We start from the raw sequence: 71,446 nt of genomic DNA on the forward strand, positions 1-71,446 counted from the left end.
GGTCACCAGGAGAAGCATCTCAAGACCTCTCAGTGGGACAACTTTTTTCTTTCCATTGACTAGAAAGCGAAGTCCAGACACCTGGATTAGCCAGAGACATCTGCACAGAAGGGGTCTGGTGGAGGGTGAGCTAATTCCCATCCCTGTTGTTGGATAAAATGGAGTCACACTTCATGACCATGCAGGGAACGAAAAGGGTTTGTGGCTAGATATGTAGGGACTCCTTTAAGATGTCACTGTAACACAGGTACGTTGAGATTGGTGCAAATTAGGGCATTGATAAATAGAGCGTTTTCACTGAAGCTGATCAGGCTGCTTTCCTCTATCAGTTGTGAGAGCTTGACATCTCATGTTGCGACTTGCTGTGTGCAAAGACTGAGGGGCAGCAAGGAAGATCCTGGGCAGGGAGTGGTTTGAGGGCAGTGGACTTGTGCGAGACACAGAACTATCATTTTTAATAGTGTAGGCCTTATTATAGAAGAAATCTTTAGAAACTGCCAAAAAAAAGGAACAAGAAAGAAATTAGATAATTATCTAAAGTAAAAAAAAAAAGATGTGTTAGACTTTTCAGCATTGCAAACTTCTTTGTGTTCTTATTTTTCTTATTATCATTGTGTTCTTATGTTCTTCTTTTTCTACTTATCTTTTTTGTTTGGTTCTTTTTTGATACACTGGCCTTTTGGGGAGATTCTTTTCTTTCTTTTTTTGAAAGGGAAAGTGATTTTCAGAGCTGGGGTGGGATGCAGTCACAGGGTCATGGATGGCTGTTGCCATTGTAGGTGCCCTGGTCCCCTCTGCACAGCCTCCCTCTGCAGCTCCAAGGGGCTCTGGTCTCCCGCAGGTCCCCTGCGAGAGCTGCCAGGCCCAGGCAGGTCCCTCGGAGACATAGGGGCCTCTCCAAGTGCCCCTGGGTGCTCATGGGTGGACCCCTGAGCTTTGACTGAAAAGGGGAAGAACAACATTTCAAATATAGGAACACACTTTCATCAGCTCAAATGATTGGCTGATTTTAATGTCAATGTTTTCCTATGTTGAAATAGTGGAAATCTTCAGGAAGAGTATTAATCTGGGGAGAAGAAATCTTGATCTGCCCTTGACCTTGTGTTTCCACTGCTCTGTCTATTAGGCTGTGGATGTAATCTCAGTGATCTCTCACATATTTCCACATGTCCTGATTAAATTAATCATTTCTAAAGGCATCTTTGCATCAGACTCTCTGGACATATGCACTTCCCATAGTTTCCCAGTTTTCCTTTTCCCCTTGCTCTTTATCCTTTCAGATACCTCTCTGGGAGGTCTTCTGAGAGTCTGAAGCTTGCCTCGTCTTTCAGCAGTCTCCTTGTCTCTTTAGCCAGCTCCTTTGTTGTGTTTCTTGTCTATCCTTTCCTATCTATCTGTGGAAAGCATTTCAAGGAAGGTTATGCCTTGTGGGCAGTGGACCTCACTGGAGGCAGCGTGGACTTACCATAAAGTTGAGGAGTGCTTCTTTGTATCTTTTATTAAACTATTCCAAATTATAATTTGTTTGTTTGCAATTAAGACAAACCCTTCTGTGTCTGCTTGCAGCTAGTTCTCGAAGTAAAGCAGGTGGGAATTAGTGCACATGAGCTGTAACATTCAGCTACAGACTTGAGAGGAGAAAGGTTTGTTTTTCACAAGAGTGATGTGAAGTCCCCAGTGGCTGATGAGGGAAATGGCAGGGCTGGGGAGCAGGGAGGAAAGTTCTCCACACATGTCTCCTATTAAAATTACTGCTTTGCCTACATGCCCTGACTTCATTAGGAGACACTGTGGGTCAGTATGAATTGGGGAATGTGGGTATGACTTATTCTGAAAAGTGAAGAATGAAGAAAGCTTAAGAAGCAGACATCTTTCTTGTTCAGGTGCTCATTGACCTCTTCATCTTCTAAATACACCGCTGCAAACTTTCCAATTAGCGAAACAAGAATTGAAGAGCTGAAGAAAATTATGGAAAGAGGCATGGCTCCCTAGGGTTTTTTTTGCATTTTAATGACCCCTCAGGTATATTTGGTTCTAAGCCCATGAAGCTCGGATATTGAGAAGAGGCTGAAGCAAGCTCTCAAGAAGCAAATCACAAGTTTCTTGGAAAGATAATGAGTCCCACTGAGGGCCATTACCAAGAAAGTCTCCCCAGGGGCTGATTAGAGCAGAAAGTTGGAGGCCCTGATTGCAGGTAGGCAAAGGCAATGTGAGGGTGGCTGTGATGCCAAGTCAACCTTGATGTGTGTTATCAAGCAGAGCAACCACGCACTGACAGCCAGCCCCTGGGAAGGGCGATGCTTTGCAGTGTAGGGATCAGGCATTGCTCAGGGCTCTTCCTGGGGCCAGTGTGAGGGTGGGGGTGCACAACGCTAAGTGCAAGACCATGATACAGCACCTGCTGGGCTCCCAAGGGACAAGCAGGCAGCAAGACCACAGTGCTTTAAGGAATGGCATCTTCTTGTGGACCTTGGTGTCAGAGACACCAGCCATAGCCAAGAGGACAAAGACCTAGCTGTGTTGGGAGCTTTCAGCCCTGGCAGTGCCCTCGGCCTTCTCCACCACAGGCTGTCCTATGCTTTCCCACGCCTGTGCCTCTTTCCCTGCACACTGTACACACCCAAGCTGCTTCCCCACCTTGCTCTCACCCCACGATCTCCCCACCTCTCCTGATATCTTCCTGTCCTCCCTTGCTTTTCCTTGAAACACAAAGGCAGGGGCTGATCACTGACTCCCTCTGGGTGACCTGTTGCACCTCAGCTCTACCCTACAAGTGACATTCTTTTGACCTGAAGTCCAGTGTGAACCTCTCAAGATGCATTTGTGGCTCTTTCCCCTTCTCATGCTGTTTCCTTACATTAAGAAAAACTCCATCATCTCTGAAACCACCCTTTGAGCAGTCACAGGTTCCTACTCTACTGCCCTTTGCCTCCACTTCAGCAGGCTAAAGAAAACAAGGCCCCTTAACCTCTCCTCATGGATGGGTTTATTCCCACCTAGGCACAGAACTTGACTCTTCACTTGTAAACCTTCATATCTGTTGTCCAAATCACCCGAATTTCTCAAGTTCCCTAAGGAGTGACACTCCTCTGTGTCAAAACAAAACAAAACACAACAAAACACAACAACAACAACAACAACAACAACAACAACAACAACAAACAGTGCCACTGAGATAAGGGTGAGCAGGGGTGGGGTGTACTGTATGGGACGGGATCAGAATGGTAAAAGAGACAGATTTACGAGGGGTGGAAGGAAAAAAAAAGGAAATTAAATGTGAAGTCAAGGATTGGTCAGGGCTGTCTTGGGGATTCCTGCCAAGAAGCCCTGCATCTGAATAATTCTGACTGGAGGAGGACAAGAAAGCTGGCCTGCTTCCCCTGTCACAGGGCACCTGCACTCTTTCCCTGACATCCACAAGCAAAGATTGAGAGTGGGTAGAATCATGGACTCCTTCAGGGTGGAAGGGACCTCAGGAGGTCTCCAGCCCAATCTGCTTGCTCCCAGCAGGGTCAGCTCTGGGGTCAGACCAAGTAGCTCTGGGCTTCATCCAATCTGGTCTTGGAAACCTTCAAAGGAGGAGACTGTACAGCGCTGTCTAGGCAACAAGTTCCAATGCTTCCTCACAAAGCAAGTGCTCCAGCTCCCTGACTGTTGTGAGGGCCCTCGGCCAAACTCGCTCCCAGGTATCAACCTCTTTCTTGTTCTGGGAACCCAAACCTGGATGCAGCGTTCTACATGGTGTCTAATGAATACTGACTAGAAGGCGATCACCATTTCCCTCCACCTCCTGGCTGTGCTCCTGTTCATACAGCCCACGATGCTTCTGGTCTTCTTTGCTGCCAGGGAATGCTGATGCCTCATGTTTTGCCTCCTGTCCCCCAGCACCCTCACGTCCTTTTCCACAGAGCTGTTCCCCAGGCACTCAGGCCCCAGCCTGTAACACTGAAGGATTTTGGTTTATCGCAGGTGCAAGATGTGGCATTTGTCCTTATCGAATTCCATGAGGTTTCTGACAGCCCATTCCTCCTGCCTCTCTAGGTCCCTCTGAATGGCAGCCCTCATCTACAACCCATCCAGTTGTCTGCTCTTCTAGACTGTAACGTTCTAACGTGCATGCAAGAATATTGTGGGAGCCTCTCAAAAACCTTGCTGAAGTCTATTTAAAGGACATTTACTCTTCTCCATCCACAAATAAAGTTACTTATTCATAGCAGGCAATCAGGTTGGAGAGCCACAATATACTCTGGGTAAATGCATGCTAACTCTTCCCAGGCACCTTCTTCTCCTTCATGTGCCCAGAAATGTGATCTGAGAGGGTTCGCTGTATGACTCACTCCTCACCAAAGCACGGCTGAACTGCCTGCAACTCCCCAGGTTGCCCTTGTGGCCTTTTTGGAAGATGGATGTAACAATTGCCTTTCTGCAGTCATTGGGACTTCACCCCATCTCCACAACCTTTCAAAGATGATAGCGAGTGGCCTTGCAGGGACAGTACTCAACTCTCACAGTATCCCTGGTTGCAGCCCATCCAACCTCACTGACTTGTATTGTGTGAGTTCTCACAAGTAATCCCTCACTAGCCTTGTCCACTGTTGGCTGTTTTTCTCCTCTGGAGTCCTGACTCAAGGCACAACGGCCCAGGAGACCTTGCTTGTGGAAATGGAAGCTAACAAGGGGTTGAGTTGCTCAGACCTATCTGCATCTGCTGCTAAAAGATTCCCTGTCCCATTTAGCAGTGAGGCCACATTTTCCTTTCTATTCTTTGATTCTTATGGAAGCAGTAGCAGCTCATCTTCATGCCCTTGACATCCCCTGCAAGTGTCAATCCTCTGGGAGCTTTTTCTGCCCTAACACCAAGCCTATGACCCTGGACAATATTTCTAAATGCCTCCTTTGCCTCTCCCTTCTTCCCCCTTCTGTATGCTGCCCTATCACCCTGGAGCTAAGGTACGAGGTCCCTGTTTAGCCAGGTTGGTCCCCTGAGATATCTACTAGTTTTACTGAGTATGGGGATGGCCCATCCTTGTGCTTGGCAGGTGCTGTCCTTAAAGACCTGCTGGCTTTCCTGAGCTCCTGGGCCCTTGACAGCTGCCTCCTGTGGGATCCCCCATCACTCCTTTGAACAGGTCAAAGTCTGCTCCTCTCAAGCCCAGGGTCTGTATTCTGCTACTGTCCTTCCTCACTCTCCTCAAGATCTGGGACTCCACATTTTCATGGTCACTGTAGGCAAGTCTGACACTATCCCATCCCTGATCACTTCCTCCTTATTTGCAATTTCCAGTTCCAGGAAAGCATCACCCTTATCTGGCTTCTGCATCTCCCTCTGCTCGTGCCTATGCCCCAGGCTGCATTCACTTGTTTATATTTGGGCTGCAGACCCTCAGCTGTGGCACAGAGAGCAGACCGGTCATGGTGAAACATGTTACCAAAGGCCAAGGACACTGTGTGCAATGGCCCCACTTCAGAGCAGAGCCATGCTGTCATAGATAGTAGGTGGCAATGTAATGGTGAAAGGAGGTTCCCACTGAGAGAGCAAAGCCTGCAGTGCCCAAGGCCAGCAAGAAACAGAACTGGGCTGTGCAGGGATGCCAGGAGAGAGGCTGGCTGCCTGAGCTGACTTGCAGCACCTTGGGGTCTGTGACAGAGGTGAACCAATCTCCAGGCAGAACATGTGCCACTGGAACATTCCCTGGGCCTGGATGTCCTGTGATCCAACCAACCTGTGGACATCACTAGCACAGTCCCTGTTCACACGATCCTGGGGGTGAGAAGTTGTTCATGGAGAGAAAAGCTGGAAGTGTTTGAGAGTGCAGAGACTAGAGCAGAGACCTTGGTGTGATGTGTCTCCCATCTATGCAACACTGTTGGATGCAGACGGGATGGACTTTGCCTAAAGGCAAAGGAGGGATTCAGTTGTTTGGGCCCTGGAGGCCCTGGAGGGAAACCGGAGTTGTCCTGGGGTGCTTTCCCAGCAACCACTCCAAAAGGATATGGCTTTCCTGTAGGTCCCATGCTGTATTTGCTAGAGACCTGGGGTTGTGCTACCCTGCCTATGGTCTATCTTTATGTCAGTGAACAGTGTCTGCACTGAATTGCATTTGCTATTTGCATTGTGCAGTTCTGCTTGTGTCTCAGCCTCATAATGAGTGGAGCTCTAGCTGCAGTAGGTATCTAGGGTCATTTCAGATGGCCAAGGGAATTCTCCACCTGGCCCCCACCTCAGGCTCTAGAAGGTTGGGGGTGTCATAGTTGCTCCATCAGAACAAGCAGACACTGGCACATGCCTTGGACCACCTCTCTCTCTTCAACTGTCAACAGGTGTTTGTGTGCAACCAGATGACTCTCACGCTCTGTCTCCAGTGATCACAATGGGAGCTTAGACAAGGAGCTCCTATGCAGACACCTCTGTAGTGCTCACTTCAGGTTTGGCAAAGGGAATCTCACCTCCTGTGTGTTTGTGGAGTTCACAGGAGGGATCCGAATCCCACTCCAGCCCAGGGGTTTCTAACCTGCCATAAGGTGCGCAGACTGACTCATCTGAACCAACACCTGAACCATGGGTAAATGGACTCCCTTCTTGTACACTTCAAGGTGTCCTGCCTAGTGAGGGCATAGGAATAGGGGCTTCCAGAATGGGACGTTTCCACCTTTCATAGATAACCATCCTCTGATGAGACAAATTGCAATGCTGGAATCAGTCTTTCTGCAGTGATTAGAGAGGGAGCAAAGGTGATTATTTTAGTTTATTGCAGGGAACATTTCCCAGGAGGAGGGAGCACAAGGGACAGAGAAATTCATGATTTCAGCTGGGCCTCTGCTCCTGAGCAGGCCAGGCTCTGGGGATGGAGGGAGCTCATGGCAAGTGGGCAGCACTGCCCAGAGACACCTGTGTGCAGGAGCAGCTCCTCTGCAAAGAGCAGCAGGGCTCTGGGCACTGCCTGCTGCTGCTGACATGAGAGGAGAGAAGGCAGAGAGAAGTGCAAGGCAGTGTGGAGTGGGAGGACAGAGGAGCGCTCGTTGTGGGAGAAATCTTCACAGCCCCTGACATGGTAAGTCTCTGGCTGCAGGGCAATGCTGCTGAAGGGACTTCCCGGAGGTGTCTTCTGAACCCATCCCATTGCATCACTGATAGGATTTTTAGTTTCTCTCTGCTGGCTTCTCCAGTGCAGAGGAGGGGGAGGTGCTTCAGAGCAGGGATTCTCTACCATACCATCTCAGGGACAGGGCATCCTGCTACCATCTCGCAGGGGTGTGAAGCTGAGGTGTGCACACAGGTCTGCCCAGTACTATAACTCGGAGCAGTGTCCCTGTGCCAAAGGTTGCTGCGTTCCTGTCTAAGTGACTCTGACGTCTGCTAGGGTCAGCACTCAGCCTGCTCGGGGAGCTCCCCATGGGGCTGCTCTGTCAGGGCAGGTTCATTCTCCTGCTGAGAGGGTGCTGTGTGGGTCAGGGCTGCTCATAGCTCTAGCTCATGCACAGGACATTTCCGAGGGGGCTTTTCAAAAGGAAAGTGAAGGCAGGGATTTCCTGAAAGAGAAGCCAATTTCCTGACATGGTGCTTTACATTTCCTACCACCTGGCAAGGGAAAAATGGAAAGGGAGCTGTCAGGCTTGGACAACAGACTGAGACTCATGAACAGTTTCCAGGAGCAGCCAATGTGTCTCCTAGGAACTTCTGAAAGTCCCTTCCCCCACCCCTTAGTCTAGAGACAGCACCAGCTTCCCCTTTGCTGGCCTCATCTGGGTTTATGTCACCTGCTCCTTAGCACCTGCAACCATGGGGATGGCCCTGGGCAGTGCCCTGCTGCTGGGAGGTTTCTGCAGGGGAGACCTGAGCTCCCTGAGGGAGGTGTCAGCACTGCAGGGCCTGACCATGACTTGCTCAACTCCATCCACCCATAATGTTTCTGTTGGCACTTCCCTCTCTTTTCCTGCCCATCTCCGCTGCCTGGAGCTGTCCCTGCTGGCAGCTGTTTCTCAGTCCCAATGCCTTTTCCTGGCTGGTGCTCACAGACCCCCTCCCACCCTCTGTGTGCTCATTCCTGCCCTCCACAAACCTCCCACAGGCAGGACTCTGTCCAGGGGCATCTCTGTGCTTGCAGGTTCTAAGCAGCAGGTCAGGCAAACCCTCATGAGGCCAAGAAGGTGATGGTGGTGCTGTCTGTAGGCTGGGGTGTGGATGAAGGGACTTGCTGAGGTTTCTCTCAGACCTTTTGGGGGTGTTCAGCTGCAGTTAAGACACCGGCCCTGTGTGTCCTGCATGGTGTTCCCTTCCTGGCAGTGAGAAGCCCCAATCCCCTTCCAGCCTGTGAGGCTCCTGGCAATGCATTTCATCAAGTTGGGAAATGAGCTGACTCTCCTTTTGGGAGAGTCCGTCTTTAGGACCCTTGACTGCTTCTCGGGGCTGTGCTGTCAAGCTGCAAGCTGCCCTCTGGAAAAGCACAGCTTCCCTGGAGCATTTCTGTAAGATCTGAGAATCCTTGGTCTGGTCATGTGAGTCAGAAACCTTGTCACACTCTTCATCATTCTCTCCACCTTGGGGCTGAGAGCAAAGAATTTGGAAGTCTTCACTGTGAATCTGAACTCCCCTGCTCCCAGCTTAGTCCCATTTCTTTCTTAGAGGAACTTGGGAGTGTGGTTGTCCTTCATCTGAGTGAGATGCAAGTGCAGGGCAGTGAGGGGCAAGACTCATGGACAGACCAGGTCCTGTGACCCTATTCAAAGTCACAGCAAGTCCTTTTTACTCTCGGGATGCACAAGGGCTCATGCTGAGAGCAATTGAAATGCCAAAGATTTCTACCCCCTCAAAGAATGCTCCCACGGTGAGAGGAGGCATCTAAAATACAGATATATGTATGGGGGGGGGGGGGACTACAGCATCATATACATCCTCAGATTCCTCCACTGATTATTTTGCAGAGAAAAATGGGTTTCCAGATGTTGAACAGCTCTTCCACATATGCAATGGACATAATCTGCTGCAGGATGTGTGCATCAGAGCTAGTCATTTTCCATTCTCTCTGCATTGCCTACAGGAAGGGTGCAGAGGGTAAACTGGCGTGAGGACAGGGTCTATCTCATTGGGACAGAGACATCTAGAAAGGGTCAGGTCACCCCCTGCCTTCACTCGACTGTTTCTCTGCCTTGCTGGAGTGGCAGCTGGTGTGACTGATTTAGATACAGACACCTCTGTTCTGTGTAAACAGAGCTGCAGAAAGGGAGCTGAGCGAAGGTAAAGGACAGAGGAAAGGTGGGGGTTTCTATGAGACACAGAGTGGGTTTGGCTCAGAGAAGCCTGCTCTAACTTGCCACTATCTTTTCCTCCTTAGACAGTCCACAAAGCTCCGAGGAAGCAAATGTCCAACAGCAGCTCCATCAACGAGTTCCTCCTCCTGGCATTTGCGGACACACGGGAGCTGCAGCTCTTGCACTTCTCGCTCTTCCTGGGCATCTACCTGGCTGCCCTCCTGGGCAACGGCCTCATCATCACAGCCATAGCCTGCGACCACTGCCTCCACACCCCCATGTACTTCTTCCTCCTCAACCTCTCTGTTCTGGACCTTGACTCCATCTCCACCACTGTCCCCAAATCCATGGCCAATTCCCTGTGGGACACAAGGGTCATATCCTACTTGGGATGTGCTTTCCAGATATTTTCCTTCTTTTTCTTAATTTCAGCAGAGCTTTATCTCCTCACAGTCATGGCCTATGACCGCTACGTTGCCATCTGCAGACCCCTGCACTATGGGACCCTCATGGGCAGCAGAGCTTGTGTCAGAATGGCAGCAGCTGCCTGGGCCAGTGGTTTTCTCCATTCTGTGCTGCACACTGGGAACACATTTTCCATACCACTCTGCCAAGGCAACACAGTGGACCAGTTCTTCTGTGAAATCCCCCAGATCCTCAAGCTCTCCTGCTCAGACTCCTACCTCAGCGAAGTTGGGCTTATTGCAGTTAGTGCCTGTTTAACATTTGGGTGTTTTGTTTTCATTGTGCTGTCCTATGTGCAGATCTTCACTGCTGTGCTGAGGATCCCCTCTGAGCAAGGATGACACAAAGCCTTTTCCATGTGCCTCCCTCACCTGGCCGTGTTCTCCCTCTTTGTCAGCACTGGCATGTTTGCCTACCTGAAGCCCCCCTCCCTCTCCTCCCCAGCTTTGGATCTGGTGGTGACTGTTCTGTACTCCGTGGTACCTCCAACAGTGAACCCCTTCATCTACAGCATGAGGAACAAGGAGCTCCAGGATGCAGTGAGGAAACTGACTCAGTTGTTTCTATTTCAGCATCAAGAAGCTGCCCATCCCTCTTCACAAGTGATTTCCCATTTACCTCAGATAACCTTTATGCTTTGGGCATTCTTTTTGCGGTAATCATGTTTGTGCAGAAGTGTTTGAATTCATCCCACTTCTCCAGAGGCATGAACCCAGCCTGTCTGACCCAGAGGCCCTCTGTGAATGTGTCTATCACTGTGTCAAAGCTGGCTTCTCTCTAATAAAAGCACATTTCCTCAGTACAGTTCTTGAAGGTTGGGCTCTCCTTCCAAACCTGGAGCCAGGAATGCACTCAAGAACTTTCACCTTGGAGGGGACTGTTGCTTTTCCGGGGCTCTCCCTGGGCTCAAGGCAATGAGCTCACAGGTGATGTGTTCGGGAAGGAGGACTGGATTCAGCTCTCACTTGTGGGTGCCCAGTGCTCCTAGAGGTGGTGAATCTCCTATATGACAGGGCTGGAGACTGATGCCTGTCCTTCTCCAAGGGAGTATGGAGCCCCCAGGAGAGCACAGGGCATCTCCAAGGGCACCATGTGCCTAGGGGGGAATGGAGATTTGGAAAATAAAGTGGAGTCAGCCAAAGGTAAAGGGCAAAAGCAATGAATGTCCAGCCTAGTGAGAGCTCTGCAATTCTGCAAAAGGCAGTGGGGACCTTGCAGGCAGAGGGAAGGGAGCCTGGAGAGTGGTTCATGTCACAGTCAATGAAAGTCATGGACTGGATCTTGGGACACGCCTGAACACAGTCTGAGCCATTTGAAATGCCCTGTGATTGCTCAGAGTATGGTCCATGGCCACAGACCCCTTGGTGGGGGCTGTCAGGTACAATGATGCCTGTCTGGCTGGGTCTGCTTCCCACCGTGACCTCCATGGCCAGTGTGGAGTCACCTTGGTGCCCTGGGGCCCCACAGCCCACTCGCTCTGCAGAACAGCACCACCAGCCTGGGACCCTGTAGGGAGCACAGGAGAGGGTCTGGGAACGGCTGACCAGGCCAACATAGACACACTGACCTGGGGAAAGGCTCTCTGGAGAGCGGGAAAATCCCTGGAGAAGAGGAAAGGAGCAGTTGTGTGCTGACCAGGAGGAATAAATGAGAAAGAGAAATCTGTTTCTAGGTAGGTCAACTAAGGGCAGGCTGCAGTGCCCCTGGGGCAGCAGGAGGTGACGGAGGAGCCCCAGGGCAGGGACTCTTGTGCTGTCCTGGAGAGAGGGGCTGGCACGGGTGCTGCAGGCAGCCTGGGGCTAGGGAGCCTCCTGAACACCAGAAGAAGGGGCACAGAGTGTCACTGTGCTCTGCCTCCTTGTGCCACTGGGGCCAGTCCCAGCTTGGAGGCTGATGGGGCAGCTGACACACGTGCCCCTGATCCTGGGAGCTTCTGTGCCCTTCAGAGGGTCTGGGGCTGTGGAGTGAGTGCCCAGAGCTCTGCAGCCCCCTGCAGCTGGCACTGCTGGGGGCCACCACCAGCCTGGGTTGCTCTTCTGGGTGGGCTTGGGAGAGGGCAGGGGAGGTGGGGAGAGCTGGGGAGGGTCTGGTCTGGGTTGGAAAGGGCCCGGGAGAGGAAAGCACCAATGTCAGCTCAGCTGTGTGAAGGGGCAGGGTGAGGACACACACCAGGGGTTTTTGGTGCAGAGCCAGGTCTCATGGAGGGGAACCAAGACATGCCGGGCACAGAAGAGAGGAGGTCGGTCTGTGCCCTTGGTTGCCAAAGCAGGAGACCTGTGGGGGGACAGGTCACCGAGGCTGTTGTGACCGTGCCAGGGGTACATTTCCCCAACCCTGAACGCACCCTGCCCTGTGTGGTGCCTGCACAGTGGGGCCATGGGGCCATGTGTGGGCACCGGGATGGGTCACAGATGGGAGCCCCAATGCTTCTCACCACTCCACTGCAAAAGAGAAACTCCCAGGAGAGCTCTCCCAGCCCGGCCCCACGAGCCCTTGTCCCTGCTCCAGCCATGCCACAGCAGAGCCGAGGACTAAGAGGTCCCTCAGGCAAAGCTGGTCTGGCCTCATGGAGCTGGCCCTGAGCACCAGGAGAAGCAGAGCACCCTCCTCCTATGTCCCCATCCTGCTGGGAAGGTGGCACCAGCATCAGGGAAATGGCCTGTTTCTGCCTGGGGTCAGTGCAGGACTTTTGCATGTGAGGTGAACGTGACAGCCGCTGCGCTGCAGAAACACCGCTCATGACCGCTTGTTGCAGCCTCCACTGCCCCCTGCCCCTGTCCTGCCGACATGATGCTGCCCTGTGCTGCCCCATGTCCCATCCCCTCTCCCCACACCGCAGGAACTGGTGGTGCAGCAGGAGCTGGCACAGTGCACAGGTTCTGCCTGGCCCTCGGCCCTCCCCACCTCCCCCCCCAAACATGACATCCATCTTCAAGAAAGGACAAGGAAGAGGATCTGGGGAATGACCTGCAGGTCCTGGTGGACATCAAGTTGACAAGAAGTCAGCAGGGTGCTCCTGCAGCAAAGATGGCCACCCTTAACTTGGCTTGTATTAGCAAGAGTGCAGGCAGCAGGGTGAGTGCAGTGGGACAGATGAAATATCCTGGCAGCTTCAACCAAAGAGAAGCAAAATAAAAAAAGGGCAGAATTGGCAGAATACCATTCTTGGAGAGAGCGGTATGATCAATGTTGTGCCCAGGTAATGCAAACATTTCAAAACAACCCCACCCCCCCACCCCCCCCCCAAAAAAAGGCATTTCTGCCAATTGCCAAGTGGCTGGAGCCAGATATGCCCAGAATTGCTCACAGGAGAGAACTCCAGGGGACTTCTGATTTACTCGACCTCTGATAGCACAGCCAGGATTTTGATTTTTACGTGATAGAACATGTTTTTGCTAGTCTAACTTTTTAGTCAAAGCATTAGAAGTCATGCTCAAGCACACCTCTGTGGGGGGCATTGGCTTTTCATTGGCTCCAGTGTCTGCGGGATGAGGCCTGAGTTTGCTCTGAAAGACAAAAGATTAGGACTGAATGTCCTGAGGGTGGCTATAAACTGATGCTTTCTCTGCTCTTCAGTGATCCTTCCTCTGGTCCCACCTCAGTCTACCCTGAACTCTGTTTTTCCCCTTCCGTAATAGATCAGGACTATGGAGAAAGAGCTGAGTCCAGGGAAATGCCACAGTGATAATCTGGGCAGCCTGGGGAGCCCACTGAAAGAGTAAGTATGTGCGTGAGACCTCACAGCACAGGCCTGGAAAAGCCAAGTCACCGTGACCCTCCTGATGTGCCAAGGATCCCAACCCCCGAGCCACGGGGCTGGATACGGCCTCCTCTGCTCATGCCAGGGGCTCCTGACACACCTCACAGAGGAAGATAAATTTCTGTGGGAGAGGTGGAGGAAGAAAGAAGAAATGAATCAAAAGGGGGAATTCAGGCCAGGAGTCCCACCAGGAAACATCTCCAAATACAGGTGGATTTACCCCCTCTCTGGCAAGGCCATTTCTTCCATGACCAGCAGCACCTGGGAGAAGGAGGATGTTTTCCTGACACCCCTGGTGGGAAGTGGGATGGAGGGCAGCAGGATTTGAGAGACCCCTTCCAGGCAAGGGGGAATTGCTGGGCACTCAAGCAAAGATTTCAGCCTGGCACCTTGAAGTGCTGGGTGGCCAAAGACTACGGGATGCCTCCCATGTGTGGCTCCCAAGGGACCTCAGTCACATCACGGCCACCACTGAAATGACCCCAGAAGCAGATCCCGTAACATCTGGCCTGAATGAGACCTGCAGTATTTCCCTGCCTTTCTCTGGGCACCTCCAACTTTCTTGGTAGCTCCTCAGCCCTGGGGAGCAGTCTTGGCTCCTGGAGTGGTGGGGAAGGCACCAGTGACTGCCAGCCCTGCCGCTACACTCAGAATTGTGTTGTGCTGAACTAAACCAAGTCCCCAGGGTGCTGCCTGCAGCCGGCTGGATGGGCACGGGTGGGACCTGGTCCTTCCTGTTCCTCGCAAGCATGTTGTTTGAGGAAGTGCTGGAAGAACAGGCCTGGTGGGATCCTCATGGCACTGCACTGCCTGGTGCTGGGATAACTCCCTGCACACCCTTCCTGGGCCAGGCGCTTGTGGACAAGCAGGCAGCAGTGCTTCTGGGAGTCCATCAGGAGCATGCCCTCTGGGTGGGCAAGGAGACCTCAGGCTCTTGTCACCCTGTTGGGGAGGAGCTGGCTGCTCAGAGGACTGAGGGGAGGAGGGACAGGTCCCACGGCTTGCAAGGTGAAGGTGCTGACACGTGCCTGGGGCCAGGGCCCTGCTACCTCATAGGCCCTCTGCCAGCTCCTGGGAATCCACTGCAGAAGCAATCAAATCCTGGGAAAAAACCTTCCCTACGTTCCTGGGAGTCAATGACAGGGTCACGTCTGTGTGAGAACATGACCAGGAGCAGGGACATGGCTGGGGTTTGTGCTTGGGAGGTCACTGTTGCCTGAGCACCTGATAGGCCAGTAGTAGACACATGGCTTAGATCCATATCGTGAGGTCACTTCTCTCTCTGAAGCTGATTGGCCTACAGCAGACTCTTGGATCATGTCGCTTCTTTTCATGTCTCCTCTGTGCCTGCTGCTCAGAGGCCAGGAAGAGGCTTGTGGCTTCAATGCTAAGCGTGAGCTCATTTTTGCATCAGCACCTGATATGCCAGAAGCAGGCAGAAGACTGAAGTTTGTGCTGGTGAGGTCACTTCTGCCTGAGTGCTGATAGGGCAGCAGTGGGCACATGGCTTCGATTCTGGCTGTGAGATCACTTATTTCCCTGGAGCTGACAGGCCAACAGGAGGCTCTTGGCTCATGTAGGTTCTTGTGATGTCACCTCAGTCCCTGGTGGTGATAGGCCAGAAACAGGCACATGGCTTGGATGTTCATTGTGAGGTCACTGCTGCCTGAGGACCTGATAGGCCAAAAGTGGGGACATGGCTCTGATGCTGACTGTGAGGTCACTTCCTTCTCTGTAAATTATAGGTCATCAGCAGGCTCTTGGTTGCTGTTGATTCATGTAAGGTCACCTCAGTCTCTACTGCTGATGATCCAGAAGCAGGTTGATGGCCTCCATGTAGGCTGTGAGGTCACTTCTGCCTGAGTCCCTGATAGGCCAGCAGCAGGAGTGGCATCAGCAAAGCAGTTGTAAGGTCACGTCAGCCTGAGCAGCTGAGCAGCACCAACAGGGCTGTGAAATGGCTGGTGAGGCCACTTCTGTCTCTGGAGATGACAGGTCAGAAATGTGGTGGCCTTGCCGGGCTGTTCCCTGCCGGGCTGGGGCTCTCCAGGGAGGCCTGAGCCGCCCCCAGGCTGCGCTGGGCAGGGGGCTTGTGCCAGGCTCCCGCTGCCGTGGATCCAGCAGGGTGCCGGAGTCCACTGAATGGACTCATCACCGAGTTCATGCCAGCAGGGATTTGGTTGGCTTCTCTGGGTTTTTTTGGACACTGGAAGAAAGAGACTGCTGTTGCATTTAGAAAGAAACACTTATCAGCTGGTAGAAATGAACCGTGCACAGCACAGAGCTACGGAACCACAGTTCCTGTGGTTGTGTGGGGAGTCTGTTGTTCTACACAAGTGCTCTGTCATGAAATATATATATATAATAAATACACATATACACACATATATGTGGATATATGTATATACGTATATAGATTCTATATATCATTAGGTGTCTAGGAACTACAGAAGGCATTCCTGATCATCATCTTTTTTTTTTTTTCCTTTTGAGAATAGGTGTTTTCACCTATACTGGAGAAATACACTGAGCCACATCTGGATGTTCAGGAGAGCTTTGCAGAGGCTTGTATAGTCTCCTGTGCTGTGTGGTAGGACGAAGACTTAAGAACATAGCGTGTTCCCATTAAATCACCAAATGCAGGAGGATGCATTTCAGCTCTACTTTGGAAGCTGCACTAGTGCAAGTGAGGCATATGGGCTCTTCAGGGATGTTAACAAACGTCTCTTGTCTTTCAGATGGTATAAATCATATGTTAACACAAGATGCAGTGTGTAGTGATGAAGAATCACCTTCAGGGTGCTGAGGCTGAATTGTCACATCAAATGCCTATTAGACAAGAGGAACCATTCTTTAACTGCCACAGATAATATCTGTGTCCTTTGGCTTCAAACTGCTGGGTCCTTCTAAACAGCCTTGGCTGTTGTAAGAGTGAGGGGAGGGAGAGGAGAGAGTAAAGAAGAGTTTGTCGGGGAGGGAGGGTTATAGCAATACATGGAAGAAGCAAGCATGAAGCTGAAACTCGGTACTAGAGTTCCAATAAAGCACGTTGTTATTACTGATCAAGTTCAAGGACCGAGCCTGCACCAAAAAGATCCACAGGCTCATAGTCATGTTGATTTGAAACACAGCATTCCTTAAGTGACTCAAAACCAAGGCAATGTGTTGTCCATCATTTTAGGTTAAAAAAAAAAAAAATTATGTGATGGTTGCCTCTGTGGTCATCTACCAATAATGTCTAGTCAGTGCCCACATTTGCTGCCAGCACTTTCTCCTGGGGACCAGAACTGCCTGAGTGTTGATCATCTGATCAGACGCACAGAGAAATGCATCCTGGGAAAGGATGCTTGACGCTTGGTTCGTGGGGTGGAGGCTTGTCTGCTTATGTGCTTGAGGTACCACCTGCAGGCAATGGCCTTTGATCTTCCTGAGCAAGGAACCTGGTCAGAAGGAGCCTCTGGAAATGAGACAGCAGCTGTGAGCTGGGGAGCTCTTCAGACAGGCGGGAGGTTGTCACCTCTTATAAAATGAACTTTGAAATTATGACTCGTAACCAGGCTCCTTTGACAGTGCCTGCCCTCAGCTTTCCTGCCTGCGTGGTGCTGCTGGTGCTCCAGACTGACTTGGACACCAGGATCCGGGAAGCCCAAAGGACAGCACCAACTATCATTTATATTCCACATGTCTGTGTATGGTGGAAGAATATTGGAGTCTCATTGAAAGCTACAATTACTACACTATTACAGAACGGTCCAGCATGGGCACCAGTTTTGCAGCTTGCAACACCAGCTGTATGCCATGCAAACCTCCCCAAAAAGCTCTTCCTATCAGTAGTTCTCCTTTTTCAGTTTCCTATTCAGTTCTGTATCCTTGAAGCACCTCAGTGCTGTGCTTTCCCAAGCAAATGGATGCCGTCATCACAAGAGCACCCTACCTGAACCTTCTAGAATTTGCTGCGGCAGAAAACAACATGGAAAATGTTTGTCCAAAAGGTTTTCTGAGTCAAGAGATTCACTCAGACCCAGCCATCCCCCCATTCCCACGCACAGGCTTTTCAGACAGATGAATAATTTTGCCTGAGAGAATAATTCTGGCAATTCTGAGATAGTTATTTGTATCCTGAGTCAAGTGTATGCAACGTTTGCCATGTAAGAGGCAATCAAGATCTGTTTGCCACTAGCATCCCTTCTGACAGTCTGCCATTGCAAAAGATAGGGGTTACAGCATTCGTAATAGAAATGGATTTAGCATTTCAATGCCTTAACTACAATATCAGGTCTTTCTTCATAAGGGACAAATCTTGACAAACTAGGAGGCTAAATTCCATCATGCTTCAGCAACTTTGGGAAGACAACTACACCGATCTCCATCAGCAGACTTCAGTAGGAGTACGTCCTCCAGTTTCTAGACTTTTTTGTTTGTTTGTTTGTTCCCCCCCCTCTGGACTCCTGACTATAGGCACAATGGCCTGGGAGGTCTTGTTGGTGAAGATGAAAGCCGAGAAGGCCCTGAGCTCCTCAGACCTATCTGCATCTGCTGTTACTAGATTCCCTGCCCAATCTAGCAGTGAGCCCACATTTTCCTTTTCACCCTTTTCCTGCAACTGAAGCAGTAGCAGCTCTTCTTCATGCTCTTGACATCCCCTGCAAGTGTCTACCCTTGGGGAGCTTTGGCTTCCCAAACATCATCCCTGCTTTGCTGGACAATGTTTCTGAAGTTCTCCATTGCAGCCTCTCCCTCCTCCTGCTTCCTCCATGCTGCCTTATTGCTCAGTCTGCACTCCCATGAAGCCAAGCCGATCTCCTGAGACGTCTGCAAGTTTTACTGACTATTGGGATGGACCATCCTTCTGCTTGGCAGGTGCTGTCCTTAAAGACTTGCTGGCTTTCTGGAGCTCCTGGGCCCTTCAGAGCTGCCTCCCATGGCATCCCCCACCACTCCCCTCAACAGGCCCAAGTCTGCTCCTCTGAAGTCCAGCGTCTGTGCTCTGCTACTATCCTTCCTCACTCCGCTCAGGATCTGGGACTCCACTTCTCATGATCACTATGGGAAAGTATGACACTGACTATCCCATTCCTGATCAGTTCCTCCCTGTTTGAAATTTCCAGATAAAAGAAAGCATCATGAGTACTGGCCCCTCAGGCAGCTGTGCTAAGAAGTTGATTCTGATGCCCTCCAGAAACCTCCTGGCCAGCTTGCACTCTGCTATTTGTCCTTCCAGTTCATGTCAGGGGGATTAAAGTCCCCCCCTATAAGAACCAGGGCCTGTGATCCACAGACTTGCTCAGGTTGCTTAAAGGAGACTGCATCCACCTCCGTACTCTCGTTAGGTGGTCTGTAGCTCCCACCATGATGTCACCCCCTACTGTGATGCTCACCCACAAGCACCCACCCAAACCCTTGCCTCTCCCATGGAAGAGCTCCACACATCCGAGCTGACCCTCCACACAAAAGGCATCCTCCCTCCTCATCTTCTCTGACAGTCTCTCTTGAAGAGATTGTACCCTACAAGCATTGCCCTCCAGTCATGTGAGTGATCCCACCACATCTCAGTCATTCCAGTGATGTTTCACACCTGCGAAAGCTTGTACATCTCCATCTGCTCCTGTCTCTACCCCAGGCTGCATACATTTGTATATCTTAGTTTTGCAGAGCATCAGCTGTGGCACAGAGAGCAGAATGCTCATGGTGAAACCTGTTACCAAGAGCCAAAGACACTGTGTGCAATGGCCCCATCTCAGAGCAGAGACATGCTGGCCTAGATAGCAGGTGGCAATGTAATGGTGGAATGAGGTTCCCACTGAGAGGGCAAACCCTGCAGTACTCAAGGCCGGGGAGAAACAGAGCTGAGCTGTGCCAAAATGGCAGGAGAGGGCTGGCTGCCTGAGCTGACTCTGCAGCAGGTTGGTGCCCTGTGACAGAGGTGAACTGATCTCCAGGAAGGACAAGGTGCCCCTGAAGAAGTCCCTGGGCCTGGACAGCCTGCAATTTAAGCCACCCTGAGGTCATCATTAGCCCATTCCCTGTTCATATCATCTGGGGTTGAGAAGAGTTTCTGGGGGAGGAGAGCAAGATGGGTTTTAGTGTGCAGAGACTACAGCAGAGACCTTGGTGTGCTGTGTGGCCCATTTATGAAGCACAATTCAATGAAGAGAGTAGAAGCTTTGCCTGAAGGCAGTGGCGGGATCCACTTGTTTGGGCACAGGTGGGAAACCTGAGTTGCCCTGGGGCACTTGACCAGCAACCACTACAAAGGGGCCTGGTTCTCCTAGAGGTCCCATGTTCTGTCTGCTAGAAACATGTGGATGTCCTGGACACACCAGGCATCTGACATGGCCCTGCAGGCCTATTTCTATGTCACTGAATCAAGTGCCAGCGCTGAATGACATCAGCTGTTTGCAATATTGAGATCTGCATGTGCCTCAGCTTCCTAGTGAGTGGAGCTCTGGTAGCAGTGGGCATCTCATATCATTGCAGGTGGCCAAAGAAATTCCCCACCTGGCCCCCACCTCATGCTCTGGAAGGACGTGGGTCTCCCAGTTGCTCCATCAGAGCAAGCAGACACTGGCACATGCCTGGAACCACCTCTGTGTCTCGCAATGTCACCAGGTGTGTGAGCAACTGACTCCCACCCTCAATCTCCAGTGATTATACTGGGAGCATAGACCAAGATCTTGCATGTAGACATCTGTGCTGTGCTCACTTCTGCCTGGGCAAGGGGAATGCCACCTCCTGTGTGCTTTTTGTGGAGCTCACAGGAAGGATCTGAATCCTGTGTCAGCCCAGGGCCTTCTAAAGCACCCTTAGAAGCCCAGCTGACACATCCGAATCAACATGGGACAATGAGCTCTGTTCTTGTCCCCATCTAGGTGTCCTGCCTAGCTAAGAGATGGGAACAGGGTCTTACTGAGTGGGACATTTCCACCTCTTGTAGATAACCATCCTCTGATGAGATAAATTGCAATGCTGGAATCAGTCTTCATTCAGTGCTTTGAGAGGGACCATCAGTGATTATTTTAGTTTATTGGAGTGAACATTTCCCAGGAAAATGGAGCACAAGGGACAGAGAAAGTCACGCCTTCAGCTGGGCCTCTGTTCCTGAGTGGGGCCGGGCTCTTCGGACAGAGGGAATTCATGGCAAACTGGCAGCACTGCCCAGAGACAGCTGTGTGCAGGAGCACCTCCTCTGCAAAGAGCAGCAGGGCTCTGGGTACTGCCTTCTGCTGCTACCAGGAGATAAGAGAAGACAGGGACAAGTGCAAGGCAGTGTGGAGTGGGAGGAGAGAGGAGAGCTCCTTGTGGGAGAAATCTTCATAGCCCCTGACATGGTAAGTCTCTGGCTGCAGGGCAATGCTACTGAGGTTCCTGGAGGGCTCTTCTGAACTCATCCCATCCCATCACTGATAGGATTTTTAGCTTCTCTCTCCTGGCTTCTGCAGTGCAGAGGAGGGGGATATACTTCAGAGCAGGGGCTCTCTATCATACCAACACATGGACAGGGCATCCTGCTACCTTCTCACAGGGAAGGTGCAGGGATGTGAAGAAGTGGTTTGCACACAGGTCTGCCCAGGGCTGTAACTCGGAGGAGTGTTCCTGCGCCCCAGGGTGCTGCATTCCTGGCTAAGTGACTCTGCCACCTGCGAGGGTCAGCACTCAGCCTGCCCGGGGAGCTCCCCATGGCACTGTGGGGAGAAGCTCTCGGTGGGTTGAGCACCCACTGTTAGGGCAGGTTCATTCTCCTGTTGAGAGGGTGCTGTGTGGGTCAGGGCTGTTCACAGCTCTAGCTCATGCACAGGATGTTTCCAAAGGGACTTTTCAAAAAAGGAAAGTGAGGGCAGGGATTTCCTGAAAGAGAAGCCACTTTCCTGACATGGTGCTTTACATTTCCTACCACCCGTCAAGGGGAAAACGGAAGGGGAGTTGTCAGGCTTGGACAACAGACCGAGACTCTTTAGCAGTTTCCAGGAGCAGCCAATGTGTCTGCTAGGAACTTCTGAAAGTCCCTTCCTTAGACCCCTTAGTCTACAGACAGCACCAGCTTCCCCTTTGCTGGCCTCCTCAGGGTTTATGTGACCTGCTCCTTAGCACCTGCAAACATGGGGATGGCCCTGGGCAGTGCCCTGCTACTGGGAGGTTTCTGCAGGGCAGACCTGAGCTCCCTGAGGGAGGTGTCGGCACTGCAGGGCCTGACCATGACTTGCTCAACTCCATCCACCCATAATGTTTCTGTTGGCATTTCCCTCTCACTGCCTGCCCATGTCCACTGCCTGGAGCTGTCCCTGCTGGCAGCTCTTTCTCTGTCCCAATGCCTTTTCCTGGTCGGTGCTCACAGACCCCCTCCCACCCTCTGTGTGCTCATTCCTGCCCTCCACACACCTCCCACAGGCAGGGCCCTGTCCAGGGGCATCTCTGTGATTGCATGTTCTAAGGAGCAGGTCACACAAACCCTCCCGAGGCCAAGAAGGTGATGGTGGTGCTGTCTGTAGGCTGGGGTGTGGATGAAGGGACTTGCTGAGGTTTCTCTCAGACCTTCCGGGGGTGTTCAGCTGCAGTTAAGACACCGGCCCTGTGTGTCCTGCATGGTGTTCCCTTCCTGGCAGTGAGAAGCCCCAATCCCCTTCCAACCTGTGAGGCTCCTGGCAATGCATTTCATTAGGGTGGGGAATGAGCTGACTCTCCTTTTGGGAGAGTCCGTCTTTAGGACCCTTGACTGCTTCTCGGGGCTGTGCTGTCAAGCTGCAAGCTGCCCTCTGGAAAAGCACAGCTTCCCTGGAGCATTTCTGTAAGATCTGAGAGTCCCTGGTCTGGTCATGTGAGTGAGAAACCTTGTCACACTCTTCATCATTCTCTCCATGTCGGGGCTGAGAGTGTCGAATTTGGAAGTCTTCACTGTGAATCTGAACTCCCCTGCTCCCAGCTTAGTCCCATTTCTTTCTTAGAGGAATTTGTGAATGTGGTTGTCCTTCATCTGAGTGATGCGCAAGTGTGGGGCAGTGAGGGGCAAGACTCATGGACAGACCATATCCCGTGAACCTATACAAAGTCACAGCGAGCCCTTTTTTCTCTTGGAATGCACAAGGGCTAATGCTGAGAGCAACTGAAATGCCAAAGATTTCTACCCCCTCAAAGAATGCTCCCACGGTGAGAAGGAGGCATCTAAAATACAGATATATATATACGGGGAGGAAAGGGGGTGTGTGTGTACACCATCATATATATCCTCAGACTCTTTCACTGATTATTTTGCAGAGAAAAATGGGTTTCCAAATGTTGAACAGCCCTTCCACATACGCGGTGGACATAATCTGCTGCAGCATGTGTGCATCAGAGCTAGTCACTTCCCATTCTCTCTGCAGTGCCTGCAGGAAGGGCACAGATGGTAAACTGGTGCGAGGACAGGGTCTATCCCATTGGCACAGACATCTGGAAAGGGTCAGGTCACCCCCTGCCTTCCCTTGACTGTTTCTCTGCCTTGCTGGAGTGGCAGCTGGTGTGGCTGATTCAGATACAGACCCCTCTGTTGAAGAGGGCAAGGCTGGGGGAGATGAATCCTTCACAAGGGTCTTCTCTTTCAGACACAGCTGGCATGAGAGCTGTATTCAGCTCTCATCATGGAAAACAAAGAAACTTCCCACCTGGACCACATCCCCTGCTCCCAGCTCCCAGCGCCCATCCCCAGGTATCCCACCACATAGCAGGGTCAGTTCGACACCTCCATTTACACCCCCCAGCAGAGCAGGACTGACTTCTCTGGAGCCCACGTGCAGAGGCCCCTGCTCCGCATGGCTCCCTCAGCCAGTGTAAAGAGAGCTGCAGAAAGGGAGCTGAGCGACGGTAAAGGGCAGAGGAAAGGTGGGGGTTTCTATGAGAAAAAGAGTGGGTTTGGCTCAGAGAAGCCTGCTCTAACTTGTCACTGTCTTTTCCTCCTTGGACAGTCCACAAAACCCTGAGGAAGCAAATGTCCAACAGCAGCTCCCTCAATGAGTTCCTCCTCCTGGCATTTGCAGACACACGGGAGCTGCAGCTCTTGCACTTCTCGCTCTTCCTGGGCATCTACCTGGCTGCCCTCCTGGGCAACGGCCTCCTCATCACAGCTGTAGCCTGCGACCACCGCCTCCACACCCCCATGTACTTCTTCCTCCTCAACCTCTCCCTCCTTGACCTCAGCTCCATCTCCACCACTGTCCCCAAATCCATGGCCAATTCTGTGAGGGACACCAGGGCCATTTCCTACTCAGGATGTGCTGCCCAGGTCTTCCTGGTTGTCCTCTTGTTAGGAGGAGAGTGTTCTGTTCTCACAGTCATGGCCTATGACCGCTTTGTTGCCATCTGCAGACCCCTGCACTACAGCACACTCATGGGCAGCAGAGCTTGTGTCAGAATGGCAGCAGCTGCCTGGGCCAGTGGTTTTCTCCATTCTGTGCTGCACACTGGGAACACATTTTCCATACCACTCTGCCAAGGCAACACAGTGGACCAGTTCTTCTGTGAAATCCCCCAGATCCTCAAGCTCTCCTGCTCAGACTCCTACCTCAGGGAAGTTGGGCTTATTGTGGTTAGTGTCTGTTTAAGCTTTGTGTGTTTCATTTTCATTGTGCTGTCCTATGTGCAGATCTTCACGGCTGTGCTGAGGATCCCCTCTGAGCAGGGACAACACAAAGCCTTTTCCACTTGCCTCCCTCACCTGGCTGTGGTCTCCCTGTTTGCCAGCACTGGTGTCTTTGCCTACCTGAAACCCCCCTCCATCTCCTCCCCAGCTCTGGATCTGGTGGTGTCTGTTCTGTACGCGGTGGTACCCCCAACTCTGAACCCCCTAATCTACAGCATGAGGAACAAGGAGCTCAAAGATGCCCTGAGGAAAATGACTTCATGGACAATTTTCAGTAGTGGTAACATTGCCATTGCTCTCCACAAATGACTTCCACAGCATCCTGTACCACAATTGGGCTTTGTTTGTTCACTTTATTTTTATTATGACTATTATTCCTAATATTTGTAATCATGTTGCTATGCAAATGCTTGGATTCATTCCACCTTTACTGAGACTGCTCTGTCTCTCCTGGTGCCCATATAAAGTTGTTTCCAACACTGGGTCAGAGCTGACTCCCTCACAGTATCTCTGAAATAAAGTAGGTTCTACCCAGTGCAGTGCTTGAAGCCTGGACTTCTTTTCCAAAGATGGTGTCAAGAATAGGCCCAAGGAATTGCACCCCAGAAAGGCCTAATATGCAGGGTTCTCCATGGTTTCAGGAGCAAAAAGCTCTTAATCATGTAATGAGCTCCTATACACCAAGGGCTAGATTTAGAACTCAGCCATCAGTGTCCAGTGACAGTGGAGGGGATGAATGGTCATGGATTTACATACCCACAGCTGTCCCACATTTTAAGGCCCAATGTCAGATGTCCATCCTTCTGGAGGGGAAGCTGGAGCTGCCAGGAGAGCACAGGGGATCTCCTGGGACAGTGTGTGCCTGATGTGGGTAATGAGTGGAACCTCACAAAGGGAGAGGTCCTCCAAGGTGGAGTCACCTAAAGGTAAAGCACTAAACCCAGGTATCCATGGAGAAAGGAGGACTTTGCAATCCCAGGAGAGGCAGTGAGGACCCAGCTGGCATGGGGAAGGGAGACTGGAGATTGATTCCTGTCACCCTCTGTGAAATACCAGGGGCAGGATCTAGAGGTGCACCTGGACACAACTAGTACCTTTGGAAATACACCATAGTCCCTCCAAGCACTTGCCACATGTGCAGTCCCCTGGAGGGATTAGAGGCCATGATAGCCATTTGGTTGGATCTGCCTTTCACCCTGACCAGCATGACCAGTGCAGAGTCACCCTGTGGTCCTGTGGCCCCACAGTCTGCTCGCTCTGCAGAGCAGCACCGTTAGAGAAAAATGCTGATACATAATTCAAAGAAAACATGCAGAGTGTGGATACACTAAAGGAAGTTCATGGCGCAGAGCCAGAAGTCCTTGCTGTCCTGGCCCTCCACATGGCCTGGGAAGTGGCTGAAGAAGGATGAATGCTCCCCACCCTCCCACCTCATACTGCCATTGTCCCTCCTGAGGGATGGCACCAAAAAGAAGGCTGCGACCCCTTGTGGGGGCTTGCGTTGAAGGAAGCAGGATCCAGGAACCATATCAGTTTGCTTCTGCCCCTCCGGCCCTGTCTCCAGCTCATGGCCTTGAGACAATCACACCCACCCTGCATGCTGGCCATTACATGAAAAATTACATCCAGAAAGGGTTCTGTGCTCAGCTGGAGGATTGGATGTCCAGCCATGACTCCTGGGAGGATGAGCCCTCTCCTGGGTCTTCTGCAGGGCTGGCAGGGAGCATGCAGAGGAGGTCCTGGGGACATCTACAGGGCCTGTAGACCATCCTCCTCCCATGGTGGGCCTCAAACAGGGTCTGTCAGAACAAAGATCTTGTTTTTGCTTGAAAAGAGAGTAGAAATTGCCCTTGGAAATTCTTCCCACCCCCACCCCCTCATGCCAGCCATTTCCAGCCTGGCCATTCTCCATGGTCCTGGTGAGGGGTGATCTTTGAATGTGACCAATTTCATCTGCCTGCTGGGCTCAGCACCTGTATGGAGGGAATGGCCACACTTCCTGGCATCTCTCTGAGCCCAGACCCCAGCAAACCCTGGAGCATGGCCTTCTGCTAACCACAGGGGGACAGGACCAGGGCTGGGCAGGGGCCAGGGAGTGGTACGATGTTGCCAGACAGGAGGGTGGAGGGGGACAGGATACCAAGGGCTGTCAAGGGGACCATGCTGGAGGGATGTCTCCCCCACCCCAGAACACACCCTGTCCTGTGCCTGCACAGGGGGGCTGTGGGGACATGTGCAAGGCAGCAGGTCTGGGCCAGTGGAGGGATGAGGTGCTGATGGGAGCCACGACACTCCAGAAGCTCCCAACAGTCATGAAGGGAACTTACTGCTGCTAGCAGGATCAGGGGTTTCTCGAGGGCTACAGCTACCAGCACCATCTGCCTGGACTCCCAGACCCAGCACAGATGGTTGGTGCCCAGCACTGCAGTTCACAGTGCCCCCGTCCTTTGTCACCATTCTCTCTCAGGAGCACCACTGGGTGCAAAACTCCCTGTGAGGCTGTGGAGAGGAGCTGCTGGAGGGTTTCTCTTCTCATGCCTGCTGCCCCTGGCTCAGCCCTTGCATCAGCCAACAGGCTCTGACCTGGGTCATGTTATGTCTCCATACGTTCTCGTCTAAGACCACATAGGGATCTGCAGCACATAGCTCAGCTTGGAGACAGCCACCACGGCCTGACAGCGTGGTCCCAGGAGATCCCAGCAAGGCTGTGCTTGGAGGTGAGGCTGTGATTGTCCTCAGTCAAAGTTGGTGGGATGGTCTGGCTGGGGGCCAAGGGGAGGAAAGGACAAGAGACAACAAGGAGAAGATGCAGGAAGGGAAATTTCAAATGAGTTGAAGGAAAAAATAAAGAAACAACCATGGTAGTTGAGTAGCAGTGGGGCAGGGGACAGGAAATCTTATAAAAACCCTCCTGGAGAAAGCACCTACCAACCTGATCTAACTATCAAGTTAGCCCAGCTCAGAGCAGATCGTGGTCCTGCAGATCTCTGGTGGTATTTCCCAACCCAAATCCTCTAGGAGGAAGGGGCTGGAAAGTAGAGTGAGGGGCAGGGGACACTGTTGTGGGGTTGAGGCCTTGCTGGCATTTGGACTGCCTGGTCAAGCCTGTCCTCAGAGTTACACAGTGAGAGAGTTCATCCTCCAAATGAGTCTCTGCTCCATGGGCAACAGGAGTCAAACCAGTGCTCTGAGACTGCAGAAACGTTCTCAGGAACACACCAGGCATTCAGGCCCTTTGACTGCTGACGTGTCCACAGACTGGTGCTTTGCATGCTGGGTCTTAAGGACTGAGAAATCTTTAGAGCCAGAGCAGACCGGAGTCCCATCTCCTAGACTCACAGGTTACAGGGCATCAGCAGGGATGTCCTGGCTGCAGGGAGGGAATCACTGCCCAGGGCATGAGCAGATCCCCCTCTGCCCTTTCCTCCCCTTCACACCCTGGAACAGAGATCGTGTTTCCTGCATTGGCACTCTCTGCCGGGCTGTATTCCCAGCTGGACGGGACGCAGGCTCCACACTGGGGAAATGCAGGAGAGCCCAGTCTCATCTAGAGGAGCAGGGTCCCACCACACCTGCTGGGTGGCCAGGGCTGCAGGCTGCAGACCCCACTCTGTTTCTCGCACACCTCCTGCCTGGGGCTGCAGGGTGCCCAGCAACAAGGCAGGCATGCCTGTGGATCGGGTGCCACTGGGGAGGTGGCCTTTGGACCAGCCACTGTCAGTGAGGGACTCAAGAGCTTCTCTGCCTCCATGTTAGTGGCAAAGCTCATGTCCCAGCTTCTTCTCTGTAGAGAGCTGAGGATTTAATTCTCGGGAGAAGGCGAAAGGGAAACCCTTCTCTACCTGGGACTTGTATCACCCCATCAATCCTCTACTGCCTTCCCCTGCTCTATCATCCCAGAAGTCCTTTGGCAGAGGCATTTTTTGGTTTCTGACCCTCTATCTGTCCCTGCTTTGAGCAGCAGCTTGCACTACAGGCCTCCTGTGGTCCCTTCAACCTGAATTATCCTGAACACCTATGATCTCAGGCCCCTTTTCAAGCACAGAGCAAATGTCTCTGGGACAGGAGTCCTTTGTACTTTATGTGACCACCTAAAAGAAGGCAGGTGAACACCTCCTCCTCCCCATTGACTGTAAGGGCAGCCTGGGAGGCACTGCCTCAGGCATAGCTACATTACAATGGAAATTCTTTGCATCCACCTTTAACCACCTGAAAGGCCATTGCCTGGATCCCCTCCATGGTGAGGGGAGAAGATCAAGCTTTTCTGCAGTGTGATTTCTGTACCTCTGTAGTTTGCGGCTCTAAGTAGATGGTGCCATCCTCCCCTTGGTTTCTTGCCTGAAGCTCAGCCTGGATGGGCATGTGAATGTGGAGGTTGTCTGTCACTGCAGTGACCGTGAGGTGGTGGAGAGGTAAGAGGAATAACAGAGTCTCCAACCTGGACTGCAGCAGAGAGGGCTTCATCCTGTTTAAGGTGGAGTTAGGCAAGCCAAAGCTCAGCTAGAGCTGGAGCTGGATCTAGGAAGGGATGGGGAGGGTAACCTGAAGGGCTTCTGTAAGGACGTTGTCAGCACAAGGCAGGCAGCCAAGGAAAATGTGTTCTCCCTGCTCCGTGGGGCAGGGGTCGTAGTGACAAAGGCAGGCGAAAGGCTGAGGAGCTCATTGCCTATTTTACCTTGTCTTTTCCTGGTCTTGTCTACTGCCAGGCCTGTGGTCACACACAAGTGCACGGGACCAGACGGGAAGCACCCGAGGGTGCAGGGAGAGGTGGCTGGAGTCCCTGCAGTGCTGCTCCCAATTGTCTGTGAAACGTCATGGTGATCAGGGAGGTTCCTGAAGACTGGGAAAAGGCAGACATCTCACCCATTTTGCAGAAGGGCAAGAGGGAGGGTCTGGGGAACGACAGGCTGGTCATGTTCATCTCAGTCCCTGGGAAGGTGATGGAGCAAATCCTCCTGGAAACCATCTCCAACCATAGGAAGGGCAAGGCCTGGAAGAGTCAGCATGGGTCGACCAAGGGGAAATGGAAAGCACGCCTGACCAACCTGATTGCCTTCTACCATAAGATGAATGCCTGCGTGCACAAGGGGAAAGCAGGGGATTTTGTGAACCTTCACTTTAGCAAGGCCTTGGACACAGTCCCCCACAGTCTCCTTAGAGGCAAATTGTTGAGCTCTGCCCTGGATCAATGGACCATAGGGCAGGTGGAAGATTGGCTGGACCATCAGGCTGAAACACTGTGATCAGTGGTACAAGTTCCAAGTGGCAGCCGGTTACTAGTGGCATCCCTCAGTGATCAACATGTGGGGCAGGACTGTTTAACATCTTGATGAATGGCCTGCACAGTGGATGGAGCGCACTTTCAGCACCTTTGTGGACAATGCATAAGTGGGGGGAGGCCCTGGGCAACCTCATCTGGTTCCTTCTGCATTGACCAGGGTGGCTGGGACTAGGTGACGTCCAGAGGTCTCGTCCACCCTAAGTGCTGTGATTCAGTGAACCATTTCCTGGAGAGCTCTGTAAAGAGAGAATAGTGAGAGGAAGAAGAAAGAATAGAGAGGCAGAAGAAGAGAGCTGAAACATGACAGCTTAAATAAAGGAGTTCCTGAGAACAAAGTTTCTCCATTCAGATTCTTGGTAGCAAAGGTATTTTGATGAATAATGTGTGTGTGTGTGTGTGTGTGTGTGTGTGTATATATATATATATATTTATAAACTCGCATAGACAAGCTAATTCTTGTAGCGCATGAACATGGTGCTGCCAATTAATAAGAAAGAAAAAGAATATACGGCACGGTAAAAACTGTGTGAAGTTTTGGAAACAAGGATTTCTTGTCTATTGTTGCAGTGAGTTATTTTTTGAGAAGATCTCAACTTATGACTAGGATCTCCTTTTGGGGCTTGATTCATTTGACCACAGAGAGAGGCTGTTGCTGCCTGAGATACCTTGGGGCAGCTGTGTTGTCATGTGGTGCTGGAAATTTTGGAGACCGCTCCTGCGGGATCTTAGCTTGACATTAGGAAAGGTATCTCAAAACAGCTCAGCTGAGACAACTTAGTCCCCTCTTTGGACAAGAAAGGGAAGTGCAGAGACCTGGATTTGACAGAGACATCTGCACTGTGGGGGTCTGGCCTGGGGTGAGATCAGCCTCCTCCTTGTTGTCAATGAGCTCCCTTCTTGCCCCGTTCTATGTGTCCTGCCTAGATAAGAGATGGGAATCGGGGCTTCCAGAGCTGGACATTTCTACCTCTCGTAGATGACCATCCTCTGATAAAACCATCCTCTGATGAAACAAGTGACAATGTTGTAACTCGTCACTCTGTACTGTTTAGAGAGGGACCATTAGTGATTATTTTAGTTTATTGCAAGGAACATTTCCCAGGAGGAGGGAGCACAGGGGACGGAGAAAGTCACGTCTTCAGATGGGCCTCTGCTCCTGAGTGGGGCCAGGCTCTGGGGATGGAGGGAGCTCCTGGCAACTGGGCAGCACTGCCCAGAGACAGCTGTGTGCAGGAGCAGCTCCTCTGCAAAGAGCAGCAGGGCTCTGGGCGTTGCCTGTTGCTTCTGACATGAGAGGTGACAAGACAGAGAGAAGTGCAAGGCAGTGTGGAGTGGGAGGAGAGAGGAGAGGTCCTTGTGGGAGAAATCTTCACAGGCCTTGACATGGTAAGTCTCTGTCTGCAGGGCAATGCTACTGAGGTTCCTGGAAGGGTCTTCTGAACCTGCTTCATCCCATGACTGATAGGCTTTTTAAGGATTGCTCTCCTTTGCAGAGGAGGGGCAATTGCTTCAGAGCAGGCATTCCCTGCCACACGGTCACAGGGATAGGGCATGCTGCTACTTTCTCCAAAGGACAGCTGCAGGGCTGTGAAGCTGGGATATGCACCCAGGTCTGTGCAGAGCTGTGATTCAGAGCAGTGTTGCTACACCGCAGAGGAAGGTGCAAAAAAGGCTACTTGAAAGGGAAGGAGCTTTCCTTCCAGGGCTTCCAGTTTCCTAATGTTGGCAGGGAGAAAAAAGGAAAGAGTTTTGTGGTTTGGCAAGGAACTGGGACTCACTGACCTTCCCTCTCAGAGATCAGGAGGTCTGTGAGAAAGCTCAGCAAAGCCTTTCAGCCCCACCTCCACCTACAGCAGCACCAGCAGCACCTTTATGGACTTATCAGGGCTAATGTGACCTGCTCCTTAGGACCTGTGAGTACAGAGATGCCCCTGGACAGTGTCGTGATCCGGGAGGTTTCTGTAGGGCAGAACTGCACACAGAAGGTGGGAAAGGGTCTGTGAGTACGGACAGGGAAAAGATGTTGGGAGAGAGAAAGCTGCAGGCAGCAGGAGCAGCTCCAGGCAGTAGAGATGGGCAGGGAATGAGAGGGAAGTGCCAACAGAATCATCATGGGAGGATGGATTTGGGCAAGTCATGGTCAGTGATCAGTCCTTCTCATGCAGACACCTTCCTCTGAGCAAGCTCCCTGTGTCTCCTCTCCCACACAGCAGAGCCTCTGCCCTGACAGCCATGGGGTCCAGGGCATGAGCTGCCTTCTCTGCAGCCAGACCTCCGGCAGAGGAGAGGTGCCTGACAAAGGGACTGAGAGTGACTGCCCTGCGATGTCACTGCCTGCGAGGCGGCATGCCTAGCTGGTAAGGTGAAGGCTTTCCTGAGTTCCCATCTGTCTCTCTCTTCTTGCCTCCCTTGGCAGCAGGATCATGGTGCTGCTCCTTGTTTCCCCTCCTGTCCATGCGGCTCCTCCTCTTGCTCTCGGGTTCTCTAGGGTGGGAAGTGTCAGCTGCAGTTCAGACATGGATGCTGCAAGTTGTGTAGCAGAGGGGTCTGCATGGGAATGAGGTTGCCCCAGCCCCCTTCTAACCTGTTGCGCTCCAGGAAATGCAGTCTGTGGGGCTGGGAAATGAGCTGACTCTCCCTTAAGGAGAACCCATCTCCAGTCCTAAGAGTCCTTTGACCGTTTCCTTATAGTGTCCTGGAAGACTGTGTGCTGCCATCTAGAAAGGCACTGCTGTCTCATAGCACCTCTGTGCTATCTGAGAGGCCCATGAGGAAGGTGCAGAGATGGTGAGAGTATGGAGATGGTGGTGGGAGGCTGTATGTGGGCATCTGCAAAGAGCCCTGTGTGTCCTTGGCTAGAAGGAGAGTGTGGAGAGCTCCCTCAGATGCCCGGAGAAAGGATGAGAAGTTTGGAGTTGTGCAGTTTGAAACTGGACTCGTGTGCTCTCAGCAGGGGCTGGTTTCTTTCTAGGGCAAAATATGAGTGTGACCATCCTCCAGCTGAAAGAGAGAACTGCAACATTTGGGGGTTTCTTGGCTTGAAAAGTCTCTCCTAACTTCTCAATGTCTTTTCTTCTTTGCACAGTCCCCCATGGCCAGAGATAGCAAGATGTCCAACAGCAGCTCCCTCAACGAGTTCCTCCTCCTGGCATTCGCAGACACACGGGAGCTGCAGCTCTTGCACTTCTCGCTCTTCCTGGGCATCTACCTGGCTGCCCTCCTGGGCAACGGCCTCATCATCACAGCAATAACCTGCGACCACCGCCTCCACACCCCCATGTACTTCTTCCTCCTCAACCTTTCCCTTCTTGACCTTGGTTCCATCTCCACCACTGTCCCCAAATCCATGGCCAATTCTCTGAGGGACACCAGGGCCATTTCCTATTTAGGATGTGCTGCCCAGATGTTTTCATTTGCCTTTTTCATGTCAGCTGAATATTGTCTTCTCACAGTCATGTCCTATGACCGCTACATTGCCATCTGCAAACCCTTGCACTATGGGACCATCATAGGCAGCAGAGCTTGTGTCAAGATGGCAGCAGCTGCCTGGGCCAGTGGTTTTCTCAATTCTCTCTTGCACACTGCTAACACCTTTACAATACCACTCTGCCAAGGTAATGTGGTGGACCAGTTCTTCTGTGAAGTTCCCCAGATCCTCAAGCTCTCCTGCTCAGACTCCTACCTTGGGGAAATTGGGCTTCTTGTGCTTAGTGTCTGTTTAATGCTTGGCTGTTTCGTTTTCATTGTGCTGTCCTATGTGCAGATCTTCACTGCTGTGCTGAGGATCCCCTCTGAGCAGGGCAGGCACAAAGCCTTTTCCATGTGCATCCCTCACCTCACCGTGGTCTCCCTCTTTGTCAGCACTGATGCATTTATTTACCTGAAGCCCCCTTCCATCTCTTCCCCAGCTCTGGATCTGGTGGTGGCTGTTCTGTACGCGGTGGTGCCTCCAACAGTGAACCCCCTCATCTACAGCATGAGGAACAAGGAGCTCAAAGATGCCCTGAGGAAAGTGATTTCATGGACATTTTTCAGCAGTGGTAACATTGCCATTGCTCTCCACAAATGACTCCCACTGTGTCCCGTACCAGGACTGAGCTTCATTTGTTTGTTTGTTTTTATTATTACTAGTATTACTGTTGTTCTTATAATTTGTCACCGTGTTGCTACACAAATGCTTAGATTCATTCCACCTTCACTGAGACTGCTCTGTCTCACCTGGTGCCCATATAAAGTTGTGTCTAACAGTGGATCAGAGCTGACTCCCTCACAGTATCTTTGTAATAATGTAGGTTCTTCCAAGTGCAGTGCCTGAAGGCTGGGCTCTTCATTCAAAGCTGCTGTCCCTTATGCAGGACTCACTGATGCTAGCAGCATTGGGGGTTTCTCGCAGGCTACAGCCACCAGCACCACCTGCCAGGACTCCCAGACCAAGCACAGATGGTTGGTGCCCAGCACTGCAGCATGCAGTGCCCCCGTCCTGTGTCACCATCCTCTCTCAGGAGCACTGCCAGGTGCATCACTCCCTGCCCAGGTGTGGAGAGGAGCTGCTGGAGGTCTGCTCTTCTCACGCCTACTGATCTCAGCTCTGCCCTGGTGGCGACCCACAGGCTCTGCCCTTCGCCATGTTATGTCTCCATTAGCTCTCCTCTGAGACCACGTAAGGAGCTGCAGCACATAGCTCTGCTTGGAACTGGCCACCTTGGCCTGCCTATGTGGTCCCAGGAGATCGCAGTAAGGCTGTGCTTGGAGGTGAGGCTGTGTTTGTCCTCAGTCAAACTGGGCGGGATTGTCTGGGTTGGGGCCAAGGGGAGGAAAGGAGAAGAGACAACAAAGAGAAGATGCAGTAAGGGAAATTTCAAATGAGTTGAAGGAAAAATAAAGAAATATCCATGGTAGTTGAGCAGCACCAGGGCAGGGGACAGGAAATCTTAAAAAAATCTCCTGCAGAAAGCACCTACCAACCTGATCTAACTGTCAAGTTAGCCCAGCTCAGAGCAGATCGCGGTCCTGGAGATCTCTGGTGGTCTCTCCCAACCCAAATCCTCTAGGAGGAAGGGGCTGGAAGGCAGAGTGAGGGGCAGGGGACACTGTTGTGGGGTTGAGGCTTTGCTGGCATTTGGACTGCCTGGTCAAGCCTGTCCTCAGAGTGACACGGTGAGCGAGTTCATCCTCAGAAGGAGTCTCTGCTCCATGGGCAACAGGAGTCAAACCAGTGCCGGGAGACTCCAGAGAAGTTCTCAGGAACACGCCAGGCATTCAGGCCCTTCGACTGCTGAGGTGTCCCCAGACCGGTGCTTTGCATCCTGGGTCTGAAGGGCTGAGAAATCTTTACAGCCAGAGCAGACTGCAGTCCCATCTCCTGGACTCACAGGTTGCAGGGCATCAGTAGGGCTGTACTGGCTGCAGGGAGGGAATCACTGCCCAGGGCACGAGCAGATCCCCCTCTGACCTCCCCTCTCTCTTCACACCCCGGAACAGAGATCATGTTTCCCGTGTTGGCCCTCCCTGCCGGGCTGTATTCCCAGCCAGAGGGGACGCAGGCTCCACACTGGGGAAATGCAGGAGAGCCCAGTCTCATCTAGAGGAGCAGGGTCCCACCACACCTGCTGGGTGGCCAGGGCTGCAGGCTGCAGACACCACTGTATTCCCCGCAGACCTCCTGCCTGGGGCTGGAGGGTGTCCAGCAAGAAGGCAGGCATGCCTGGGGGTCTGGTGCCATTGGGGTGGTGGCCTTTGGACCAGCCTCTGTCTGTAAGGGACTCAGGAGTTTCTCCGCCTCCATGTTAGTGGCAAAGTTCATGTCCCAGGTTCTTCCCTCTGGAGAGCTGAGGATTTAATTCTCAGGAGAAGGGGAAAAAGGAAAGCCTTTTATCCATGGGAATTGTACTGCCCTGTCAACCCTCTACTGCCTTTCCTGGCTGTATCATCTCAAAAGTCCTTTGGGAGGAGCATATTTTGGTTTCTGACCCTCCGTCTGACTCTGCTTTGATCAGCAGGTTGCGCTACAGGCCTCCTGTGGTCCCTTCAACCTGAATTATCCTGAACGCCTATGATCTCAGGCCCCTTTTCAAGCACAGAGCAAATGTCTCTGGGACAGGAGTCCTTTGTGCTTTCTGTGACCGTCTAAAAGAAGGCAGGTGAGCAACCTCTCCTTCCTGCTGAGTATAAGGGCAGCCTGGGAGGCACTGCCTCAGGCATAGCTACATTAAAACGGAAATTCTTTGCATCCACCTTTAACCACTTCAAAGGCCATTGCCTGGAGGATCCCCTCAGGGGTGAGGGGAGAAATGCAGGCTTTTCTGCGGTGTGATTTCTCTACCTCTGTATTTTGTGCCTCTAAGTAGATGGTGCCATCCTCCCCTTGGTTTCTTGCCTGAAGCTCAGGCTGGATGGGGATGTGAATGTGGAGGTTGCCTGTCACTGCAGTGACGGTGAGATGGTGGAGAGGTAAGAGGAATAACAGGGTCACCACCCTGGACTGCAGCAGAGAGGATATCATTTTGTTTGGGATGGAGTTAGGCAAGCCACAGCTCACCTGGAGCTGGAGTTGGATCTGGATCTGGGAAGGGATGGGGAGGGTAACCTGAAGGGCTTCTGCAAGGACGCTGGCAGTACAAGGCAGCCATCCAAGGAAAATGTGTTCTCCCTGCTCAGTGGGGCAGGGGACGTAGTGACAAATACAGGGGAAAGGCTGAGGACCTCATTGCTTCTTTTACCTTGTCTTTTCCTGGTCTTGTCTACTGCCAGGCCTCCCTGGCCCCCAAGTCCTTTGGCAGCATCTGTGTTAGCAAAGCCTTGCCCATGGTGGAGGACGATGCAGCTGGGGAGGACTTTTGCCCAGTGGGCACACACAAGTCCATGGGACCTTACAGGAAGCACCCCAGGGTGCAGGGAGAGGTGGCTGGAGTCACTGCAATGCTGCTCCCAAATGTCTATGAAATGTCAGGGTAATCAGGGAGGTTCCTGATGACTGGGAAAAGGCAGATATCTCAGCCATTTTCCAGAAGGGCAAGAGGGAGGATCTGGACAACAACAGGCTAGTCATCTTCATCTCAGTCCCTAGGAAGGTGATGGAGCAAATCCTCCTGGAAACCATCTCCAAGCGTATGAAGGAGAAGGCCTGGAAGAGGCAGCATGCGTTGACCAAGGGGAAATGGAAAGCATGCCTGACCAACCTGATTGCCTTCTACCATAAGATGAATGCCTGCATGCACAAGGGGAAAGCAGGGGATTTTGTGAACCTTCACTTTAGCAAGGCCTTTGGCACAGTCCCCCAGAGTCTCCTTATAGGCAAATTGTTGAGCTCTGCCCTGGATCAATGGACCATAGGGCAGGTGGAAGATTGGCTGGACCATCAGGCTGAAACACTGACATCAGTGGTACAAGTTCCAAGTGGCAGCCAGTTACTAGCGGCATCCCTCAGTGATCAACATGTGGGGCAGGACTGTTTAACAACTTTATGAATGGCCTGCACAGTGGATGGAGCGCACTCTCAGCACCCTTGTGGCCAATGCATAAGTGGGGGGAGCCCCTGGGCAACCTCATCTAGTTCCCTCTGCATTGACCAGGGCGGCTGGGACGAGGTGATGTCCAGAGGTCTCATCCACCCTGAGTGCCGTGATTCAGTGAATCTTTCCCTGGAGAGCTCTGTAAAGAGAGAAGAGGCCAAGGGAGTAGAAAGGCCAGAGAGGCAGAAGAGAGCTGAAACATGACAGTTAAAATAAAGCAGTTCCTAATAACAAAGTTTTTCCATTCCGAGCATTGGTAGCAAATGTATTTTGATGAATAATGTGTGTGTATATATATATATATATTTATATATATAAAATGTGTGTGTGTGTATGTATCTGTATATCTCTATATATAAGTGTGTGTGTGTGTGTGTGTGTGTGTGTGTGTGTGTGTGTGAGTATATACACACAATCGCATAGACAGGCTAATTCCTGTAGTGCATGAACATGGTGCTGCCAATTCATAAGAAAGAAATAAAATATATGGCAGTGGTAAAAACTGTGTGAGGTTTTGGAAATGAGGATTTCTTGTCAAGTGTTGCAATGAGTTATATTTGGGGAAGATCTCAACTTATGACTAGGTTCTACTTTTGGGGCTTGATTCATTTGACCACATAGGGAGGCTATTGCTGCCTGAGATGCCCTGGGGTAGCTGTGTTGCCATGTGGTGCTGGAAATTTTGGAGGCGACTCCTGCAGGACCTTAGCTTGTCGTTAGGAATGGTATCTCAAAACAAGTCAGTTGAGACAACTTAGTTCCGTCTTTGGATGAGAAAGGGAAGCCCAGGGAACTGGATTTGACAGAAACATCTGCACTGACGGGGTATGGCCTGGGGTGAGATCAGCCTCCTCCTTGTTGTCAATGATGTCAACCGCTTCTTACCCCGTTCTCTGTGTCCTGCCTAGTTAAGAGATGGGAATTGGGGCTTCCGGAGTTGGACATTTTCACCTCTTGCAGAAAACCATCCTCTGATGCGACAATTTGTAATGCTGGAATCAGTGTTCCTTCAGAGCTTAGAGAGGGCCCACTGGTGATTATTTTAGTCTACTTCAATGAACATGATGAAATAGTTGAAATCTTCAGGAGGGGTATTAATCTGGGGAGAAGAAATATCGATGTGCCCTTGACCTTGTGTTTTCACTGCTCTGTCTAATAGGCTGTGGATGCAATCTCAGTGATCTCTCACATATTTGCACATATCCTGAATAAATTAGTCATTTCTGAAGTCATCTTTGCATCAGACTCTCTGGGCATATGCACTTTCCATAGTTTCCCAGTTTTCCTCCTCCCCTTAATCTTTATCCTTTCAGGTACATCTCTACTCTCCAGTTGCTGCTCTGAGCTGATGGGAGTCTGAAGCTTGCCTCATCTTTCAGCAGTCTCTTTGTCTCTTTAGCCAACTCCTTTGTTGTGTTTTGGTCTATCCCTTCCAATCTATCTGTGGAAAACATTTCAAGGCAGGTTATGTCTTGTGGGCAGTGGACCTCACTGGAGGCAGCTTGGACTTGGCATACAGTTGAGGAGGGTTTTTTTTGCATCTTTTATTAAACTGTTCCAAACTTTATTTTTGTTTATTTGCTGTTAAGAAAAAAACCCTTCTGTGTCTGTCTGCAGCTAGTTCCTAAGGAAAGCAAGTGGGAACTGGTGCACATGAGCTGTACCATTCAACTACAGCCTTGAGAGGAAAAAGGTTCGATTTCCACAAGAGTGATGTGAAGTCCCCAGTGGCTGATGAGGGCAATGGCAGGGCTGGGGAGCTGGGGAGGAAAGTTCTCCATACAGGTCTCCTATCAAAAATACTGCTTTGCCTACATGCCCTGACTTCATTAGGAGACACTGTGGGTCAGTATGAATTGGGGAATGTGGGTATGACTTATTCTGAGAACTGAAGAATGAAGAAAGCTTAAGAAGCAGACATCTTTCTTTTTCAGGTGCTCATTGAAATCTTCCTCTTGTAAATACACTCCTGCAAACTTTCCAATTAGCAAAACAAGAATTGAAGTGCTGAAGAAAATTATGGCAAGATGCATGGCTCCTTAGGGTTTTTTTTGCATTTTAATGACCCCTCGGCTGTATTTGGTGCTGAGCCCATGAACCTCAGATGCTGAGAAGAGGCTGAAGAAACCTCTCAAGAAGCAAATCACAATTTTCTTGGAAAGATAATGAGTCCCACTGAGGACCATAATCAAGAAAGTCTCCCCAGGGGCTGATTAGAGCAGAAAGTTGGAGGCCCTGATTGCAGGTAGGCAAAGGCAATGTGAGGGTGGCTGTGATGCCAAGTCAACCTTGACGTGTGTTATCAAGCAGAGCGACCAGGCCCTGACAGCCAGTCCCTGGGTAGGGTGATGCTTTCCATCATGCATTGTTCAGGGCTCTTCCTGGGGCCAGTGTGTGGATGGGGGTGCACAACGTCAAGTTCAGGACCATGATACGGCACCTGATGGTCTCCCAAGGGACAAGGAGGCAGCAAGGACACAATGCTTTAAGGAAACAGAGTCTTCTCGGGGGCCTCAGTTACAGAGACACCAGCCATAGCCAAAAGGACAAAACCTAGCTGTGTTGGGAGCTTTCAGCCTTGGCAGTGCCCTCGGCCATCTCCACCACAGGCTGTCCTATGCTTTCCCACGCCTGTGCCTCTTTCCCTGCACACTGTACACACCCAAGCTGCTTCCCCACCTTCCTCTCACCCCGCGATCTCCCCACCTCTCCTGATGTCTTCCTGTCCTCCCTTGCTTTTCCTTGAAACACAAAGGCAGGGGCTGATCACAGACTCCCTCTGGGTGACCTGTTGCACCTCAGCTCTACCCTACAAGTGACATTCTTTTGACCTGAAGTCCAGTCTGAACCTCTCAAGATGCAGTTTGTGGATCTTTCTCCTTTGCATGCTGTTTCCCACTGCCAAGAAAAACTTCATCATCTCTGAAACCACCCTTCAAGCAGTCACAGGTTCCGACTCTACTGCCCTTTGCCTCCACTTCATCAGGCTAAAGAAGGCCAGGTCCCTCAACCTCTCCTCATGGATGGGTTTATTCCCACCTAGGCACAGGACTTGATGCTTCTCTTGTAAATCTTCATGAGGTATTTGTTGTCCAAATCAGCCAAATTTCTCAAGTTCCTTCAGGACTGAAGCTCCTCTCTGTCAAAATAAAAGAAAAAAACCCCCGAACAAATAAACAAACAAACCATCCAGTGCCAATGAGGTACGGGTGAGCAGGGGTGGGGTGGGCAGTAGGGGACGGGATCAGAATGGTAAAAGAGACAGACTTAGAAGGAATGGAAGAAAAAAAAAGGAAATTAAAAGTGAAGTCAAGGATTGGTCAGGGCTGTCTTGGGGATTCCTGCCAAGAAGCCCTGCATCTGAATAATTCTGACTGGAGGAGGAGAAGAAAGCTGGCCTGCTTCCACTGTCACAGGGCACCTGTGTGCTTTCCCTGACATCCACAAGAGAAGATGGAGAGTGGGAAGAACCATGGACACCTTCAGGGTGGAAGGGACCTCAGGAGGTCTCTATCCCTTCATGTGCCCAGAAATGTAATCTGAGAGGATTCACCTGATGACTCACTCCTCACAGAAGTGAGGCTGAACTGCCTGCAGCTCCCCAGGTTGCCCTTGTGGCCTTTTTGGAAGATGGATGTAACAGTTGCCTTTCTCCTACTGCCCCATCCCTGATCAGTTCCTCCGTCTTTGAAATTTCCAGATACAAGAAAGCATCATCCTTATTGGCCCATCTGGCAGCTGTGCAAAGAAGTTGTCCTTGATGCCCTGCAGAAGCCTCCTGGCCTACTTGCACTCTGCTGTTTGCCCTTATGCTTCATGTCAGGGTTATTAAAGTCCCCCCAAGAAGAACCAGGGCCTGTGATCCACAGACTTGCTCACGTTGCTTAAAGGAGACTGCATCCACCTCCCTACCCTCTTTAGGTGGACTGTAGCTCCCACCATGATGTCACCCCTACTGTGATGCTCACCCACAAGCACTCACCCAAACCCTTGCCTCTCCCATGGAAGAGGTCCACACATCTGAGCTGCCCCTTCACACAAAAGGCATCCTCCCTCCTCATCTTCTCTGACAGTCTCTCCTGAAGACATTGTACCCTGCAAGCATTGCCCTCCAGTCATGTGAGTGATCCCACCACACCTCAGTCATTCCAATGATGTTTCACACCTGTGAAAGCTTGTACATCTCCATCTGCTCCTGTCTCTACCCCAGGCTGCATGCATTTGCATATATTAGGGCTGCAGAGCATCAGCTGTGGCACAGAGAGCAGACTGGTCATGGTGAAACCTGTTACCAAGAGCCAAGGTCACTGTGTGTGCAATAGCCCCACTTCAGAGCAGAGCCATGCTGGCCTAGATAGCAGGTGGCAATGTAATGGTGAAAGGAGGTTCCCCCTGAGAGAGCAAAGCCTGCAGTGCCCAAGGCCAGGCAGAAACAGAGCTGGGCTGTGCAGCCCTGGCAAGAGAGGTTTGGGCTGCCTGAGGCAATTTGTAGCACCTTGGGGCCTGTGACAGAGGTGAAGTGATCTGCAGGCAGGACAAGGTGCCACTGAAGAAGTCCCTGGCACTGGGCAGCCTGTGATTGAGCCACCCTGAGTGAGCACGCCCAATCGTGGTTCATATCATCCTGGTGTGAGAAGAGTTTTAGAAGGAGGAGAGCAAGAAGTGTTTGAGAGTGCAGAGACTAGAGTGGAGACCCTGGCGTGATGTGCCTCCCATTTATGCAGCACACTTGAATGCAGTTGGGATGGACTTTGCCTAAAGGCAGTGGTGGGATTCAGTTGTCTGGGCACAGGTAGGAAAGCCTGAGATAACCTGGGTTGTTTGCCAGCAACCACTCCAAAGGGGCATGGTTTTCCCATAGGTCCCATCCATGCGGTTGTGCTAAAAAACCCAGGCATCTGACATGGCCCTGCCAGCCTGTTTCTATGTCATTACATCAAGTGTGTGCACTGAATTCCATTAGCAGTTTGCACTGTAGGCATCTCCATGTGTCTCAGCATCATAGTGATTGGGGCTTTAACAGTAGTGGGCATCTAGTGTCATTTGAGATGGCCAAGGGAATTCTCCACCCAGCCCCCAACTCATGCTCTAGAAGGATGTGGGTCTCCCAGTTGCTCCATCAGAGCAAGCAGACACTGGCACATGCCTGGGACAACCTCTGTCTCTTCCAATATCACCAGGTGTTTGTGTGTGAGCAACTGACTCCCACCCTCCATCTCAGGTGAGTATAACCAGAGCTTAAAGAAGGAGCTTGTGTGCAGACATCTGTGTTGTGCACACTTCAGCTTGGGAAGGGGAATCCCACCTGCTGTGTGTTTTTGGAGTTCACGGGAGTTTGCTGAATCCCACTGCATTCCAGGGGCTTCCAAACCAGAATGAGATGCCCACATTTACTCATCTGAGTCAGCACCTGAACCATGTGTCAATCAGCTCCCTTCTTGCTCTTTTCTGCCTGTCCTGCCTAGTTAAGAGATGGGAATCGGAGCTTCCAGATTGGGACACTTCCATCTCTTGCAGATAACCATGCTCTGATGAAACAATCTGCAGTGCTGGAATGAGTCTTCCTTCAGTGCTTAGAGAGGGACCATCGGTGATTATTTTAGTTTATTGGAGTGAACATTTCCCAGGAGGAGGGAGCACAAGGGACAGAGAGATTCATGCCTTCAGATGGGCCTCTGCTCCTGAGTGAGGGCAGTCTCCAGGGATGGAGGGAGCTCATGGCAACCTGGCAGCACTGCCCAGACACAGCTGTGTGCAGGGGCAGCTCCTCTGCAAAGAGTAGCAGGGCTCCGGGCACTGCCTGCTGCTGCTGACATGAGAGGTGACAAGGCAGAGAGAAGTGCAAGGCAGTGTGGAGTGGGAGGACAGAGGAGAGCTCGTTGTGGGAGAAATCTTCACAGCCCTTGACACTGTAAGTCTCTGGCTGCAGGGCAATGCTACTGAGGTTCCTGGAGGGGTCTTCTGAACCCATCCCATCCCATCACTGATAGGCTTTTTAAGGATCACTCTCCTGACTCCTCCAGTGCACAGGTAGAGGAGGAGATGCTTCAGAGCAGGGATTCCCTGCCACACCGTCACAGGGACAGGCCGTGCAGCTCCATTCTGCCAGGGGTAGCTGCAGGAGTGTGAAGCCAGGGAGCACACACAGGTCTGTGCAGGGCTGTGATTCAGAGCAGTGTCCCTGCACCCCAGGGTGCTGTGTGCCTGGGGCAGTGACTCTGCTGCCTGTGAGGGTCAGCCCTCCGTCTGCCCTGGGAGCTCCCCACAGCATTACGGGGAAAACCTCTGGGTGAGACGAGCGACCCCCGGCAGGGCAGATTCATTCTGCTGAGAGGGTGCTGCGTGGGTCAGGGCTGCTCACAGCTCTAGCTCATCTGCAGCAGATGTGCAAGGAGTCTTTTCAAGAGGAGATCAAGACAAGGGCTACTTGAAAGGGAAGGAGCTTTCCTTCTGGTATCTCCACTTTCAGTTCCCTAATTTTCGCAGGGAGAAAAGAGGAAAGAGTTTTCTGGTTTAGCAAGGAAGTGGGATACCTAAAACTTCACTCTCAGAGATTAATAGGTCAGTGAGAAACCTCAGCAAGCTGCTTCATCCCCACCTTAGCCTACAGACAGCATCAACATCACCTTTGTGGTCTCATAGGAGTTTATGTGGCCTGCTTCTTAGGACGTGCATGCACAGAGATGCCCCTAGACAGTGCCCTGATCTGGGAGGTTTCTGCAGGGCAGAACTGAGCACACAGAGGGTGGGATGGGATCTGTGAGCACTGACTGGGAGAAGCTGTTGTGACAGTGAAAGAGCTGGCAGCAGGGACAGCTCCAGGCAGCAGGGATGGGCAGGGAATGAGAGGGAACTGCAGGCAGACCTGCGACAGAGGAGAGGGCTTCTTTCCTGCAATGGGCCCATTTCATGCTGCCTGACAAAGGAGCTGAGAGCGACTGTCCTACAATGTCACTGTCTGTGAGTTGGCATGCCCAGCTGAGTAAGGAAAAGGCTTTCTAGTATGCCTCTCTGTCTCTCTTCTTGCCTCCCTTGGCAGCAGGATCATGGTGTTGCTCCTTGCTTCCCCTCCTGTCCATGATGCTCCTGTTCTTTTTTGGGGGGTTTCTGGGTTGGGTGTTTTCAGCTGCAGTTCAGACATGGATGCTGCAAGTTGTGCAGCAGAGGGGTCTGCATGGGAATGAGGTTGCCCCAGCCCCCTTCTGAATTGTGGAGCTACAGAAAATGCAGTCCGTGGGGCTGGGAAATGAGCTGACTCTCCCTTAGGGAGAGCCCATCTCCAGTCCTAACATTCCTTTGATCATTTCCTTATAGTGTCCTGGCAGACTGCGTGCTGCCCTCTAGAAAGGCACAGCTGTCTCATAGCATTACTGTGATATCTGAGAGGCCCATGAGGAAGGTGCAGAGATGCTGAGAGTATGGAGATGGTGGTGGGAGGCTGTATGTGGGCATCTGAAAAGAACCCTGTGTGTGCTTGTTTAGAAGGGGAGTATGGAGATCTCCCTCAGGTGCCCGGAGAAAGGGAGAAAAGTTTGGAGATGTGTACTTTGAAACTGGACTCGTGTGCTCTCAGCAGGGGCTGGTTTGTTTTTAGGGTAACATGTGAGTGTGATCATCCCACAGCTCAAAGAGTTGCAAACACAAGACAGCTGTGAATGAGACTAATACACAGACTAGCTGTCCTCACTCTGCAACAAGGGACAGTGAATCCTTTTTTCTCAGGTTTCAGTAGAAATGCCAAGGATTTCTACCTTTGAGGAACACTCCCCAGGGGTGACAAGACCATCTAAAAGAAAATAAAAATTCCCTGAAACTCTGTTCCTCAAACCTTATTCTTTAGAATTCAGAGTGAAGATGCTGAAAAGCCGTTTTATATGATGACTGGATTTCACCTGACAGAAGTTGTGAATGTCAATCCTGTGCAATGTGCTCTAGGTGACCCTGCTTGAGCAGGGGGGTTGGACTAGATGATCTCCAGAGGTCCCTTCCAACCTCAGCGATTCTGTGATTCTGTGATGTCAGAGCTGGTCACCCCCATTCCCCTCTGCCCACTGCTTTACAGCACAATTGACTCCTGTGGAGCCCATGGGCAGAGGTCCCTGCTCCTCACAGCACACTCAGGCAGGGCAAAGCGGAGCTCAAGCAAGGGAGCTGCAGAAAGAGCCTCTCAGGAAAAAGAGAGGCAATGTGGCAGGTTGTATGGGAACTGCAAAATTTGGGGGGTTTTTTTTGCTTTAAAAGTCTCTGCTAACTTCTCAATGTCTTTTCTCCTTTGCACAGTCCCCCATGCCCAGAGATAGCAAAATGTCCAACAGCAGCTCCTTCAATGAGTTCCTCCTCCTGGCATTTGCGGACACACGGGAGCTGCAGCTCTTGCACTTCTCGCTCTTCCTGGGCATCTACCTGGCTGCCCTCCTCGGCAATGGCCTCATCATCACAGCTGTAGCCTGCGACCACCGCCTCCACACCCCCATGTACTTCTTCCTCCTCAACCTCTCCCTCCTTGACCTTGGCTCCATCTCCACCACAGTCCCCAAATCCATGGCCAATTCCCTCTGGAACACCAGGGCCATTTCCTACTCAGGATGTGCTGCTCAAGTCTTTCTGCTTGCCCTCTTGCTAGGAGGAGAGTATTGTCTTCTCACTGTCATGGCCTATGACCGCTATGTTGCCATCTGCAAACCCCTGCACTATGGGACCATCATGGGCAGCAGAGCCTGTGTCAAAATGGCAGCAGCTGTCTGGGCCAGTGCTTTTCTGTATTCTGTGCTGCACACTGGGAACACATTTTCCATACCACTCTGCCAAGGCAACACACTGGACCAGTTCTTCTGTGAAATCCCCCATATCCTGAAGCTCGCCTGCTCAGACTCCTACCTCAGGGAAGTTGGGCTTATTGTCATTAGTGTCTGTTTAGTCTTTGGGTGTTTCATTTTCATTGTGCTGTCCTACGTGCAGATCTTCACAGTTGTGCTGAGGATCCCCTCTGAGCAGGGCCGGCACAAAGCCTTTTCCACGTGCATCCCGCACCTGGTTGTGGTCTCCCTGTTTGTCAGCACTGACATGTTTGCCTACCTGAAGCCCCCCTCCCTCTCCTCCCCAGCTCTGGATCTGGTGGTGAGTGTTCTGTACGCGGTGGTGCCTCCAGCAGTGAACCCCCTCATCTACAGCATGAGGAACAAGGAGCTCAAAGATGCCCTGAGGAAAGTGATTTCATGGACATTTTTCAGCAGTGGTAACATTGCCATTGCTCTCCACAAATGACTCCCCCTGTGTCCCGTACGAGCACTGAGCTGTGTTTGTTCACTTTATTATTATTACTATTAATACTGTTGTTATTAATATTTGTCACTATGTTGCTACACAAATGCTTGGATTCATTCCACCGTTACTGAGACTGCTCTGTCTCACCTGGTGCCTGTTTTAGATTGTGTCCAACAGAGGGTCAGAGCTGACTCCATCACAGTATCGTTGTAATAAAGTAGGTTCTTGCAGGTGCAGGGCCTGAAGGCTGGGCTCTTCCTCCAAAGCTGCTGTCCTTTATGCCATGTCCTCAGCCCATTTCTTTGAGACAATGTTGCCCACCCTGCATGCTGATCCTGACCCCAAAAATCACCCCCAAACAAGGCTTCAGACCCAGCTGGAGAACTAAGCGTCCAGCTGTGAGCCCTGGTAGGACGAGCCCTCTGCTGGTTCCTCTGCAGGGCTGTCAGGGAGCATGCAGAGGAGATGCTGGGGCCATCTGCTTGGCCTGCAGACCATCCTCCTCCCATGGGGGCCCTCAAGCAGGCTGCCTCAGTGCAAAGATCCAGCGCAGCTTGTTGCTGCATGAGCAGAGAGGAGAAACTGCCCCAGGAAACTCCTCTCAAACCCAGCATCTCATACCAGCTATTTCCAGCACTGGCCATTCCCTGTGGTCCTGGTGAGGGGTGATCTCTGAGGGTGACCAGCTCCGTCTGCCTGCTGGCCTCAGCACCTGTATGGGGGGGAATGTCCATCCCTGCCTGGCCTCTCTCCAGGCTCAGACCCCAGCAGATGGCAGAGCATGGCCTTCTGCTAACCCTGGGGGGACAGAGACAGGGCTGCACAGGGTCTGGGGACTGGTGGGAGGCTGCCAGGCAGGTGGGCTGAGGGGGACGGGACACCAAGGGCTGTCATGGGGACCATGCTGGGGGGATGTTTCCCCACTCCAGAATGTACCCTGTCCTGTGTGGTGCCTGCACAGTGGGGCCGTGGGGCCACGTGCAGGGCAGCAGGGCTGGGCCAGTGGAGGGCTGAGGTGCAGATGGGAACCACGACACTCCAGAAGTTCCCAACGGTCATGAAGGGGAGTCGCTGCTACTAGCAGGACTGGGGGGTTTCTCAAGGGCTACAGCCACCAGCACCACCTGCCAGGACTCCCAGACCCAGCACAGATGGTCAGTGCCCAGCAATGCAGCTCACAGTACCCCCCGTCCTGTGTCACCGTCCTCTCTCAGGACCACTGCTGGGTGCATCGCTCCCTGCCTAGGTGTGGAGAGGAGCTGCTGGAGGTCTTCTCTTCTCACACCTGCTGCCCTTGGCCCTGCCCTGGCATCGGCCCACAGGTTCTGCCCTGGATCATGTTATGTCTCCATACGTTCTCTTCTGAGACCATGTAGAGACCTGCAGCGCATATCTCTGCTTGGAGGTGGCCACCATGGTCTGCCTCCGTGGTCCCAGCAAATCCCAGGAAGGATGTGCTTGGAGGTGAGGCTGTGATTGTCCTCAGTCAAAGTAGATGGGGTGGCCTGGCTGGGGGCCAAGGGGAGGAAAGGGCAAGAGACAACAAGGAGAAGATGCAGTAAGGGAAATTCCAAATGAGTTGAAGGAAAAAATAAAGAAATATCCATGGTATTTGAGTAGCACTGGGGCACGGGCCAGGAGATTTTCAAAAAATCTCCTGGAGAAGCACCTACCAACCTGATCTAACTGTCAAGTTAGCCCAGCTCAGAGCAGATCGTGGTCCTACAGATTTCTGGTGGTCCCTCCCAACCCAAATGCTCTAGGAGGAAGGGGCTGGAAGGCAGAGTCCTGGGCAGGGGACAGTGTTGTGGGGTTGAGGCCTTGCTGACACTTGTACTGCCTGGTCAAGCCTGTCCTCAGAGTTACACAGTGAGCGAGTTCATCCTCAGAAGGAGTCTCTGCTCCATGGGCAACAGGAGTCAAAGCAGTGCTGGGAGACTCCAGAGAAGTTCTCAGGAACACACCAGGCATTCAGGCCCTTCGACTGCTGAGGTGTCCCCAGACCGGTGCTTTGCATCCTGGGTCTGAAGGGCTGAGAAATCTTTACAGCCAGAGCAGACTGCAGTCCCATCTCCTGGACTCACAGGTTACAGGGCATCAGTAGGGCTGTCCTGGCTGCAGGGAGGGAATCACTGCCCAGGGCACGAGCAGAACCCCCTCTGACCTCCCCTCTCTCTTCACACCCTGGAACAGAGATCATGTTTCCCGTGTTGGCCCTCCCTGCCGGGCTGTATTCCCAGCCAGAGGGGACGCAGGCTTCACACTGGGGAAATGCAGGAGAACCCAGTCTCATCTAGAGGAGCAGGGTCCCACCACACCTGCTGGGTGGCCAGGGCTGCAGGCTGCAAACCCCAGTCTGTTCCCCGCAGACCTCCTGCCTGGGGCTGCAGGGTGCCCAGCAAGGCAGGCATGCCTGGGGGTCGAGTGCCATTGGGGTGGTGGCCTTTGGACCAGACTCTGTCAGTGAGGGACTCAGGAGCTTCTCTGGCTCCACGTTAGTGGCAAAGTTCATGTCCCAGCTTCTTCCCTCTGGAGAGCTGGGAATTTCATTCTTGGGAGAAGGGGAAATAGGAAACCATTTTATCCATGTGATCACCCCGTCAACCCTCTACTGTCTTCTTCTTCTCTATCACCCCCAGAAGTTCTTTGGCAGGAGCATTTTTTTGGTTTCTAACCCTATATCTGACCCTGCTTTGAGCAGCACGTTGCACTACAGGCCTCCTGTGTCCCTTCAACCTGAATTATCCTGAACGCCTATGATCTCAGGCCCCATTTCAAGCACAGAGCAAATGTCTCTGGGACAGGAGTCCTTTGTGCTTTATGTGACCATCTAAAAGAAGGCAGGTGAACACCTCCTCCTCCCTGTTGACTGTAAGGTCAGCATGGGTGGCACTGCCTCAGGCATAACTGCATTACTGTGGAAATTCTTTGCATCCACCTTTAACCACCTGAAAGGCCATTGCGTGGATCCCCTCAGTGGTGAGGGGAGAACAACAGGCTTTTCTGCAGTGTGATTTCTGTACCTCTGTAGTTTGTACCTCTAAGTAGACGGTGCCATCCTCCCCATTGGTTTCTTGCCTGAAGCTCAGGCTGGATGGGGATGTGAATGTGGAGGTTGTCTGTCACTGCAGTGACCGTGAGATGGTGGAGAGGTAAGAGGAATAACAGAATGACCACCCTGGAGTGCAGAAGAGAGGGCTTCATCCTGTTTAGGGTGGAATTAGGCAAGCCAAAGCTCAGCTGGAGCTGGAGCTGGAGCTGGATCTAGGAAGGGATGGGGAGGGTAACCTGAAGGGCTTCTGCAAGGATGTCGGCAGCACAAGGCAGCCATGCAAGGAAAATGTGATGTCCCTGCTCAGTGGGGCAGGGGACGTAGTGACAAAGAGAGGGGAAAGGCTGAGGAACTCACTGCCTCTTTCTCCTGGTCTTTTCCTGGTCTTGTCTACTGCCAGGCCTCCCTGGGCCCCGAGTCCTTTGGCAGCATCTGTGTTAGCAAAGCCTCACCCATGGGGGAGGACGATGCAGCTGGGGAGACTTTTGCCCAGTGGGCACACACAAGTCCATGGGACCTTACAGGAAGCACCCCAGGGTGCAGGGAGAGGTGGCCCCAGTCACTGCAATGCTGCTCCCGATTGTCTATGAAATGTCAGGGTAATCAGGGAGGTTCCTGATGCCTGGGAAAAGGCAGACATCACAGCCGTTTTCCAGAAGGGCAAGTGGGAGGATCTGGGGAACGACAAGCTGGTCCTCTTTATCTCAGTGCCTAGGAAGGTGATGGAGCAAATCCTCCTGGAAACCATCTCCAAGCATAGGAAGGAGAAGGCCTGGAAGAGGCAGCATGCGTTGACCAAGAGGAAATGGAAACCATGCCTGACCAACCTGATTGCCTTCTACCATAAGATGAATGCCTGTGTGCACAAGGGGAAAGCAGGGGATTTTGTGAACCTTCACTTTAGCAAAGCCTTTGGCACAGTCCCCCAGAGTTTCCTTATAGGCAAACTGCTGAGCTCTGGCCTGGATCAACGGACCACAAGGCAGGTGGAAGATTGGAGGGATCATCAGGCTGAAACGCTGTGATCAGTGTACAAGTTCCAAGTGGCAGCCGGTTATTAGCGGCATTCTTCAGTGATGAACATGTGGGGCAGGACTGTTTAACACCTTTATGAATGGCCTGCACAGTGGATGGAGTGCACTCTCAGCAGCCTTGTGGACAGTGCATAAGTGGGGGGGGAGCCACTGTCACAGGGCACCTGTGTGCTTTCCCTGACATCAACAAGAGAAGACTGAGAGTGGGAAAAATCATGGACACCTTCAGGGTGGAAGGGACTTCAGGAAGTCTCCAGCCCAATCACCTTGCTCACGACAGCAGGGTCAGCTCTGGTGTCAGGCCAGGTTGCTCTGGGCTTCATCCAGTCTGGTCTTGGCAACCTCCAAAGGAGGAGACTGCACAGCACTGTCTGGGCAACAAGTTCCAATGCCTCCTCACAGAACAAGTGCTCCAGCTCCCTGACTGTTGTGAGGGCCCTTGGCCAAACTTGCTCCCAGTTATCAACCTGTCTTGTTCTGGGAACCCAAACCTGGATGCAGGGTTCTAGATGGTGTGTAATGAATACTGACTAGAAGGCGATCACCGTTTCCCTCAACCTCCTGGCTGTGCTCCTGCTCATACAGCCCACGATGCTTCTGGCCTTCTTTGCTGCCAGGGAACGCTGCTGGCTCATGTTTTGCCTCCTGTCCCCCAGCACCGTCATGTCCTTTTCCACAGAGCTGCTCCCCAGGCCCTCAGGCCCCAGCCTGTGACACAGTGGGGTGTTGGTTTATCGCAGGTGCAAGCCCTGTCATTTGTCCTTGTTGAATTCCATGAGGTTCCTGACAGCCCATTCCTCCTGCCTCTCTAGGTCCCTCTGAATGGCAGCCCTCATCTACAACCCATCCAGTTGTCTGCTCTTCTAGACTGGAACGTTCTAACGTGCATGCAAGAATATTGTGGGAGACAGTGTCAAACACCTTGCTAAAGTCTAGGTAAAGGGCATTTACTCTTTTCCATCCACAAATACAGTTATTTATTAATAGCAGGCAATCAGGTTGGAGAGCCACAATATACTCTGGGTAAATCCATGCTAACTGTTCCCAGGCATCTTCTTCTCCTTCATGTGCCAGAATTGTGATCTGAGAGGGTTTGCTGCATGACTCACTCCTCACCGAAGTGTGGCTGCACTGCCTGCAGCTCCCCAGGGTGTCCTTGTGGCCTTTTTGGAACATGGATGTATCAATTGCCTTTCTGCAGTCATTGGGACTTCACCTCCATCTCCACAACCTTTCAAAGATGATAGCAAGTGGCCTTGCAGGGACTGCAGTCAGCTCTCACAGCATCCTCGGCTGCAGCCCATCCAACCTCATTGACCTGTATAGTTTGAGTTCTCACAAGTAATCCCTCACGACCCTAGTCCACTGGTGGCTGTTTTTCTCCTCTGGAGTCCTGACTCAAGGCACAACAGCCCAGGAGACCTTCCTTGTGGAAATGAAAGCTAACAAGGGGTTGAGTGGCTCAGACCTATCTGCATCTGCTGCTACAAGATTCCCTGTCCCATTTAGCAGTGAGGCCACATTTGCCTTTCTATTCTTTGATTCTTATGGAAGCAGTAGCAGCTCATCTTCATGCCCTTGACATCCCCTGCAACTGTCAGTGCCAGGGGAGCTTTTTCTTCCCTAACACCAAGCCTATGACCCTGGACAATATTTTTAAATTTCTCCTTGGCCTCTCCTTTCTTCTCCCTTCTGTATGCTGCTCTATCACCCTGGAGCTAAAGTGCGAGGTCCCTGTTTAGCCGAGTTGGTCCCCTGAGATATCTGCTAGTTTTACTGAGTATCAGGATGGACTATCCTTGTGCTTGTCAGCTGCTGTCCTTAAAGACCTGCTGGCTTTCCTGAGCTCCTGGGCCCTTGACAGCTGCCTCCCATGGGTTCTCCCACCAGTCCCCTGAGGAGGCCAAAGTCTGCTCCTCTGAAGTCCAGGCTCTGTATTCTGCTACTGTCCTTCCTCACTCTCCGCAGGATCTGGGAATCCACTTCCTCATGGTCACGGTAGACAAGGCTGAAACTTACTATCCCATCCCTGATCCCTCCTTGTTTGAAATTTTCAGATACAAGAAAGCATCACACTTCTCACCCCATCTGGCAGCAGTGTGAAGAAGTTGTCCCAAGAGCAAGAAGAGGAGCAGCATGGACAGGAGGGGAAACAAGGAGCAACACCATGATCCTGGTGCCGAAGGAGGTAAGGAGAGCAAGACAGAGGGGGACTTAGGAAAGCCTTCAGCTTAGCCAGCTGGGCATGCCGCCTCACAGACAACGACATTACTGGGCAGTCACTCTCAGCCCACTTTGTCAGGCAGCATGAAATGGGCCTGTGGCAGGAGAGATGCCCCTCTCCTCTGGCAGAGGTCTGGCTGCAGAGGAGGTGGCTCATGCCCTGGACTCCATCTATTGACAGCCCATTCCTCCTGCCTGTCTGGGTCCCTCTGAATAGCAGCCCTCAAGCATATGGCTGGGGTCCCCTGCAGTTTTTTTGTCCTCAGCAAGCATAGTGAGTATTGCCTCTTCCATGTCACTAATCAAGTCATCTGGTTGTCCACCCATCTAGGTGGTACATTTCTAAACTGTATTCCGGAAGGATATTGTGGGAGACAGTGTCAAACACCTTCCTCAAATCAAGTTGAAAGGCATTTTCTGCTCTCCAAACACAAATAGAGCTATGCAATCCTAGAAGGCAATGAGGTTGGTGAGGCACAATTTACCCTGGGCAAATCCATGCTGCCTCTTCCCTATCACCTTCTTCTTCCTCATGTGCCCAGAAATGAGTGGACTCACTCCATGACACACTCCTCAACCAGTTGAGGCTGAATGACCTGTTGTTCCCTGGGTTGCCCTCTGGGCCTTTCTTGAGAGTGGATGTAACGTTTGCCTTTCTGCAGTTAGTGGGACCTCACCCCATCTTTTTCAAACTTTTCAAAGATGACAGAGGGCAGCCTTGCTATGACAGCGGCCAGCTCTCTCAGTGTCCTTGGGTGCAGCCGTTCCAAGTGCACTGACTTGTAGGGGTGGAGTTCTTGCAAGTCATCTCTCACTCAGCCCTCATGCACTGCTGGTTGCTTTTCTCCTCTGGAGCCCTGACTCGAGGCACAACAGCCCGGGAGACCTTGCTGGAGAAGACGGAAGCCAAAAAGGCCCTGAGCTCCTCAGACCTACCTACATCTGCTCTTACTAGATTCTCCTCCCCCTTCAGCAGGGAGCCAACATTTTCCTTTTATTCTTTACCGTTCCTGAAGCAGTAGCAGCTCTTCTTCATGCCTTTGATGTCCCCTGCCAGTGTGTACTCTCTGAGAGCTTTTGCTTCCCTAACACCATCCCATCTTTACTGGACAATATTTTTGAATTCTTCCTTTGCTGCATATCCCTCCTTCTGCTTCTTGTATGCTGCCTTATTGACCTGGAGCTGAGCTGTGAGTTCCCGTTTCAGCCTGGTTTCCCCTTCTCATGTTATTTCCCTCTACCAAGAAAAGATCCATGATCACTTCAAGCACTCGGAGGCTACTACTCTACTGCCCTTCACCTCCATTTCACCAGGCTGAAGAAGCCCAGGTCCCTCAGCCTCTCCATACAGGCCATGTGCTTCAGCACACTAACCCCATCTTGGCAGACTCCTCTGGACCCTCTCCAGTTGCTCCCCATTCTTCCCGCACTGGGCAGCCCACGCTGGGACACGCTATTCCAGATGCAGCCACACCAGGGCTGAGTCGAGGGGGATGATATTTCCACTTCTCTGGGTGGCCACACTCTTCCTGAAGCAGCCTCGTATGAAGCTGGCCTCATCTGCAGTGAGCGTGCAGCACTGGCTCATATGGCATCCCTCGTAATGTCCAGGCCCTTCTCCTCAGGGTCACTCCTCTGACAGTCAGGTGCCAACCTCTCCTGATGCACAGGCTGTTCTGTCCCCTGATGCAGGACCTGCCACTGCTCCTTTTACGACAGCATGAGGTTTCTGTTGGCCAAATCCCCAAGTTTCTCAAGGCCCCTCTTGACTAAAGCTCCCTTGTGTCAACTGTAAATGAGTGTGTGCAGATGGCTCATCCTGTCTTGCGGTGCCTCTGACAGGATAACAGCAGGAGGACCTGCAGGACACTACGGGTAAGAAGCGGAGGTAGTCCTTTAAAGGGACTGCTGGCAAAGGTAGGGATCACCATGGCAAGCAGCTCAGAAAAGCTGCTTGAAGAGAGCAAAACCAGGGCCAATGGAGATAGAATAAACAGGGGTTGGCTGACTGCAGGGGAGGGTATCTAAAAAGAACTTGGATGTTGGAAAAGAGGGAAAATGCAATAAAAGATGAAGCAAAAAAAAAAAGGAAAAAAAAAGCTATTTGGGTGCAGCTGCCAAGCAGTCCAGAACCTGACTGACTCTGAGTGGAGCAGGAGAAGGAACATGCAGTTGATCTGATCATACTTTTGGGAGATTTGCTTCCATGATCACAAGCAAGCTGAGTGTTTTCCCAGGGTCAAGAGAAGACTCGAGGTGGAAGGAAATGCAGTATCATTCCATCTGGAAGGGACCCCAGGATGTCTCCGGCCCAACCTCCTTCCCACAGCAGGGTCAGCTAACAGGTCCGATCAGGTTGCTCAGGGCTTTACTCATTTCGGACTTGAAAACCTCTGAGGATGGAGATGGCACACTCTCTGGGCAACCTGCCCTCATGCTTGACTCTCTGGATGGGTAAAAAGTTTCTCCTTACACCCAGCCTGAACCTCTCTTCTTTCACCTAATGCCCATTGGCCTTCACCCTTGCCTCATGCACAACAGTGAAGAGTCTGGCTCCATCTCCTTGACGACATTCTGGTGGGCATGGGGAGGCTGCTATTAGGTGTCCCCAAAGCCTTCTCTTCTCCAGGCTGAACAAACCCAGCTCCCTCACCTCCCATAGTGACAAAGTCAACATTACCTGTGTATGTCTAGGAGGTTTAAGGCTCTTCCAATCCTTCTGGATATTCTTGGATCAGCAAAGGACCTCATGGATGTTAGAGTGCGATCACCCTCATGCCATGACTTTCTGCATTTGTCACACTCATTTGGAATCGTGTTGTAATGTACAGGTGTTGTAGGCTGTGAAGAGGACTCACTCTGGACAAGCAGTCACTCATAATGAACCCTTGAACTGGAAACCTTTCAGGCCCAAGAGGCAACCTCACACCACTAGGAGGGGCTGGTTCTCAGGAGGCCATGTCAGGTGCTAACCCACATGCAGAAAAGGATTTGCTGCCTGCAAGAATTGCAGTGTCTATCGCCAGAGAGGACAGAATCACCAAATCATTGAGGCTGGAAGGGACCTTGGGAGGACGCTAGTCCAATATCCTGCTCACTTAGGAATCAACACTGAATTCACACCAAGTTCCTCAGGGCTTTGTCCAGCTGCGTCCTGCAAGCCTCCCAGAAGAGAGAGTCCCTAACCCCTCTGGACACCACTTCAAATGCTCCATGGTCCTCATTGATTTTTCTTCCTTCTATACAATTTTGACTGCACTTGTTTCTGCTTATAGCCGTTGCCTCTCATTCTCCTGCCATGGATTCCTGTAAAAACCTGGTTCATTATCATTGGCAACTTTCAGCTGAGAAGCCGCTATGAGTCCTCTGCAAAACCTTCCCTTTTCTGCACTGAACAAGCCCTGATCCCTCACAGGGCAAGTGCTGCAGCCCTCAACCACCTTGGGGGCCTGCCACTGGACTCCCTCCATGTGATCAACAGCGTTCTTCTACAGGGAGCCCCAGTTGGATGCAGTATCTAGAAGGGCTCTAAGCAGTGTTTAGTAGAGGGGGATAATCACTTCCCTCCATCTCCTGGCTGTGCTGCTGTTCACACCGCCCAGGACTCCACATTCCTTAAATGGCCCTGAGTATCTCCCAAAAGAGCACCCCAAATTGCTGCCCCCCCAAACCCTGGATAACCCCCAAGTATTCCTGGGTATCCCCTACCACACTTTGGCATTGGAAAGCCGGGGTCAGTCATCACCAGGTTCCTTTTGGTGGGAGACCAGAGAAACATCCTTCCTACATGGAAGTCATGGCCTTCCCACACATCCCATTTCCTGACCCCTTTGGATTCCTGTCCCCCTGGGCCCTTCCCGTGTTCTTCTGTGTATCTTGCACCTTTCCTGGGGCTCTGTCCTTGGTGGCACTGCAGGCAGACGGTCCCCAATGCTCTCTGTGATGGGAGTCCAGACCCCACAGGAGGGCACTCCAGCTCTCCGGGAGGGACCACTCCTGCAAGGGACCCCCTCCCACAACTCCTAACACCAACTGCCCCCCCCCCCCAGCAGCTCTCAAAGATGAGCAGCAACAGGGCAGGGAGCTCCCATGGCCATTTTGCTGTGTGACCCCTTGCCACAAGTGCTGAGGCTGCAGCCTCTTTCTTGGAGAACTGGGGTCCCCCTTCACCCACAAGGAAGGACATTGTGCAGGGCACCCTGAATTCAGGGAAGAGGTGCTGGGGGAGAGCAGGGTGGAAAGGGCTGTACCTGGCCCTGCACGGTTAGAACTGGAAGAAGATGCCTATCCATTGCCTAAAAACTTGTTGTAAAACTTAAAAAAACTTTACCCATGCTTTAAAAAAGCAAAACAGCTAGTCTCATGTGAACTCAAACAGAAATTTCTCTGAGATGACTATTAAATTAAGAATTTTTTTTAGGGTAGAAGCAATCCTTCCTTTTCAAACCCTTGAGCTTTGTGTTCTTTGAATTTCATACTTGACCCTATTTAAGACTAGGAGCCTCTTTTCGTACCTACAGGTGTTTATTTTGACAAAGGCACCTATGTGCATTCTAGCCTGGTAGCCTAGAACATCTTCTGAGAAATTGAACTCTACTTGCATCTTGTATTGTGACCAACCAACCAATTCCTACCATGGAGGAATGTTCAGAGAAGAACGCAGGCTGTGATGGACCACAGCTGCCGCAAAGCAAGCAGAATTTATCTCAGCACAAAGGGAACCAGAGGGTGGCCTTTGTTTTAGGACACTCCAGACTCATGCAAACACCTGAAGGCTGGAAATAAATCCTTGCAGGAGCAGAAATAATTATCGGCAGAGGGAATGTGCACCCCACCTGCGCTGCAACTGGACTAGCAAGCCTTGTTGGTTTGAACCACTGGTTTGCTACTTTCCCCTTTCCCAGAGAAATCCAATCTGATAATGGAACACATTTTAAGCATAAAGAACTGCAAATGTGGCATGCTTCAGACAGAGGAGAGTAGACTTTTCACCTATGGTATCAACCTCCAAGTAATGGAGTAGTAGACAGATGGAGTGGCCGACAGAAACAAGAGCTGCACAAGAGTGACTCTTCTCTCATAGAATACTTCTAAGTGGGGATCCCACTTGTGGGAAGTTGTAAGGTGGCTAAATAAGCGACAAAATCTTAGGGGAAGTCCCATAGATAAGGGGTTTGTGTCAGTAGCTGCCTGAATTCCTGTTAAAAGAGAAATAAAACCCCATCAAAGTCCTGGAGGTGAGGTTGTGGTTAAACATCCAGCTAAGGGATCAATCTGGGTGACTCTGCTCTTTTCCCATGGAAAAGGAGCATGGGATGCTGTAGACACTGAGGGGAGAAAGTTAACTGTAAGTGAGGCCTGGGTTATGTCCAAGACCTGGGTGTCTTCTCTTGCAGGGAAATGGGGTGTTACCTGCTGACTGTGGGAACACTGATAACTGGAAAAAAAAAAACACCCAAAACATGTCTCTAACAGGTTCTGCCTTTTCATGCTGCCCATGGGACAACTTGGGTACTGAAGATCAGTCACAACCCATCTTCAAAACTGTAGTTACAAGAGAAACACCATCTGTAATAGCACGAGGTTAAGGACTGATTGTAGGCAATCATGTTATACTAACCCTAAGAGCTAAAGTTAGTCTAAATGTAGCTCTATGTAGTAACGCACTGGATGGGAAGCTGCACATGGTTCTGACAACAGTGAGATGGGTACTCCAGACATGGAAGGCAACAAAAGCCATTGTGATGGGACCTATGGTTTTGACCAAATCACCACGCAGACTTCTGGTTAACTTCTCATATGACCGAACAAATGATGCCTTTTTTTGCACTATTTAATCCATCAGTATCACTTGGAGTAACCTTCCATCAACTTGACAGCTTTCTCAAGCAGAACACCAAGGTTCCTCAACGTTGGTTGGAAACTGAAAACTGGAAAACACTTAGAGGAAAGGGAAGGAACGATGATATATGATACAATGAACAGATTCAGTTAGTGAAAGTGTCCAGCGACAGAGCAGCCTGCCCTGAGCTGACACACATAGAAGCAGGTTTTCATTTCTTCCTCCCTGCAAGCAAACAATTGTTCCTTTGCTCTTCTCGAGAGACATCCCTGCTCCCAAGAGAGCCTTTCCCCAGGTCAGTGGCTGTGCTGGCCTGCCCAGCCTTTCTTGCACCCCTCCGCTCTGCTCCCCAGGTTGGTGGTGCTGCTTTACAGGGCCAGCAGGCTGTGGGGCCCTGGGGCGACTCCACACTGGCCGTGCTGGTCAGGGTAGGCCCGGCTGGTGCAGCATCACTGCACCTGACAACCCCCTCCCCAGGCGCCTGTGGCTGTGGAAGATGCTCAGAGCAATCACAAGACATTTCCAATGGTTCAGGATGGGATCAGGTGTGTCATTAGATCCAGCCATGGTTTTCATTGTAGGTGACATGAACCACCCTTGAGGCTGCCTTCCCTGTGCCTGAGGAGTCCCCATTGCCTCTCCTGAGATTGCAGAGTCCTGATTTTGTGCATTGCTAGGTTTGGCCCTTGACTTTGCGTGACTTCACTTGGTTTTGGGAGTCTCCAGTCACTGCCCATCCCAGGCACATGCTGTCCATGGAGATAGCCTCTGCTCACCTGGTGACTCCATATTGCCTTCCAGAAGCATGGGCATCTCTCACCAGCCCTCTAATATTTGAGACAGCCCCCAGCAGATACCACTTGAGCACTCACCCTCCCCAGGGCCACTGGGCAGCCCCAAGTGAGGGCTGAAACCAGCCCTCATTCCCTCACACATTCACCCTATGAGCGCATCCTGCTTAGCCCATGGAAAACCCAGGCACGGCAAAAGGGCTTTGACTTTGCGTGACTCCACTTGGTTTTGGGAGTCTCCAGTCGCTGCCCATCCCAGGCACATGCTGTCCCTGGAGATAGCCTCTACTCTCCCGGTGACTCCATATTGCCTTCCAGAAGGATGGGCATCTGTAACCAGCCTTCTAATATTTGAGACAGCTACAGATACCTCTTGAGCACTCACCCTCCCCAGGGCCACTGGGCACCCACAAGTGAGGGCTGAATCCAGCCCTCATTCCCTCATACATCACTTTACAAGCTCATGTTCATTAGCCCATGGAAAACCCAGTCACGGCAACAGGGCCTTTTTGGGTGCAATTCCCTGAGTGCATTCTTGCCTCCCACTTTGGAAGAAGAGCCCAGTCTTCAGGCAGTGTACTGATGAAATCCCCTTTTATTACAGAGATGCTGTAAGGGAGGCCAGCCCTGACACAGTGCTCAGCAGATTTACACAAAGCCTCTGATTCAGACAGATGGGGTTTGTGCCTCTGGAGAAGAGGGATGAATTCAGACGTTTGTGTAAAAACATGCTTATCACAGATAGACTGCCCCAACCACAAATGTTGCTTGAAATCACTTGTGAGGAGAGATGGGCAGCTTATTGCTGCTGAAACAGCACCAACTGAACCAGTTTCTTCAGTGCCTCCTTGAGCTCCTTGTTCCTCATGCTGTAGATGAGAGGGTTCACTGTTGGAGGCACGACTGCGTACAGCATGGCCACCACCAGATCCAGAGCCAGGGATGAGAGGGAGGGGGGCTTCAAGTAGGCAAAGGAGCCAGCGCTGACAAACAGGGAGACCACGGTCAGGTGAGGCAGGCACGTGGAAAAGGCTTTGTGCTGGCCCTGCTCAGAGGGGATCCTCAGCACAGCAGTGAAGATCTGCACGTAGGACAGCACAATGAAAATGAAACAATCAAATGTTAAACAGCGACTAATCACAAGAAGCCCAGCTTCCCTGAGGTAGGAGTCTGAGCAGGAGAGCTTGAGGATCTGGGGAACTTCACAGAAGAACTGCTCCACAACATTGCCGTGGCAGAGTGGTATGGAAAATGTGTTGCCAGTTTGCAGCACAGCAATGAGAAAAGCACTGGCCCAGGCAGTTGCTGCCGTTTTGACACAAGCACTGTTGCTCATGAGGGTCCCATAGTGCAGAGGTCTGCAAATGGCAACATAGCGGTCATAGGCCATGACAGTGAGGAGATAAAACTCTGCTGTAAATAAAAAAAAGGAGAAAAAGACCTGGGCAGCACATCCCAAGTAGGAAATGACTTTGGTGTCCCACAGGGAATTGGCCATGGATTTGGGGACAGTGGTGGAGATGGTGCCAAGGTCGAGGAGGGAGAGGTTGAGGAGGAAGAAGTACATGGGGGTGTGGAGGCGGTGGTCGCAGGCTACGGCTGTGATGATGAGGCCGTTGCCCAGGAGGGCAGCCAGGTAGATGCCCAGGAAGAGCGAGAAGTGCAAGAGCTGCAGCTCCCGTGTGTCCGCAAATGCCAGGAGGAGGAACTCGTTGAGGGAGCTGCTGTTGGACATTTACTTCCTTGGGGCACAGGGGGACTGTCCAAGGAGGAAAAGACAGTGGCAAGTTAGAGCAGGCTTCCCTGAGCCAAACCCACTCTGTGTCTCATAGAAACCCCCACCTTTCCTCTGTCCTTTACTTTCACTCAGCTCCCTTTCTGCAGCTCTGTTTACACTGGCTGAGGGAGCCATGTGGAGCAGGGGCCTCTGCCCATGCGCTCCAGAGGAGTCATTCCTGCTCTGCTGGGGGGTGTAAATGGAGGTGTCAAAATGACCCTGCTATATGGTGGGATACCTGGGGATGGGCGCTGGGAGCTGGGAGCAGGGGACGTGGTCCAGGTACCAGTGGGAATTTTCTCTGTTTGCCATGATGAGAGCTGAATACAGCTCTCGTGGCAGCTGTGTCTGAAGGAGAAGACCCTTGTGAAGGATTCATCTCCCCCAGCCTTGCCCTCTTGAACAGAGGTGTCTGTATCTGAATCAGCCACACCAGCTGCCACTCCAGCAAGGCAGAGAAACAGTCAAGCGAAGGCAGGGGGTGACCTGACCCTTTCTAGATGTCTCTGTCCCAATGGGATAGACCCTGTCCTCGCACCCATTTACCATCTGTGCCCTTCCTGCAGGCACTGCAGAGAGAATGGGAAGTGACTAGCTCTGATGCACACATGCTGCAGCAGATTATGTCCACCGCGTATGTGGAAGGGCTGTTCAACATTTGGAAACCCATTTTTCTCTGCAAAATGATCACTGGAAGAGTCTGAGGATATACATACACACACAAACACACACACACACACACACACACACACTTATGTTTATATTTTAGATGACTCCATCTCCCAGTGGGAGCATTCTTTGAGGGGGTAGAAATCTTTGGCATTTCAATTGCTCTCAGCATGAGCCCTTGTGCATCCCAAGAGCAAAAAAGGACTCTCTTTCACTTTGAATAGGGTCACAGGACCTGGTCTGTCCATGAGTCTTGCCCCTCACTGCCCCAAACTTGCACCTCACTCAGATGAAGGACAACCACACTCACAAATTCCTCTAAGAAAGAAACTGGACACTGGACTGAGCTGGGAGCAGAGGAGTTCAGATTCACAGTGAAGATTTCCAAATTCTTCGCTCTCTTTCCCGACATGGAGAGAGTGATGAAGAGTGTGACAAGGTTTCTGACTCACATGACCAGACCAGGGACTCTCAGATATTACAAAAACGCTCCAGGGAAGCTGTGCTTTTCCAGAGGGCAGCTTGCAGCTTGACAGCACAGCCCCGAGAAGCAGTCAAGGGTCCTAAAGATGGACTCTCCCAAAAGGAGAGTCAGCTCATTCCCCAACCTCATGAAATGCATTGCCAGGAGCCTCAGAAGTTGGAAGGGGATTGGGGCTTCTCACTGCCTGGAAGGGAACACCATGCAGGACACACAGGGCCGGTGTCTTAACTGCAGCTGAACACCCCCAAAAGGCCTGGGAGAAACCTCAGCAAGTCCCTTCATCCACACCCCAGCCTACAGACAGCACCACCATCACCTTCTTGGCCTCGTGAGGGTTTGCCTGACCTCCTCCTTAGAACCTGCAAGCACAGAGATGCCCCTGGACAGGGCCCTGCCTGGGGGAGGTTTGTGGAGGGCAGGAATGAGCACACAGAGGGTGGGAGGGGGTCTGTGAGCACCAGCCAGGAAAAGACATTGGGACAGAGAAAGAGCTGCCAGCAGGGTCAGCTCCAGGCAGCGGAGATGGGCAGGCAATTAGAGGGAAGTGCAAACAGAAACATTATGGGTGGATGGAGTTGAGCAAGTCATGGTCAGGCCCTGCAGTGCTGACACCTCCCTCAGGGAGCTCAGGTCTCCCCTGCAGAAACCTCCCAGTAGCAGGGCACTGCCCCAGGATATCTCTGTGCTTGAAGGTGCTAAGGAGCAGGTCACATAAACCCTGAGGATGCCAGCAAAGGGGAAGCTGGTGCTGTCTATAGACTAAGGGGTAGGTGAAGGGACTTTCAGAAGTTCCTAGCAGACACATTGGCTGCTCCTGGAAACTGTTCATGAGTCTCAGTCTGTTGTCCAAGCCTGACAGCTCCCTTTCTGTTTTCCCCTTGCCAGGTGGCAGGAAATGTAAAGCACCATGTCAGGAAATTGGCTTCTCTTTCAGGAAATCCCTGCCTTCACTTTCCTTTTGAAAAGTCCCCTCGGAAATGTCCTGTGCATGAGCTAGAGCTGTGAGCAGCCCTGACCCACACAGCACCCTCTCAGCAGGAGAATGAACCTGCCCTGACATAGGTTGCTCCTCCCACCCAGAGCTTCTCCAAGCAGCGCTGTGGGGAGCTCCCCAGGCAGGCTGAGTGCTGACCCTCGCAGGCAGCAGAGTCACTTATTTAGGAAAGCAGCACTCTGGGGCACAGGAACACTGCTCCGAGTTACAGCCCTGCGCTCACCAGTGTGCACACCCCGGCTTCACACCCCTGCAGCTTCCTTGGGAGAAGAGAGTAGGATGCCTTTCTCTGAGATGCTATGGTAGAGAATCCCTGCTCTGAAGCACCTCCCCCTCCTCTGCACTGGAGAAGCCAGGAGAGAGAAGCTAAAAATCCTGTCAGTGATGGGATGGGATGGGTTCAGAAGACCCCTCCAGCAACCTCAGTAGCATTGCCCTGCAGCCAGAGACTTACCGTGTCAGGGGCTGTGAAGATTTCTCCCACAAGGAGCTCTCCTCTCTCCTCCCACTCCACACTGCCTTTCACTTGTCACTGTCTTCTCTCATCTTCTGGCAGCAGCAGCAGGCAGTGCCCGGAGCCCTGCTGCTCTTTGCAGAGGAGCTGCTCCTGCACACAGCAGTCTCTGAGCAGTGCTGCCAGTTTGCCATGAGTTCCCTCTGTCCGAAGAGCCTGGCCCCACTCAGGAGCAGAGGCGTAGCTGAAGGCGTGACTTTCTCTGTCCCTTGTGCTCCCTCCTCCTGGGAAATGTTCACTGCAATAAACTAAAATTATCACTGATGGGCCCTCTCTAAACACTGAATGAAGACTGATTCTAGCATTGCAATTTATCTCATCAGAGGATGGTTATCTACAAGAGGTGGAAATGTCCCACTCGGTAAGCCCCTGTTCCCATCTTTTAGCTAGGCAGGACACCTAGATGGGGACAAGAACAGAGCTCATTGTCTCATATTGATTCGGATGTGTCAGTCTGGGCTTCTCAGGGTGCTTTAGAAGGCCCTGGGCTGACATAGGATTCAGATCCTTCCCGTGAGCTCCACAAAAAGGACACAGGAGGTGGCATACCCCTTGCCCAGGCAGAAGTGAGCACAGTATGGATGCCTGCATGCAAGATCTTGGTCTATGCTCCCATTTTAATCACTGGAGATGGAGGGTGGCAGTCAGCTGGTCACACACAAACACCTGGTGACATTGGAAGAGACAGAGGTGGTTCAAGGCATGTGCCAGTGTCTACTTGCTCTCATTGAGCAGCTGGGAGACCCACATCCTTCCAGAGCATGAGTTGGGGGCTAGGTGGGGAATTTCTTTGGCCACCTGCAATGATACTAGATGCCAACTGCTACCAGAGCTCCACTCACTAGGAAGCTGAGACACATGCAGATCTCAATATTGCAAACAGTTGATGTCATCCAGTGCAGGCACTTGATTCAGTGACATAGAAATAGGCCTGCAGGGCCATGCCAGATGCCTGGTGTGTCCAGGACATCCACATGTTTCTAGCAGACAGAACATGGGACCTCTAGGAGAACCATGCCCCTTTGTAGTGGTTGCTGGTCAAGTGCCCCAGGGCAACTCAGGTTTCCCACCTGTGCCCAAACAAGTGGATCCCGCCACTGCCTTCAGGCAAAGTTTGTACTGTCTGCATTCAAGCGTGCTTCATAAACGGTCCACACAGCACACCAAGGTCTCTGCTCTAGTCTCTGCACCCTTAAAACCTTCTAGCTTTCCTCCTCCTGAACCTCTTCTCACCCCCAGGTGATATGAACAGGCACTGGGCTAATGATGACCTCAGGGTGGCTGGATCACAGGGTGTCCAGCTCCAGGGACTTCTTCAGTGGCACCTTGTCCTGCCTGGAGATTGCTTCACCTCTGTCACAGGGCACCAACCTGCTGCAGAGTCAGCTCAGGCAGCCAGCCCCTCTCCTGCCATTTTGGCACAGCTCAGCTCTGTTTCTCCCTGGACTTGGGCATTGCAGGCTTTGCTCTCTCAGTGGGAACCTCCTTTCACCATTACATTGCCACCTGCTATCTAGGCCAGCATGGCTCTGCTCTGAAGTGGGGCCATTGCACACACAGTGTCTTTGGCTCTTGCTAACAGATTTCACCACAACCAGTCTGCTCTCTGTGCCACAACTGATGCTCTGCAGCCCAAATATATGCAAATGCATGCAGCCTGAGGGAGAGACAGGAGCAGATGGAGATGTACAAGCTTTTGCAGGTGTGAAACATCACTGGAATGACTGAGATGCGGTGGGATCACTCACATGATTGGAGGGCAATGCTTGTAGGGTACAATGTCTTCAGGAGAGACTGTCAGAGAAGATGAGGAGGGAGGGTTCCCTTTGTGTAGAGGGTCAGCTTGGATGTGTGGAGTTAATCCATGGGAGAGGCAAGGGTTTGGGTGAGTGCTTGTGGGTGACCATCACAGTAGGGGTGACATCATGGTGGGAGCTACAGACCACCTAGTGAGGGTAGGGAGGTGGATGCAGTCTCCTTTAAGAGCAGCAACCGGAGCAAGTCTGTGGATCACAGGCCCTGGTTCTTGTTGGGGGGGGGGGGGGGCTTTAATCCCTCTGACATGAACTGGAAGGGCAAACAGCAGAGTGCAAGCAGGCCACGAGGTTTCTGGAGGGCGTCAAGGACAACTTCTTTGCACAGCTGCCAGATGGGCTGATAAGAGTGATGCTTTCTTGTATCTGGAGATTTCAAACAAGGAGGAATGGATCAGGGATGGGATAGTAGGAGAAAGGCAACTGTTACATCCATCTTCCAAAAAGGCCACAAGGGCAACCTGGGGAGCTGCAGGCAGTTCAGCCACACTTTGGTGAGGAGGGAGTCATGGAACGAATCCTCTCAGATCACAGTTCTGGGCACATGAAGGCACAGAAACCTCTTGAGCTCCCTTCCACCCTGGAGTCCATCATTCTTCCCACTCTCAATCTTCTCTTGTGGATGTCAGGGAAAGCACGCAGGTGCCCTGTGACAGTGGAAGCAGGCCAGCTTTCTTGTCCTCCTCCAGTCAGAGTTACTCTGATGCAGGGCTTCTTGGCAGGAATCCCCAAGACAGCCCTGATCAATCCTTGGTTCACTTTTAATTTCCTTGTTTTGTTCTTCCATCCCTCCTGAGTCTGTCTCTTTTACCATTCTGATCCTGTCCCATACAGCCCACCCCAGCCCTGTTCACCCTTACCTCATTGGAGCTCGTTTTTTTATTTGTTTGTTTTCTTTTGTTTTGTTTTATTTTGACACAGAGGAGCTTCAGCCCTGAAGGAACTTGAGAAATTCGGGTGATTTGGACAACAGATACCTCATGAAGATTTACAAGAAAAGCGTCAAGTCTTCTGCCTAGGTGGGAATACACCCGTCCGTGAGGAGAGTTTTAGAGACCTGATTTCCTTTAGCCAGGAGGCAAAGGGCAGTACACTATTAGCCTGTGACTGCTGGAAGGGTGGTTTCAGAGATGATGGAGCTTTTCTTGGCAGTGGGAAAAAGCATGAGAAGGAGAAAGAGCCACAAATTGCATCTTGAGAGGCTCACACCGGACTTCAGGTCAAAAGAATGTCACTCTTAGCGTAGTGCTGAGGTGCAACAGGTCACCCAGAGGGAGCCTGTGATCAGCCCCTGCCTTTGTGTTTCAAGGAAAAGCAAGTGAGGACTGGAAGACATCAGGAGAGGTGGGGAGATCGCAGGGTGAGAGCAAGGTGGGGAAGCAGCTTGGGCATGTACAGTCTGCAGGGAAAAAAGCACAAGCGTGAGAAAGCATGGAACAGCCTGTGGTGGAGATGGCCGAGGGCACTGCCAAGACTGAAAGCTCCCAACACAGCTAGGTCTTTGTCCTTTTGGCTATGGCTGGTGTCTCTGCCACCGAGGCCCACAAGAAGACACCATTCCTTAAAGCACTGTGGCCTTGCTGCCTCCTTGTCCCTTGGGAGCCCAGCAGGGGCTGTATCATGGTCCTGAACTTGGCATTGTGCACCCCACCTCACACTGCCCCCAGGAAGAGCCCTGAGCAATGCAGGATGGAAAGCATCACCCTACCCAGGGGCTGGCTGTCAGTGCCTGGTCACTCTGCTTGATAACACGCATCAAGGTTGACTGGGCATCACAGCCACCCTCACATTGCCTTTGCCTACCTGCAATCAGGGCCTCCAACTTTCAGCTCTAATCAGCCCCTGGGGAGCCTCTGTTGTTAATGCCCTCAGTGGGACCCATTTCTTCTGACTTTAACTTCTTGAGAAGTTGCTTCAGCCTCCTCTCAGCATCTGAATTTCATGGGCTCAGCACCAAATACACCCAAGCGGTCACTAAAACACAAAAGTCCTTACAGAGCCATGCCTCTTTCCATGATTTTCTTCAGTTCATAAATTGTTGTGTGGTTAATTGGAAATTTTTCCAGAGTGTATTGAAATTAGGCAGATTTCAATGAGCACCTGAAAAAGAAAGATGTCTGCTTCTTAGGCTTTCTTGAGTCTTCAGTTTGCAGAATAAGTCATACCCACATTCTCCAATTCATACTGACCCACAGTGTCTCCTAATGAAGTCAGGGCATGTAGGCAAAGCAGTAATTTTGATAGGAGACCTGTATGGAGAACCTTCCTCCCCAGCTCCCCAGCCCTGCCATTGCCCTCATCAGCCACTGGGGACTTCACATCACTCTTGTGAAAATCGAACCTTTTGCCACTCAAGGCTGTAGCTGAATGTTACAGCTCATGTGCAACAATTCCCACCTACTTTCCTTCGAGAACTAGCTGCAAACAGACACAGAAGGTTTTTTTTCTTAATTGCAAATAAACAAATTATAATTTGGAACAGTTTAATAAAAGATACAAAAAAACAACTCATCAGCTGTATGTCAAGTCCAAGCTGCCTCCAGTGAGGTCCACTGCCCACAAGGCATAACCTGCCTTGAAATGTTTTCCACAGATAGACAGGAAAGGATAGACAAGAAACACAACAAAGGAGCTGGCTAAAGAGACAAGGAGACTGCAGAAAGACGAGGCAAGCTTCAGACTCCCAGCAGCTCAGAGCAGCAACTGGAGAGTTGAGAGGTACCTGTATGATAAAGATCAAGGGGAGGAGGAAATCTAGGAAACTATGGAAAGTGCATATGTCCAGAGAGTCCAATGCAAAGATGACTTCAGAAATGAAAAATTTAATCAGGACATGTGGAAATATGTGAGAGATTATTGAGATTACATCCACAGCATGATAGAAAGAGCAGTGGAAACACAGGGTCAAGGGCAGATCGATATTTCTTCTCCCCATTTTAATACCCTTCCATAAGATTTCTACTCTTTCATCATAGGAAAACATTGACATTAAAATGAGCCAATCATTTGAGCTGATGAAAGTGTGCTCCTATTTTTGAAATGCTAAAAACACTTCTTCACCTTTCCAGGCAGAGCTCAGGTGTCCAACCACAAGCACCCAGTGGCCCTTGGAGAGGCCCCAGTGTCTCTGAGGGACCTGCATGGGCCTGGCAGCTCTTGCAGGGGACCTGTGGGAGACCGGAGTCCCTCAGAGTTGCAGAGGGAGGCTGGGCAGAGGGGACCAGGGCACCTGCAATGGCAACAGCCATCCATGACCCTGTGAGTGCATCCAACCCCAGCTCTGAAAATCACTTTTCCTTTCAAAAAAGAAAGAAAAGAATCTCCCCAAAAGACCAGTGTATCAAAAAAGAACCAAACAAAAAAGATAAGTAGAAAAAGAAGAAAATAAGAACACAATGATAATAAGAAAAATAAGAACACAAAGAAGTTTGTAATGCTGAAAAGTCTAACAAGTCTTTTTTTTATTTTAGATAATTATCTAATTTCTTTCTTGTTTCTTTTTTATTGTCATTTTCTAAAGATTTCTTCTATAATAAGGCCTACACTATTAAAAAGGATAGTTCTGTGTCTCGCACAAGTCCACTGTCCTCAAACCACTCCCTGCCCAGGATCTTCCTTGCCGCTCCTCAATCTTTGCACACAGCAAGTCACACCATGAGGTGTGGAGCTCTCACAACTGATAGAGGGAAGCAGCCTGATCAGCTTCAGTGAAAACGCTCTATTTATCGATGGCCGAAATTGCACTAATCTCCACGTACCTGTGTAGCAGTGACGTCTTGAAGGAGTCCCTAAACATCTATCCACAAACCACTGCCTTTAGGCAAAGTCCTTCCCATCTACATCCAAGCATGCTGCATAAATGGGAGGCATATCACACCAAGGGCTCCACTCCAGACTCTGCACTCTCAAAACCTTCTTGCTCTCCACCCTCTGAACCTCTTCTCACCCCCAGGTGATATGAATAGGAACTGTGCTAATGATATCCTTAGGGTGGCTGGATCACAGGCTGCCCAGGCCCAGGGACTTCATCAGTGGCACCTTGTCCTGCCTGGAGATTCGTTCCAGTCTGTCACAGGCACCAAAGTGCTGCAGAGTCAGCTCAGGCAGCAAAACCCCTCTCCTGCCATTCCTGCGTGGCCCAGCTCTGTTTATCCCTGGCCTTGGGCACCGCAGTGTTTGCTCTCTTGGTGGAAATCTCCTTTCACCATTACATTGCCACCTGCTATCCACGCCAGCATGTCACCACTTGCAGTCAAAGCCTTTCTATACATGAGGTCCTTGCTAAAAGTTTTCCCTGTGACAAATCTTCAGTTGGCACCACAGCTGAGATGCTGAAACCAAAATATATGCAAACATATGCAGCCTGTCACAGGACTGTCCCATGGTTGGAATAACTGAGATGTGGTGGGATCACTCGCATGACTGCAGTCCTTCAAAGGCAGGGTGCAAGTTCTTCAGGAGAGACTACCAGGGAAGATGAGGAGGGGGATGCCCTGTGTGTGAAGGGGTAGCTTGGATGTATGGAGCTCTTCCATGGGATGGACCAAGGGAGGCAGCTCTGAAGGGCAGAGGAGCTCAGGAAAGCCAACAGGTCATTAAGCACCCATCAAGAACAAGAACGCTCCCTATGAACAGTTTGTAAAATTAGTAGACACCTCTGCACCCCAGCCTGGCTAAACAGAGAACTCCCAGGTGAGCTCCAGGGCAATAAGGCAGCATACAGAAAGGGGAAGGAGGCAGAGGCTGCAAAGGAGGAATTTAGAGATATTGTCCAGCAAAGTCAGGATGGTGTTAAGGAAGCCAAAGCTCCTCTGCGATAGAGACACTTGCCGGGGATGTGAAGGACAGGAAGAAGAGCTGCTGCTGCTTCAGTGACAGTAAAAGAATAAACAAGGAAATGTGGGTTCACTGCTGACTGGGGCAGAGAGTCTAGTAAAAGCAGATGTAGATATGTCTGGGGAAGTCAAGTCCTTCCTGGCTTCAGTCTTCACCAACAGGGTCTCCTGAACTGTTGTGCCTAGAGTCAGGACTCCTGAGGAGAAAAGCAACCTGCAGCGCCTAAGTCTTGAGTGACGAATGACATGCAAGAACTCAACCCCTACAAGTCTATGGGATTGGATGGCTGGCATCCATGGATGCTGAGAGAGCTGGCTGCTGTGACAGCAAGGCTGCTTGCTGTCATCTTTGAAAGGTTGTGGAGATTGGGGGTGGTGGGGGGTGGTCCCAAAGACCAAAAGAAGGAATACATTGTGCTCATCTTCAAAACAGGCCCCAAGGACAAACCAGGGAGCTGCAGGCCATTCAGCCTCATTTTGATAAGGAGTATGTCATGGAACCAGTCCTCTTCGATCACATTTCTGGGCACATGAGGGACAAGAAGGTGTCTGGGAACAGTCAGCATGGAGTTACTGAAGGTAAATCATTCCTGACCCACCTGATTGCCTTCTCTGATAAAAGACCAGTACTTGTGGAGGAGAGGAGAGTAGTGGATGTCCAGGAGGCATCCAGATGGGCAAAAAACTGCTTGGATGATGAACTCAGAGGCTTTTCATGAATGGGTCATGCTTTACCAGGAAGCCAGGTAAAGGTGGGGTATGCAGGGGTCTATACTCCACATCCTGTCCTGTTTGAAAGGTTCATCAGGGACCTGCAGAATGGAAATCCCCTCACATTTGTAGATGACACCTAATTGGGTGGAACAGTCATAAGCTCAAGGGCTGCCATTCAGAGGGACCTCAGCAGGCAGGAAGAATGGGCTGTGAGGAACTTTGTGAAGGTCAACAAGGACAAATGCCAGGTCCTGCACCTGGGATAGAGCAACACCCTGCAGTGACAGGGGTTGGGGAGTGCCTGGCTGGGCAGAAGCTCTGTGGAGAAGGACGTGGGAGTCTTTGTGGGCAGAGAGCTGAACGTCAGCCAGCAGCATGCCCTGGCAGCAAAGGAGGCCACAATGTCATGGGCTGCCTAGCCAGGAGATCAAAGGAGGTGATTATCCCCCTCTACTCAGCATTGTTAGAGCCCATCTAGGTACTGCGTCCAGTTGGACCCCCCCTGTAGAAGAACGCTGTTTGTCCCTTGGCGTGAGTTCAGTGGCAGGCCCCAAGGTGCCTGGG

This window comes from Apteryx mantelli, chromosome 11, assembly GCF_036417845.1.
Source record: "Apteryx mantelli isolate bAptMan1 chromosome 11, bAptMan1.hap1, whole genome shotgun sequence".
NCBI lineage: Eukaryota > Metazoa > Chordata > Aves > Apterygiformes > Apterygidae > Apteryx > Apteryx mantelli.